Source organism: Argopecten irradians, chromosome 12 (genome assembly GCF_041381155.1).
Source record: "Argopecten irradians isolate NY chromosome 12, Ai_NY, whole genome shotgun sequence".
Taxonomy (NCBI): Eukaryota; Metazoa; Mollusca; class Bivalvia; order Pectinida; family Pectinidae; genus Argopecten; species Argopecten irradians.
The window spans coordinates 40,614,127-40,686,215 of NC_091145.1; the positions used below are offsets into that span (position 1 = coordinate 40,614,127).

General features: G+C 38.0%; 1 protein-coding gene across 1 annotated transcript; it reads right to left on the bottom strand.

Moving 5' to 3' along the window:
* Positions 1 to 10,066: 10,066 nt before the first annotated feature.
* Positions 10,067 to 59,088, bottom strand: LOC138305187 (thioredoxin reductase 1, cytoplasmic-like). Its single transcript, XM_069245621.1, has 18 exons — positions 58,926 to 59,088; positions 54,632 to 54,692; positions 53,635 to 53,721; positions 48,640 to 48,767; positions 41,314 to 41,386; positions 40,524 to 40,592; positions 26,611 to 26,661; positions 25,607 to 25,644; positions 24,313 to 24,417; positions 22,861 to 22,976; positions 17,592 to 17,817; positions 16,547 to 16,633; positions 15,630 to 15,703; positions 14,932 to 15,088; positions 13,225 to 13,332; positions 12,758 to 12,853; positions 12,164 to 12,298; positions 10,067 to 11,578 (listed from the first exon to the last, which is right to left on the bottom strand). Exons 1-18 carry the CDS (start codon positions 59,022 to 59,024, stop codon positions 11,516 to 11,518), a joined length of 1,773 nt encoding a protein of 590 aa, XP_069101722.1. The 5' UTR covers positions 59,025 to 59,088; the 3' UTR covers positions 10,067 to 11,515.
* Between the last annotated feature and the right edge of the window lie 13,001 nt (positions 59,089 to 72,089).

The following is a 72,089-nucleotide window of genomic DNA, read 5'->3' on the forward strand; positions in this document are numbered from 1 at the left end:
TAAGAAGGTTTAGGGTTCAGATCCCGGTCAGTGGGTCGATTGTTGTTGTCTAGAGATAGATTGCATTAGATGTCTACAGTTAAGAAGGTTTAGGGTTCAGATCCCGGTCAGTGGGTCGATTGTTGTTGTCTAGAGATAGATTGCATTAGATGTCTACAGTTAAGAAGGTTTAGGGTTCAGATCCCGGTCAGTGGGTCGATTGTTGTTGTCTAGAGATAGATTGCATTAGATGTCTACAGTTAAGAAGGTTTAGGGTTCAGATCCCGGTCAGTGGGTCGATTGTTGTTGTCTAGAGATAGATTGTATTAGATGTCTACAGTTAAGAAGGTTTAGGGTTCAGATCCCGGTCAGTGGGTCGATTGTTGTTGTCTAGAGATAGATTGCATTAGATGTCTACAGTTAAGAAGGTTTAGGGTTCAGATCCCGGTCAGTGGGTCGATTGTTGTTGTCTAGAGATAGATTGTATTAGATGTCTACAGTTAAGAAGGTTTAGGGTTCAGATCCCGGTCAGTGGGTCGATTGTTGTTGTCTAGAGATAGATTGCATTAGATGTCTACAGTTAAGAAGGTTTAGGGTTCAGATCCCGGTCAGTGGGCCGATTGTTGTTGTCTAGAGATAGATTGCATTAGATGTCTACAGTTAAGAAGGTTTAGGGTTCAGATCCCGGTCAGTGGGTCGATTGTTGTTGTCTAGAGATAGATTGAATTAGATGTCTACAGTTAAGAAGGTTTAGGGTTCAAATCCCGGTCAGTGGGTCAATTGTTGTTGTCTAGAAATAGATTGCATTAGATGTCTACAGTTAAGAAGGTTTAGGGTTCAGATCCCGGTCAGTGGGTCGATTGTTGTTGTCTAGAGATAGATTGCATTAGATGTCTACAGTTAAGAAGGTTTAGGGTTCAGATCCCGGTCAGTGGGTCGATTGTTGTTGTCTAGAGATAGATTGCATTAGATGTCTACAGTTAAGAAGGTTTAGGGTTCAGATCCCGGTCAGTGGGTCGATTGTTGTTGTCTAGAGATAGATTGCATTAGATGTCTACAGTTAAGAAGGTTTAGGGTTCAGATCCCGGTCAGTGGGTCGATTGTTGTTGTCTAGAGATAGATTGCATTAGATGTCTACAGTTAAGAAGGTTTAGGGTTCAGATCCCGGTCAGTGGGTCGATTGTTGTTGTCTAGAGATAGATTGCATTAGATGTCTACAGTTAAGAAGGTTTAGGGTTCAGATCCCGGTCAGTGGGTCGATTGTTGTTGTCTAGAGATAGATTGCATTGATGTCTACAGTTAAGAAGGTTTAGGGTTCAGATCCCGGTCAGTGGGTCGATTGTTGTTGTCTAGAGATAGATTGCATTAGATGTCTACAGTTAAGAAGGTTTAGGGTTCAGATCCCGGTCAGTGGGTCGATTGTTGTTGTCTAGAGATAGATTGCATTAGATGTCTACAGTTAAGAAGGTTTAGGGTTCAGATCCCGGTCAGTGGGTCGATTGTTGTTGTCTAGAGATAGATTGCATTAGATGTCTACAGTTAAGAAGGTTTAGGGTTCAGATCCCGGTCAGTGGGTCGATGTTGTTGTTGTCTAGATAGATTGCATTGATGTCTACAGTTAAGAAGGTTTAGGGTTCAAATCCCGGTCAGTGGATCGATTGTTGTTGTCTAGAGATAGATTGCATTAGATGTCTACAGTTAAGAAGGTTTAGGGTTCAGATCCCGGTCAGTGGGTCGATTGTTGTTGTCTAGAGATAGATTGCATTAGATGTCTACAGTTATAGAAGGTAGGTTTAGGGTTCAGATCCCGGTCAGTGGGTCGATTGTTGTTGTCTAGAGATAGATTGCATTAGATGTCTACAGTTAAGAAGGTTTAGGGTTCAGATCCCGGTCAGTGGGTCGATTGTTGTTGTCTAGAGATAGATTGCATTAGATGTCTACAGTTAAGAAGGTTTAGGGTTCAGATCCCGGTCAGTGGGTCGATTGTTGTTGTCTAGAGATAGATTGCATTAGATGTCTACAGTTAAGAAGGTTTAGGGTTCAGATCCCGGTCAGTGGGTCGATTGTTGTTGTCTAGAGGTTGATTAGATGTCTACAGTTAAGAAGGTTTAGGGTTCAGATCCCGGTCAGTGGGTCGATTGTTGTTGTCTGAGATAGATTGCATTAGATGTCTACAGTTAAGAAGGTTTAGGGTTCAGATCCCGGTCAGTGGGTCGATTGTTGTTGTCTAGAGATAGATTGCATTAGATGCTACAGTTAAGAAGGTTTAGGGTTCAGATCCCGGTCAGTGGGTCGATTCTTGTTGTCTAGAGATAGATTGCATTAGATGTCTACAGTTAAGAAGGTTTAGGGTTCAGATCCCGGTCAGTGGGCCGATTGCTGTTGTCTAGAAATAGATCGAATTAGATGTCTACAGTTAAGAAGGTTTAGGGTTCAGATCCCGGTCAGTGGATCGATTGTTGTTGTCTAGAGATAGATTGCATTAGATGTCTACAGTTAAGAAGGTTTAGGGTTCAGATCCCGGTCAGTGGGTCGATTGTTGTTGTCTAGAGATAGATTGCATTAGATGTCTACAGTTAAGAAGGTTTAGGGTTCAGATCCCGGTCAGTGGGTCGATTGTTGTTGTCTAGAGATAGATTGAATTAGATGTCTACAGTTAAGAAGGTTTAGGGTTCAAATCCCGGTCAGTGGGTCGATTGTTGTTGTCTAGAGATAGATTACATTAGATGTCTACAGTTAAGAAGGTTTAGGGTTCAAATCCCGGTCAGTGGATCAATTGTTGTTGTCTAGAGATAGATTGCATTAGATGTCTACAGTTAAGAAGGTTTAGGGTTCAGATCCCGGTCAGTGGGTCGATTGTTGTTGTCTAGAGATAGATTACATTAGATGTCTACAGTTAAGAAGGTTTAGGGTTCAGATCCCGGTCAGTGGGTCGATTGTTGTTGTCTAGAGATAGATTGCATTAGATGTCTACAGTTAAGAAGGTTTAGGGTTCAGATCCCGGTCAGTGGGTCGATTGTTGTTGTCTAGAGATAGATTGCATTAGATGTCTACAGTTAAGAAGGTTTAGGGTTCAGATCCCGGTCAGTGGGTCGATTGTTGTTGTCTAGAGATAGATTGCATTAGATGTCTACAGTTAAGAAGGTTTAGGGTTCAGATCCCGGTCAGTGGGTCGATTGTTGTTGTCTAGAGATAGATTGCATTAGATGTCTACAGTTAAGAAGGTTTAGGGTTCAGATCCCGGTCAGTGGGTCGATTGTTGTTGTCTAGAGATAGATTGCATTAGATGTCTACAGTTAAGAAGGTTTAGGGTTCAGATCCCGGTCAGTGGGTCGATTGTTGTTGTCTAGAGATAGATTGCATTAGATGTCTACAGTTAAGAAGGTTTAGGGTTCAGATCCCGGTCAGTGGGTCGATTGTTGTTGTCTAGAGATAGATTGCATTAGATGTCTACAGTTAAGAAGGTTTAGGGTTCAGATCCCGGTCAGTGGGTCGATTGTTGTTGTCTAGAGATAGATTGCATTAGATGTCTACAGTTAAGAAGGTTTAGGGTTCAGATCCCGGTCAGTGGGTCGATTGTTGTTGTCTAGAGATAGATTATTAGATGTCTACAGTTAAGAAGGTTTAGGGTTCAGATCCCGGTCAGTGGGTCGATTGTTGTTGTCTAGAGATAGATTGCATTAGATGTCTACAGTTAAGAAGGTTTAGGGTTCAGATCCCGGTCAGTGGGTCGATTGTTGTTGTCTAGAGATAGATTGCATTAGATGTCTACAGTTAAGAAGGTTTAGGGTTCAGATCCCGGTCAGTGGGTCGATTGTTGTTGTCTAGAGATAGATTGCATTAGATGTCTACAGTTAAGAAGGTTTAGGGTTCAGATCCCGGTCAGTGGGTCGATTGTTGTTGTCTAGAGATAGATTGCATTAGATGTCTACAGTTAAGAAGGTTTAGGGTTCAGATCCCGGTCAGTGGGTCGATTGTTGTTGTCTAGAGATAGATTGCATTAGATGTCTACAGTTAAGAAGGTTTAGGGTTCAGATCCCGGTCAGTGGGTCGATTGTTGTTGTCTAGAGATAGATTGCATTAGATGTCTACAGTTAAGAAGGTTTAGGGTTCAGATCCCGGTCAGTGGGTCGATTGTTGTTGTCTAGAGATAGATTGCATTAGATGTCTACAGTTAAGAAGGTTTAGGGTTCAGATCCCGGTCAGTGGGTCGATTGTTGTTGTCTAGAGATAGATTGCATTAGATGTCTACAGTTAAGAAGGTTTAGGGTTCAGATCCCGGTCAGTGGGTCGATTGTTGTTGTCTAGAGATAGATTGCATTAGATGTCTACAGTTAAGAAGGTTTAGGGTTCAGATCCCGGTCAGTGGGTCGATTGTTGTTGTCTAGAGATAGATTGCATTAGATGTCTACAGTTAAGAAGGTTTAGGGTTCAGATCCCGGTCAGTGGGTCGATTGTTGTTGTCTAGAGATAGATTGCATTAGATGTCTACAGTTAAGAAGGTTTAGGGTTCAGATCCCGGTCAGTGGGTCGATTGTTGTTGTCTAGAGATAGATTGCATTAGATGTCTACAGTTTAAGAAGGTTTAGGGTTCAGATCCCGGTCAGTGGGTCGATTGTTGTTGTCTAGAGATAGATTGCATTAGATGTCTACAGTTAAGAAGGTTTAGGGTTCAGATCCCGGTCAGTGGGTCGATTGTTGTTGTCTAGAGATAGATTGCATTAGATGTCTACAGTTAAGAAGGTTTAGGGTTCAGATCCCGGTCAGTGGGTCGATTGTTGTTGTCTAGAGATAGATTGCATTAGATGTCTACAGTTAAGAAGGTTTAGGGTTCAGATCCCGGTCAGTGGGTCGATTGTTGTTGTCTAGAGATAGATTGCATTAGATGTCTACAGTTAAGAAGGTTTAGGGTTCAGATCCCGGTCAGTGGGTCGATTGTTGTTGTCTAGAGATAGATTGCATTAGATGTCTACAGTTAAGAAGGTTTAGGGTTCAGATCCCGGTCAGTGGGTCGATTGTTGTTGTCTAGAGATAGATTGCATTAGATGTCTACAGTTAAGAAGGTTTAGGGTTCAGATCCCGGTCAGTGGGTCGATTGTTGTTGTCTAGAGATAGATTGCATTAGATGTCTACAGTTAAGAAGGTTTAGGGTTCAGATCCCGGTCAGTGGGTCGATTGTTGTTGTCTAGAGATAGATTGCATTAGATGTCTACAGTTAAGAAGGTTTAGGGTTCAGATCCCGGTCAGTGGGTCGATTGTTGTTGTCTAGAGATAGATTGCATTAGATGTCTACAGTTAAGAAGGTTTAGGGTTCAGATCCCGGTCAGTGGGTCGATTGTTGTTGTCTAGAGATAGATTGCATTAGATGTCTACAGTTAAGAAGGTTTAGGGTTCAGATCCCGGTCAGTGGGTCGATTGTTGTTGTCTAGAGATAGATTGCATTAGATGTCTACAGTTAAGAAGGTTTAGGGTTCAGATCCCGGTCAGTGGGTCGATTGTTGTTGTCTAGAGATAGATTGCATTAGATGTCTACAGTTAAGAAGGTTTAGGGTTCAGATCCCGGTCAGTGGGTCGATTGTTGTTGTCTAGAGATAGATTGCATTAGATGTCTACAGTTAAGAAAGGGTTTAGGGTTCAGATCCCGGTCAGTGGGTCGATTGTTGTTGTCTAGAGATAGATTGCATTAGATGTCTACAGTTAAGAAGGTTTAGGGTTCAGATCCCGGTCAGTGGGTCGATTGTTGTTGTCTAGAAATAGACAGTGATGTTAGGGACACCATACAGCTGCTTTGTCCTTCTAGGTGTCATCAGTGATGTTAGGGACACCATACAGCTGTTTTGACCTTTCTAGGTCTCATCAGTGATGTTAGGGACACCATACAGTTTTGCCTTTTCCTAGGACACCATACAGCTGTTTTAAGAAGGTTTTTTCAGTGTCATCAGTGTTAGGGACACCATACAGCTGTTTTGGCCTTTTAGTGGACTCATCAGTGATGTTAGGGACACCATACAGCTGCTTTGTCCTAGGACCTTTTAGGTGTCCCATCAGACTCACGGTCAGTGATGTTAGGGACACATACAGCTGTTTTGTCCTTTAGGTCTCATCAGTGATCAGTACGTGATGTTAGGGACACCATACAGCTGTTTTTTGTCCTTTTAGGTTGTCAGTGATGTTAGGGACACCATACAGCTGTTTGTTTTGTGCCTTTTAGGTCTCATCAGTGATGTTAGGGACACCATACAGCTGTTTTGACCTTTTAGAAATGTCATCAGTGATGTTAGGGACACAATACAGCTCTTTTGACCTTCTAGGTTCATCAGTGATGTTAGGGACACCATACAGACTTCAGTTTTATTTTCTAGTGTTTCTCATCAGTGATGTTATGGGACACTTATACTGCCTTTTACCTAATAGGACTCGTCAGTGATGTTAGGGACACCATACAGCTGTTTTGACTATTTCTAGGTCTCATCAGTGATGTTAGGGATATCATACAGTGCACCCTTTCTAGCAATGATCATATGATGTTATTGGGACACCATAACAGCTGTTAATGGCCTTCTAGGACGTAATCAGCCGATGTTACGGGGGCTTTTGCCTTTTAACACCATACAACCGTGATGTGCCTTTGACAGAACGCATCAAAACGGCTATCAGTCCATGTTGGGGCCGTCAAAACCTTGACAAACCTTGACAAACCGTCACAGTGATGTTAGGGAACATACAGTCTGTTTTGCTTTATCAACCTTGGACACCATACAGCTGTTTTGTAACAGTGATGTTGGGGACAATACACAGATTTTAGGTCATCAAAACTTGAAACCACCATGTTTTGATTAGGGATTTCAACGTGCTTGCTGCCCGTTTAAGTGTCATCGGACCGTCTGAATGTTTTGTTACGGCCTCGTACATACAGCTGTTTTGTTTTGTTACGTCATGCCGTGATGTTAGGGACACCATACAGCTGTTTTGCCTTTCTAGGACACATCAGTGATGTTAGGGACATTTTTGACAGTTTAAAAATTGTGGTAGGACACACGGTTATCACGACCGCTCACGTTTGTCTAAGGGACACCATTTGCGTTGTCCTCACGTTCAGTGATGTTAGGACACACCATACCACTTTTTGTCCACGGTGGTCTGAAACGGTGATGTTAGGGACACCGCAGGGAAAACTGTAGTGTAAAGGTCAATCAGTGATGTTAGGGACACCGTACAGCTGTTTTGACCTTCTAGAACGTGTCAGTGATGTTAGGGACGACATTACAGCTGTTTTTCATCCTTCTATTACTTGTCAAGATGTTACGCACACATACATCTGTTTCATCATTCTAGAACTGTGTCGGGGGAGTGATGTAAAGGACAACAGCTAACATGGCAACAGTTTTGACCTTCTTAGGACTTGTCAGTGATGTAAATGGACACCATGACTAGCTGCGCTTTGGTTCCTTCTAGGTCCCCATCAGTGATGGGGTTATGGTGAGGGACAGACCATACAGCTGTTTTGACCTTTTATGTCTTGTCATCAGTGATGTTAGGGACACCCATACAGCTGTTATCATCCTTCGAGGGACTCATCAGTTGATGTTAGGGACACCATACAACTGTTTTTGGCCAGTTTTGACTCTTACTAGGACTTCAGAGTGATGTAAAAGGACACCAAACATCTGCTTAATGTCCTTCAAGGTCCCTCTTTCAAGAGAAAGTAAGGGACACCATACAGCTGTTACTGGCGTCAAAGTATCATCCATGATGTAAGGTGCCATGAGTGATGTGTTCGGACCATCATTACAGCCTGTTTTGTCCCCTAGGGACTTGATCAGTGAGTGTGAGCTGTGACACCATACATCTGTTTTGGCCTTTATAGGTTGTCATCAGTGAAGTTAGAGGACACCCATACACTGTTCAGCATCATGATTTAGGGACAACCATAAAACCGCGGTTTTGGCCGTTTTAGGTGTCATCGCAGTGATGTTAGGGACACCATACATCTGTTTTTGGCCTTTAAAGTGTCATCATGATGTTAGGGACAGTCCATACAGCTGTTTTGTCCTAGGACTCATCAGTGATGTTCAGCGGGACACCATACATCTGTTTTTTGGCCTTCTAGAGGTGTCATCATTATGATGTTTAGGGACACCATACATCTGTTTTTTGGCCTTTTAGGGTGTCATCAGTGATGTTAGCGGGACATCATACATCTGTTTTTGACCTTCTATAGGTCTCACAGTGATGTTAGGGACACCATACAGCTGTATTTGGCCTTTTAGACTGTGTCATCAGTGATGTTAGGGACACCCATACAGGCTGTTTATTGAGGCCTTCTTAGGTGTCATCAGTGATGTAAGGACACCATACATCTGTATTTTTTGACCTTCTAGGTCTCAACAGTGATGTTAGGACAACCATACTTCGCTGTTTTAGCCTTTTCAAGTGTCATCATGAGTTAGGGTCGATTATACACTGTTAATAGTGACAGGTAAGACACCATAACAGCTCTTTGGCCTTTTAGTTCATCAGTGATGTTTAGGTAGCACCATCACGATCTGTTTTGACCATCTAGTGTCAACAGTGATGTTAGAACACCTTACAGCTGTTTGGTTATGACCTTCTAGGTGACCCCATCAGTGATGTTAGGGACACCATACATCCTGTTTTATGGCCTTTGTAGGTGTTCATCAGTGATGTTAGGGACACCATACAACTGTTTTTTGACCTTTCTAGGTCTCCAACAGTGAATGTTATGGACACACCATACAGCTGCTGACCTCTTGACGCTAGTGGTTAGGGACACATTGATGAGTTCCATTCTTCAGTGATTTTACGTGTTAGGACACATAATACAGCTGTTTGGACCTTCCAAGGGTCTCATCCAGTGATGTTAGGGACACCACAACACACTGTTTTTGCCCTTCTAGGTCTCACCCCAGTGAGATGTGTAGGATCACCATACAGCTGCTTTGTCCTAGGAACTCATCAGTGATGTTAGGGACACAATACAGCTTTTTGACCTTCTAGGTCTCAGTCAGTGATGTTAGGGGACAGCCATACAGCTGGCTTTGTCCGTTCTAGGACTGCCATCATGTGATGTTAGGGACACCATACATCTGGGGGGGGTTTTGACCATTCTAGGTCTCAGCATGTGATTGTTAGGGACACCATACAGCAGCCTGTCCTTTAAGATCTCATCAGTGGATGTTAGGGATACCATAACGCCTGTTTCATCCTTCTAGGAATTGTCAGTGATGTTTAGGGAAACCATACATCTTTCTTTTAGGTGTCGTTCTAGAGTCATCAGCTGTTTCCATCTTTCTAAGACTCATCAGTGATGTTAGGGACACCATACATCTATTTTTGTCCGTTCTAGACTGATCTAGGATTCATCAGTGATGTTAGGGACACCATACAACTTTTTGTTCCTTCTATGAATTGTCAGTGATGTTAGGGACACCATACAGCTACCTCTGTGCTAGGACTCATCAGTGATGTTAGGGACACCATACGCCTGTTTCATCTTTCTAGGAATTGTCAGTGATGTTAGGGACACCATACGCCTGTTTCATCTTTCTAGGAATTGTCAGTGACGTTAGGGACACCATACAGCTGTTTCGTCCTTCTAGGACTTGTCAGTGATGTTAGGGACACCATAGAGCTGTTTTGTCCTTCTAGGACTGATCTAGGACTTGTCAGTGATGTTAGGGACACCATACGCCTGTTTCATCCTTCTAGGACTCATCAGTAATGTAAGAGAAACCATACATCTATTTTGTTGTTCTAGGACTCATCAGTGATGTAAGGGACACCATACATCTGTTACACTTTCTAGGACTTGTCAGTGATGTCAGGGACGCCATACATTTGTTCCATCTTTCTAGGACTTATCAGTGATGTTAGGGACACCATACAGCTGTTCCATCATTCTAGGACTTATCAGTGATGTTAGGGACACCATACAGCTGTTTCGTCCTTCTAGGACTCATCAGTGATGTTAGGGAAACCATATAGCTATTTTGTCGTTCTAATTTTTAAATCAGATATATGTTATGGAACTACAGACCAATTGAAAAACAGAAGAAAAATAAAGAAACAAAACAAAAGGTTCCTTTTTAATATATATACAATTTTAACAGCACTTTTCTAGAACTTTTCGAAAACAATACAAATCTATTCACAACCAAATAATGGTACATTGTAGGAGACAAAAGGGGTAAATAAAAGAAAAATTGTCAAAACATTGGTGGTTATAATGATAGTTTAAATCTAGTTTTAGTACCTTAATGCATTTCTGTTAGATTTCCTATTACACATATTTACAGTGTAAGACTGACGAGACAGAAAATCTTGAACCCTCTGACTACCAGGATTAATATTTATTTGCCAAACAACATCCTGTAAATCAGATACTAAGTCAGGGAGCATGTCAAGGACTAGATAATGATATACTGTTACAGTACATAGTTATTTACATAGTCACACTTACTGTCCTACAAATATAAACAGCTGACCTCTATTATTGACTGATTCCTAGTTTTCTGGTTAAAAATTACAAGAATCAATGGCACTTAATCAAAAAAATATTTATATTGATGTTTATCAAAGAATAATTTTCAACTTACCAGTAGTTGTTGTTATACTGATACTAAGGATCTTATTGCAGTTTCATCATGAAACAAAAAAGATTGATACTCTAATTCACTATAATAGATTATAATCTGTCAGGTTTAAGTATCTTGTAAATTTCAACCAGCTTTTAATGCCAAATCCAAAAGTGTAAATAAACAAAGAAACAAAACTAAAACAAACCATAGTCCTGATTCAAGTTAGGAATGCCAATATAATAAACTTTTCTAAAATCAAATGCTCATAATTTCCAAAACCCAATCCTTCATTAACATCTTCATAATTATAAACGTAAAAATATTGCAAACAAAGAAATATTAAATAATAGAAAACTTGCTGGATAGCTCCTTTAACCATTGATGTTACAACACAGTTTAAATCGTTCACCTCTGAAATTCCAAAATAGGCTATGCCAGCCGTTAAACTAGAAAAACCTAAATGCGTCTTCAGAAATGACTAAGAAGTAAACCAATCGTGTAGTACAGATAATTTGAGCAGTACTGCCCAGTATCCTCAGGTCGAGTCCGTCCCGTGTCGGGATTGTAGACTCGTCCGTCATACGTGTACCTCACTAGTACACTACTGGAAAGTACTTCTCTAACAAACACCCTGCTGCTGTCGAAACACAACCCGAATAGCTCTGTCACGTCAAAAAGTCCATCAAAAAGTCACACTTATTGATGTTTTCTCCACCGAAGTCTAATGTCCCATTCTATGTTTATGTCCGCGTACAGATGATTTCCCAATCTCACCACAAAAACTCACAGAATATCCATTGTACATCAACAGATGTAAAAGTTCAATACCGAAGGGCCCTGATCCAGTTGTGAACAGGACAGTTCATGGGAACATCTGACGTGACTTTACAGAGAACTTCTGGGTCTAGTGTTTCTTAGGACGGCAGCAGGGTCTAACCTCAGCAGCCAGACTGGTTTATCGTCTTGCCACTCCTCTTGGTCACGTTCATGGTGGTAAATTGCTGAAAAATTAAACATCAAAATCAATTCATGGTCTATCAATTTAGGTAATTTTGTTAATAATAAGAACATGTTCTTCAATTGTACATACCAAAGATAGAAAACAAGGACCTAATACAATACATAGTCATACTTGAGATTTTAATCTTCTTTGATGGGAGCTATTTTTGACTCCAGTTCTGAATGAAGAAACTTCAAGACCATTTTGTGAATCACCAATGAAGTCCTCAAGAAATAGTAGTGACAGAGTTGGATACAAAGATATCAAAATCTGAATTATCTTCCTTTTGCCATGGCACAATGCCTTCAGCTTCGGACAACCGAAAGTCTGTATACACATTGCCTTTATATGTCTTTGAGGTAGGTAAAAGGTCAGTATATAGGTTAAAGTCACTTATTTTTAGTATGTGACACACTATGTGACACACTACATCACCTAGGGTGAACCCACGACCAAAATTTGCATTCTATACATTAAATATACAATGGAAGGATACAAAGCAAATTAAAGCCCCCACCCTCCTCTCTGGCTAACCCTTTAACTCTCTGTGAGATTGTAGTTTAATAGCTTAGTGTAGCTTACTTACTTCTGAACAGGTAGGATGGATTCCTATCGTGTCATCAAAGTCTTTCTTGGTTGCACCTAGTCTCATTCCAAGTGCATAGCCCTGAGTTATCTCCCCTGCGTCTGGTCCACAAACATGGAATCCCACCACTCGTTCCTACAAAACATATTTAAGTCAGTTCGCACATAAAACAATGATTTCAACCTCAGCAAAATCATGATTTTACTATATTTCAAGAATAGAACAACCTAGGCAACATATTACTGTAATACAGCAAAAACATACGCGGTAGGTACATTCTGACAAAACCAATGCTGGTTGCAGGATAAAAATGTACATTTATACTTGTAACATATCATTTAAACTGATTATTTTATATGATTCTTGGTTTGTTTTCTTTTACTGCCAGGGTCAGGTATTGACATTCCAGGTTTTGATGGAAGAAGAAAACCAGAGTACCTGCAGAAAAACACCGATCAGTAGTCAGTACCTGGCAACAGCCCCACATGGGATTCAAACTCGGGCCCCAGAGGTGGAGGGCTGGTGGTAAATCTGATCCTATGTAAGACAATATAATTTTGCAATAAAATTTTTAAACAAGGGAAGATAACTTACCTTGTCTGGAATGTGACAGATGATTTTAGCGTAGCAGATATTTTCTGCCCGTTTGGCCACAGTCCACTCCAGCGGCCAGAAGTTTGTGTGGTACACCTGAAATGACAAATCAACATTTAGATCTGTTTACTCCTTCTGGTACATTTAGCTAAATGATTGATGTCGAGTTTAATGATTAGAATCTTACTCATACTTATTTTCATCCATCTAACTAACCTTTAATAATAACTTATCGAGTAATGACATATTGCTATATATAAAAGACATATATAAAACACAACAGTATTTTGAGTTTCCAAGCTGAAATACACAGCAGAAGCTCTAACTCAAACTTTTATGTTTAATTTGAAGCGTTTTGTCTGTCAAAGTACAATATACCCCAATACTCTGATGATAAGTTTAACCTCGATCATACACTTTGATTTAACAAGGTCTGACTACAACCACATGGCTATATCACTCCTTACCTCGATGTTATCCTCGCCAAACTTCTCTATAGCGGCCTCCTCCGAGTAGCCAATGGCGCCGTATTCCAGAGGTGTAAATACTGTGGTAGCTACATTGACATAGTCGGTCTGTTGGGAAAAATCATAAAACACCATCTTAATGATATTAAAAGCTTCCTTTATGAGGTATTCAAAGGGAATATGAAACTATTACCATATATGTTCAAATTTTGGAGCCTGGCTTACCCCTTTTAACCTTCAACCAATCTCTTATCTGGGAAACTGATAGATACTGTCTATCCAGATAGACCATATAGTCTAACTTACCAGGACTTTACTGTTATTATACAGACGTCGGGCCAGGAGTTTGTCTGACTGTATGACCAAAGATAGACCATATAGTCTAACTTACCAGGACTTTACTGTTATTATACAGACGTCGGGCCAGGAGTTTGTCTGACTGTATGACCAAAGATAGACCATATAGTCTAACTTACCAGGACTTTACTGTTATTATACAGACGTCGGGCCAGGAGTTTGTCTGACTGTATGACCAAAGAAAGACCATATAGTCTAACTTACCAGGACTTTACTGTACAGACGTCGGGCCAGGAGTTTGTCTTACTGTATGACCAACGATGACCATATAGTCTAACTTACCAGGACTTTACTGTTATTATGAAGACGTCGGCCAGGAGTTTGTCTGACTGTATGACCAAAGATAGACCATATAGTCTAACTTACCAGGACTTTACTGTTATTATACAGACGTCGGGCCAGGAGTTTGTCTGACTGTATGACCAAAGATAGACCATATAGTCTAACTTACCAGGACTTTACTGTTATTATACAGACGTCGGGCCAGGAGTTTGTCTGACTGTATGACCATATAGTCTAACTTACCAGGACTTTACTGTTATTATACAGACGTCGGGCCTAAATGTCCAAAGATACCAGGACTTTGACTGTAGTCTAACTTACCAGGACTTTACTTAGACAGGAGTTTGTCTGACTAGTATGACCAAAGATTAGACCGGGCTAACATACCAGGACTTAGACTGTATTTAGACGTCGGGCCAGAGTTTGTCATGACTTGTATGACCCAAGATAGACATACAGGACTTTACTGTACAGACTCGGCAGGAGTTTGTCTGACTGTTACTATTATACAGACCAGACCATATAGTCTAACTTACCAGGAGTCTTTACTGTTATTATACAGACGTCGGCCAGGAGTTTTGTCTGACTGTATGACCAAAGAAAGACCATATAGTCTAACTTACCAGGACTTTACTGTTATTATACAGACGTCGGGGCCAGGAGTTTGTCTGACTGTATGACCAAAGATGAGACCATATAGGTCTAACTTACCATGACTTTACTGTACAGACGTCGGGCCAGGAGTTTGTCTGACTGTATGACCAAACGATGACCATATAGTCTAACTTACCAGGACTTTACTGTTATTATACAGACGTCGGGCCAGGAGTTTGTCTGACTGTATGACCAAAGATAGACCATATAGTCTAACTTACCAGGACTTTACTGTTATTATACAGACGTCGGGCCAGGAGTTTGTCTGACTGTATGACCAAAGATAGACCATATAGTCTAACTAGACTTTACTGATACATACAGGACTTTACTGTTATGACACATATAGTCTAGACGTCGGGCCAGGAGTTTGTCTGACTGTATGACCAACGATCACCATATAGTCTAACTTACCAGGACTTTACTGTTATTATACAGACGTCGGGCCAGGAGTTTGCCTGCCTGTATTGCCACTGGTGTCAGCTCCAGTTTCCCCTCCAGGATGTCTCCGATTGCATAGATGTTAGATACATTTGTTGCTTCAGCCTCATTGGCAATAACTTTACCATTCCTGTTGGAAATAAGCAGATTATAATGAAAGGGAGATAACTTTACCATTCCTGTTGGAAATAAGCAGATTATAATGAAAGGGAGATAACTTTACCATTCCTGTTGGAAATAAGCAGATTATAATGAAAGGGAGATAACTTTATGTCAGCAGTCTAACATCAGTTTTTTAAATGGTCAATGATTACTGATTTTCCTACAAAATTAAAGAGTTGATGCTAATTAATACACCATATAGACGACATAAAAATTTGTGGTATGATGATAAATAACGGAATAAATAGTTATATATAGTCAATCTTAATATTTAGAAAAGCAAATATAATTAATATTCTATACCTAAAAACTAATGTTCTGTCAAAAAATGTGTGACTTCAAGGATTTATAAGTGAGAAGGATTTGTCACTGTCTTCTACACTACTAAACACCACGCGATGCGGCTATGAACCGGGAAAGGGTCAAAGAGAAATTCACACTTGAGAGTGAGTAGCCAAATCTTGTCCCATTTGTTTATCTATGACACATTTACTCGTGAGTAGACTTACTTGTTGAGGTTTACACCCACTTTGTCCAGTCCTATATTACTTGTGACAGGGTCTCTGCCAATGGCAAATATCACCTGGAAAATAACATTTTACACATATGACTATTTACACAAACATTTTACACGTATGACTATTTACACAAACAATTTACACATATGACTATTTACACAATCAATTAACACGTATGGCTATTTACATGTATGACTTTTTACACGTATGACTATTTACGCTATCAATTTTCAGATATGACTATTTACACAAACAATTTACATGTATGACTATTTACACAAATGTTTTACACGTATGACTATTTACACAATCATTTTACACATATGACTATTTACACGTATGAATACACAAACAATTTACACATATAACTATTTACGCTATCAATTTACACATATGACTATTTACGCTATTAATTTACACGTATGACTATTTACACAATCAATTTGCGTGAATTTAAAAAAAATAAAAAAGAAGCAAAAATGGATATCCGGAGAAAAACCACCGACCAGTGGTCAGTACTGCCTCAAATGAGATTCAAACCCTCGACCCAGAGGCAAAGGGCTTGTGGTAAAATGTTGGGACATGTTAACCACTTGGCTATCGTGGCTCTTTTACCTCTATATGATATATAATATGATGAATGTCAACACATCATCAGCAATGCTCTCTTCTATAGTATATCAGGATTGAACATTTACAATTTTTACAAATTATACAAATTCATTGAGCTAAAATTCTTTTGTGGCAATTCATAAGTGTGAAATTTATCTATAAACATACATGAAAAATAAATTCACATAAGTCCAGTTATAAGACACAAACGAGTATTTGACTTACTATGTTAAAGGTATTGCAGTACTCAGTTCTGTCTGAGTATTTACCATAGACCTAACAAGTATTTGACTTACAGTGTTAAAGGTATCGCTGTACTCGGTCCCGTCCGAGTATTTCCCATAGACCTTAGTATTTTGACTTCCAGTTGTTAAAAGGTATCGCTGTACTCTCGTATCCCGAAAGGAATTTACCGTAGACCTTAACAAGCTAAATTTGACTTAAATTGTTAAAGGTATCGCTGTAGCTCGGGTCCCCCCCGTAATGGTATTTACCACATAGACCTAACAAGTATTTGATTTACAGTAATAAAGAAATTAGCTGTACTTCGGTTCTGTCTTGATAATTTACGTCCGTAGACCTAACAAGTATTTGACATACAGTATTAAAGGTATTGCTGTACTCAGTTCTGTATGAGTATTATACCATAGACCTAACAAGTACTTTTGATTTACATTTTTAAAGGTATTTGCTGTACTCGGGTTCCGTAAGGGTATTTACCATAGACCTAACAAGTATTTGACTTACAGTGTATTAAAGGTATTGCTGTACTGCGGTTCTGTCTGAGTAATTTACCATAGACCTAACAAGTAATTGAATATACAGTATTAAGAGGTATTGCTGTACTCTTGTTCTGGTCTGAGATTAACTGTAGACCTAACAAGTATTTGCAGGACAAACCTTGGTAGGGACACATGGACGGACAAGTGATTAGAGGACAAACCTTGGTAGGGACACATGGACGGACAAAGTGATTAGATGACAAAACCTTGGTAGGGACACATGGGACGGACAAAGTGATTAGATGACAAACCTTGGTAGGGACACATGGACGGACAAAGTGATTAGAGGACAAACCTTGGTAGGGACACATGGACGGACAAAGTGATTAGAGGACAAACCTTGGTAGGGACACATGGACGGACAAAGTGATTAGAGGACAAACCTTGGTAGGGACACATGGACGGACAAAGTGATTAGAGGACAAACCTTGGTAGGGACACATGGACGGACAAAGTGATTAGAGGACAAACCTTGGTAGGGACACATGGACGGACAAAGTGATTAGATGACAAACCTTGGTAGGGACACATGGACGGACAAAGTGATTAGATGACAAACCTTGGTAGGGACACATGGACGGACAAAGTTGATGCCATTAGCCTCCATATAATCTCCAATCTTGTCAGCCATTTGTTGATCAAACCCTCGCAGTAGAATGGACCGCACCATAATCGTGACGTCTAGTCCGATGCCATGGAGGAACCCCCCACACTCCAGGGATACATAGGAAGCTCCAACCAGCAGGGTTTTACCAGGACAATAGCTCAGGGAAAAGAGGTCATCACTGAAACAATAGGTAAAATAAATAATAATAGGATAATGGCATATACAAAAGCATAACAAGAGATCCAAATATTTATCAATACAGTGACTTTTGCATCCATCTTGAATTTTGGACAGACAGAGCAATGTTTCAGTAGAGATAAAAATAAGTAATTTCTTGAGATGCCCTTCCACTCGAGTCCCACCAATTTTCAGCATCCGTAACTATAGAAGAACTTTCAAATATATTTTTCAGGATGGCGGCCATGATGGCTATCTAGAATTTCAGATTGACCCAAAAAATAACAACACTTGGTCAGGACCATGTCAGGATCATTTAATTCAAGTTTCAGTTAAACTGCACTAGTAGAACTTGAGAAATTCAAAATGGGTTTAAAGATTGCGGCTTTCAGATCGACCTGAAAAAAACTAGAACTGTCACTACAGTGTCACACTAATTAGGGTTTTTAATTAGTAATAACTCCATTGATAGGGGACATTGCAGAACTCTTTATAGTCAACTCTCTTCATGGCAGGGTTCAGTGTATCAAATTTTATCAAAATATGTAAAGTCGTTTAGGAGGAGTTTGCTGGACAAAGTTTTGTCTACAGACAAGACAGATGGAAGGACAGACAGACGGACAACCCGATTCCAGATTACCCCCCTCCTCTCCCTACAATAACATCTCTGACAGTGTCTATACATACCTAGTGAATCCATACTCCTGGGCCCCTCGGTATATCAGGTTAACGTGGTCTCTACAGCTTACAATAACACCTCTCTACAGTGTCCTATATATACCTATGTGATGATTCTGTAACTCTTCAGCCCCCTGGTATATCTCAGGATAACGTGGTCTCTACAGCTACAATAACATCACTTCCCTTGTGACAGTGTCTTTACAGTACCTAGTGATACTGTTACTCCTTGAGCGCCTGGTATATCAGGATAACGTGGTCTCTACTGCTACAATAACATCTCTGACAGTGTTCTATATAAATACCTAGTGATTCTGTACTCTTGAGCCCTCTGGTAAATATCACAGAAAACGTAGTCTCAGTGACAGCTACTGGTATATAACTCTACTCTGAACAGTATCTTATACTCATACCTAGTGATTTCCGTCTACTCCTGGGCCCTGGTATATCAGGATAATGTGGGCCTCTACAGCTACAATAACATCTCTGACAGTATCTATACATACCTAGTGATTCCATACTTCTTGAGGCCCCTGGTATTTCAGGATAATGTGGGCTCTACAGCTACAATAACATCTTGACAGTGTCTATATAGATACCATAGTGGACTCCGTATTCCTGGAGCACCCTGGTATAATCAGGATAACGTGGTCTCTACAGCCACAATAAACATATCTGACAGAGTCAGGTTAGTTATACCTAGTGACTCTGTACTCCTGGGCCTTGGGTTAATACAGGATACGTGGTCTCTACAGCTTACAATAACATCTCTGACAGTGTCTATACATACCTAGTCGGTGATCCGTGTATTCCTGGGCCCTGGTATATCAGGATAACGTGGGGTCTCTACAGCCACAATAACACCTCTTGACAGTGTCTATATGATACCTAGTGACTTCCGTACTCGCCTGGGCCCGGATGGTATATCTGAGGATAACGTGGTCTCTCTACAGCTACAATAACATCTCTGACAGTGTCTCTAGATACATACTAGTGAGTCCGTACTATTCCGTACTCCTGGGCCCTTGAGCTATAATCAGGATAACGTTAGTCTCTACAGCTACAATAATAACATCTCTTGACAGTGTCTATACCATACCTAGTGATTACCGTACTCCTGGGGCCCTTGTATATCAGGATAACGTAGTCCTACAGCTACCATATACATGTCTGTCTGACAGTGCTCTATTACTTAACCTTGTGATTCTGTTACTCATTGGCCTCTGGTATATCAGTTATACGTGGTCTCTACAGCCACAATAACAGCTCTGACAGTGTCTATAGATAACTAGTGACTCCGTATACTCCTGACGCCGCCTGGTATATCAAGGATAACGTGGTCTCTACTCTACAGCTACATAGCAATACACATCTCTGACAGTGTCCATTAGATATCCTAGTGACTCCAGACGACCTTGGTCCCCTCGGTATAAATGTTCAGGAATAACTTGGTCTCTACAGCTACAATAACATCTCTGACAGTTTGTCTCTATATACATTACAACCTAGTGAGTTCCTGTACTAGTGATCCTGTAGGCCCCCTGGTATATCAGGATAACGTGGTCTCTAACAGCAATAAACATCTTGACAGTGTTATAACATATAACATCTCTGACAGTGTATACTAAACATACCTAGTGATTCCTGTACTCCTGGGCCCCTGTATATCAGGATAACGTTGGTCTCTACAGCTACAATAACATCTCTGACAGTGTCTATACATACCTAGTGATTCCGTACTCGCTGGGCCCCCCTGGTATATCAGGATAACTTGGCCTCTCTTCACTACAGTGCTACAATAACATCTCTGACAGTGTCTATACATACCTAGTGAATCCATACTCCTGGGCCCTCGGTATATCAGGATAACGTGGTCTCTACAGCTACAATAACATCTCTGACAGTGTCTATATATACCTAGTGATTCTGTACTCTTGAGCCCCCTGGTATATCAGGATAACGTGGTCTCTACAGCTACAATAACATCTCTATCAGTGTCTTTACATACCTAGTGATTCTGTACTCTTGAGCCCCTGGTATATATCAGGATTAATGTGGGCTCTCTACAGCTACAATAAACATCTCTGACAGTGTCTATACAACCGAGTGATTCCATACTCCTGGGCCCTGGTATATCAGGATAACGTGGCCTCTCTCCTACAGCTACAATAACATCTCTGACAGTGTCTATACAGCCACAATAACATCTCTGACAGTGTCTATAGATACCTAGTGACTCCGTACTCCTGGGCCCCTGGTATATCAGGATAACGTGGCCTCTCTCCTACAGCTACAATAACATCTCTGACAGTGTCTATACATACCTAGTGATTCCGTACTCCTGGGCCCCTGGTATATCAGGATAACGTGGTCTCTACAGCTACAATAACATCTCTGACAGTGTCTATACATACCTAGTGATTCCATACTCCTGGGCCCCTGGTATATCAGGACCTAAACGTGGTCTCTACAGCTACAATAACATCTCTGACAGTGTCTATATACATACCTAGTGATTCCGTACTCCTGGGCCCCTGGTATATCAGGATAACGTGGCCTCTCTCCTACAGCTACAATAACATCTCTGACAGTGTCTATACATACCTAGTGATTCCGTACTCCTGGGCCCCTGGTATATCAGGATAACGTGGCCTCTCTCCTACAGCTACAATAACATCTCTGACAGTGTCTATACAGCCACAATAACATCTCTGACAGTGTCTATAGATACCTAGTGACTCCGTACTCCTGGGCCCCTGGTATATCAGGATAACGTGGTCTCTACAGCTACAATAACATCTCTGACAGTGTCTATACATACCTAGTGATTCCGTACTCCTGGGCCCCTGGTATATCAGGATAACGTGGTCTCTACAGCTACAATAACATCTCTGACAGTGTCTATAGATACCTAGTGACTCCGTACTCCTGGGCCCCTGGTATATCAGGATAACTTGGTCTCTACAGCTACAATAACATCTCTGACAGTGTCTATACATACCTAGTGATTCTGTACTCCTGGGCCCCTGGTATATCAGGATAACGTGGTCTCTACAGCTACAATAACATCTCTGACAGTGTCTATACATACCTAGTGATTCTGTACTCTTGAGCCCCTGGTATATCAGGATAACGTGGTCTCTACAGCTACAATAACATCTCTGACAGTGTCTATACATACCTAGTGACTCCGTACTCCTGGGCCCCTGGTATATCAGGATAACGTGGTCTCTACAGCTACAATAACATCTCTGACAGTGTCTATACATACCTAGTGATTCCGTACTCCTGGGCCCCTGGTATATCAGGATAACGTGGTCTCTACAGCTACAATAACATCTCTGGACAGTGTCTATACATACCTAGTGATTCTGTACTCTTGGGCCCTCTGGTATATCAGGATAACGTAGTCTTCTACAGCTACAATAACATCTCTGACAGTGTCTATAGATACCTAGTGACTCCGTACTCCTGGGCCCCTGGTATATCAGGATAACGTGGTCTCTACAGCTACAATAACATCTCTGACAGTGTCTATAGATACCTAGTGACTCCGTACTCCTGGGCCCCTGGTATATCAGGATAACGTGGCCTCTCTCCTACAGCTACAATAACATCTCTGACAGTGTCTATACATACCTAGTGACTCCGTACTCCTGGGCCCCTGGTATATCAGGATAACGTGGTCTCTACAGCTACAATAACATCTCTGACAGTGTCTATACATACCTAGTGATTCTGTACTCTTGAGCCCCTGGTATATCAGGATAACGTGGTCTCTACAGCTACAATAACATCTCTGACAGTGTCTATACATACCTAGTGATTCTGTACTCTTGAGCCCCTGGTATATCAGGATAACGTAGTCTCTACAGCTACAATAACATCTCTGACAGTGTATATACATACCTAGTGATTCTGTACTCTTGAGCCCCTGGTATATCAGGATAACGTAGTCTCTACAGCTACAATAACATCTCTGACAGTGTCTATATACATACCTAGTGATTCTGTACTCTTGAGCCTCTGGTATATCAGGATAACGTAGTCTCTACAGCTACAATAACATCTCTGACAGTATCTATACATACCTAGTGATTCCGTATTCCTGGGCCCCTGGTATATCAGGATAACGTGGTCTCTACAGCTACAATAACATCTCTGACAGTGTCTCTAGATACCTAGTGACTCCGTACTCCTGGGCCCCTGGTATATCAGGATAACGTGGTCTCTCTCCTACAGCTACAATGAAGTCTCTGGCAGTGTCTATACATACCTAGTGATTCCGTATTCCTGGGCCCCTGGTATATCAGGATAACGTAGTCTCTACAGCTACAATAACATCTCTGGCAGTATCTATACATACCTAGTGATTCCGTATTCCTGGGCCCCTGGTATATCAGGATAACGTGGTCTCTCTCCTACAGCTACAATGAAATCTCTGGCTGTCTTCGTTACCTCTTTACCCTTTTTATTAACAGCCTGAAAAAAAACAACATTCCATTTTTTTACATTACATGACATAAGCTCAGGTATTGGTACAGCGTACATATTATACCTTCTTACTCGTATTGCTATACCATTTGGAATTCCAACGGCATACATGCCATACCTCCCTGCGTGAGACAAAACCTCCCGTATTTTAAAGCCTTTTATTGTCTCCTGGCAGGAGAGTCTAAATTCCCGATTTCTATAAACCCCTCCGTTTTATTTTCGTTGCCACATTTGTGTACATGCTAGGTTAATTTTAGCACGAGAGTAACCACTCCCTGACCCCCTGACCAACACCCAAGTGGCCCTAATTAGCAGCCTTGGGCTATTTCCACCTTAGCTTGTGGTGTCACTTTCACTCACGTCTTTGTATTACGTAAACTGAAGTCAAGCAGCCGATCGGCCGCCTAGAAAACAATCAGCTGGCCTTTCAATAAATTTTATGACTACAGCTAGTGAGCATTACAACAAAACAAATACTGCTTACAACTGTGAATGATTTACTCACGTTTTTAATGTTAAATAGGCCTATCTGTATTTGATGGATGTCACTAACTTTGCAATCGTAATGGCCGCCATTTTGGGTAATTGTAATAGATGATCCGGATTTTATAGAATTTCCGGATTTCCTAATAACCACGTTTTTAAAAATGGAAAAAGTATTATTTTTTTAGAATTTCTGTGTGAATTACTTTTAGAAAAAAAAATATTTATAATAAAAAATTATCAGTAGTAACTGAATTTAAATAAATAAAATTATAAAGAAATTTACTTTTTTTCTCTCTCAGATTAAATTACATTTTGAATACTACTGTAACGATTCTGTTTTTTTTTTTTTTAATTTAGTGCTTGTAAATTTAAGAACTTTATCTAAGTTAATTATCCGTTATTGTGAGAAATTATTAAAAAGCCCAGTCTAATATTATGAACAATAAAACTGCTCCAGAACTGGGTGTATATAGGGATGTGACTACTTTTGCAAAACCACACATTCCTTTATTTCAGTAAAATTCAATATGAATGCAGAATTTCATCATAAAAAAACAGATATTTAATTTATTCATATATGTCGCGCGTATACCTCCCTCTTTTGAGACCAAAATCCCTTAAAATGGTTATCAATCTCCCTTTCCACCCCTAGAAAAATATGGCATGTATGCAACGGTATCAATTAAATTACTTTAAATGATGTGAAATTTTTCAATATTTTATAACATATGTTTCGTTAGGAATGTAGAACAATACATTTATGCCATAATTTGCTTCATAGTTATGTAACAGAATTAGCCTCACTGAATTGTTCCTTTAATTTCCTTAACGATCTTACCTTGATTGTATGTTTATCTACAAACTCAGCGAAGGCATTCTGGTAGTCTACTTTCTTATCACGTAGCTGAACCCTGTATCCCCAATTTAGGGAGCCTATGTAATCCTGAAAAGAAATCAAATTCCATCTAAAATACAAAGTAGATCAACACTTAAAAGACAATCTCACAGAATGAGAATACTGAATCAATTTTATACTTCCTATGATCAAGCTTATAAACTATTGAATGATGTTTATGAACTGCAGCTGTTAAATTGACTAAGAAAGTCACATTTTCTCTTAGGCCCAGGTCACACATTCACGGATCACCTCATCGGATTAGCTACGGATACGATCAGGCATCACCTGTGGTATTCTGTATACGTAATGGTCCACAGTTTTCCGTATAGTAGCTTTATCTTACATAGTTTCACTTGGAAGTATTTTTATCTATTTGTAGCAAATTATGAAAATGTTCAGAATTTTACTATAGTTCAAAGGACTTTGAAAATGGATTATTTGGCATGGTTATATTTAGTTATAACATCCAAAATGGCAAACCAATTAGCGACGACGTATTTGGTAGGAAACCAGGTTTCTGAAGCCTTTTTACAGACAGGTCCCGATAACGACAATAGCTTTTCTAGGGTCAAAGAGTTAATATGGATAATGTTTTTATTTAGTATGTAAATGTGGTTACTTTCAATCATTAACCAACCCAATTAAATAACAGCACCCCACATCATATCGCTTGTGCTAGAGGTCTTCAGAGCCTTTCATACAACTCTTTCTCTATCATTGAGCATAGAAAGAGGTTTGTTTTGGATAAATCGTGAATCATAATTAGTATTATAAGTAAAACTGGTATATATAAATGAGATATCTCATCTATTCTGAAACAATTAGTCTAAGAAGATATAGGTATCCCATACGTTATAACAACCTTACAAACGTGCTACATCAAAATTCCCTTTCAATTCTATAGCTCGTCAGGCACATGTGGAATTATTTTAGTCCTTGCTTTACTAACTGGACATTTTGATGTTCTTTCCCTCAATTAGACATCAGTATTGAGATTACTTCAGGGAAATGATCTATAATGTCAATTCGTCAGTGTACTTTAATGATATGTTTCACTTTAGTTGTGTTGCCAAATTGCTTACTTCGTTGACTATCCTCAGTATATTCATGAAGACCTGAGGGGTTTTTCCAGGGCCATCTGTGAAATTAAATCCATAGTGGCACCGTCGAGATGATCTGTGAATGTGTGACGGGGGCATTAGTCGCATTCAGTTAATAGACAATGTAGACTTACCTGGATGGCATTTCTCATTGTTTCCCAGTTGTGTTGTACTGAAACGTAAATATGATATTCTTTAAGTCAAAATCATTTCATATAATATTATACAAATATCGACCTGTTTTCAGGTGGATACGGTGATTTATCAACTCGAGGAAGTGATATTACCTGAGGCAGAAGGCAGAGGGTTATATCACTTTCGAGGGTTGATAAATCACTGTATCCACCTAAAAACAGGTCAATATCTGTTTTATTATATGGCATTTACATGGTGTAAACCATTTGACTCCATGTATAAGTACATTTATTTCCTCTTCATGATATTGAGTAGCAGTAATACATTTTACTTATTATTGAAAAATCTGACAAAAATATACACAAAAATATTGGCAGGGTCGCATTGATTCCAGTAAACCAGCTGCTTTCTCTTCATCTCGCTGAAATTCCCTTTACGCTATATTTGGGTACGACCTGGACCCATTGGAATCTTATATCAACCTGTGAAGTGATTGTGACGTCATTTTACAAGATTTCTATATTTGGGTACGACCTGGGGGTTCTGGAATCTTATATCAACCTGGGATGCCGTCGCAATGCATAGTTCGGAATTTTCTGGTGGATATTGTGTTTTATCGTGGCTGGAAAGTGTAGTTTCAACCAATCAGTAGCGAGCAAAACACACAGCCATATAATAAGAATAAATATTGCATGTAGTAGATTTTTCGATGTAGAAACTTTACTAAACAATCGAGTAAAACTTGATTTTCACATGTGAATCACAACGCAATAATACGAAAACATTGTCTGATTTTGGTTTTCATCCATGTTTAAGTCGCACTGGTGTACAGGTCACACTCCCAAATTTCAGATAAAAAAGTTGCAACTTATATTCTGGAAAGTAAGGTAATTTGAGTTGAACAGACAATTTCAGATTAGATATGCATTGTACAAAAAGCTTGTTTAATTTCAAGGGTATTACGTGATAACCAGAAACATTTGTGTGTTGATGCTATACTTACTATTTTCTGGGACAATCCATCCAAAATGTCTGGCATCAGCTAAACTGTGACCTACAATATACCATTTATACATTATGTTTGGGCTTCATTTAAATTCTCTACCTTGATCTTCGCTGTGTCGACATAAATTCTGCAGCTCCTAGAATCTATAAACCTTCGCTGATAATAATCTTGTACTTTTAACATCATTCAATCTTCTTCTGACATCTGTTAATTAATTCAACCTTCTGCTAATTACTGCTAGTTCATTTTATCATGAGAACACCAATATAGTCAATGTCATGAAGATGGTTGTCAAGGACACCAAATTCTGTTTCATGAAGATGGTTGTCAAGGCCACCAAATTCTGTATAATGAGGATGGTTGTCAAGGCCTCCAAATTCTGTTTCATGAAGATGGTTGTCAAGGACACCAAATTCTGTATAATGAGGATGGTTGTCAAGGCCTCCAAATTCTGTATAATGAGGATGGTTGTCAAGGACACCAAATTCTGTTTAATGAGGATGGTTGTCAAGGACACCAAATTCTGTATAATGAGGATGGTTGTCAAGGCCTCCAAATTCTGTTTCATGAAGATGGTTGTCAAGGACACCAAATTCTGTATAATGAGGATGGTTGTCAAGGCCACCAAATTCTGTTTCATGAGGATGGTTGTCAAGGCCTCCAAATTCTGTTTAATGAAGGATGGCCTCCAAATTCTGTATAATGAGGATGGTTGTCAAGGCCTCCAAATTCTGTTTCATGAAGATGGTTGTCAAGGCCACCAAATTCTGTATAATGAGGATGGTTGTCAAGGCCACCAAATTCTGTTTCATGAGGATGGTTGTCAAGGCCACCAAATTCTGTTTCATGAAGATGGTTGTCAAGGCCTCCAAATTCTGTATAATGAGGATGGTTGTCAAGGACTCCAAATTCTGTTTCATGAAGATGGTTGTCAAGGCCTCCAAATTCTGTTTAATGAGGATGGTTGTCAAGGCCACCAAATTCTGTTTCATGAAGATGGTTGTCAAGGCCACCAAATTCTGCCATAATTATAATGAGGATGGTTGTCAAGGCCTCCAAATTCTGTATAATGAGGATGGTTGTCAAGGACACCAAATGCTGTATAATGAGGATGGTTGTCAAGGACACCAAATTCTGTTTCATGAAGATGTTTCAAGGCACCAAATTCTGTATGATGAGGATGGTTGTCAAGGACACCAAATTCTGTTATCATGAAGATGGTTGTCAAGGACACCAAATTCTGTATAATGAGGATGGTTGTCAAGGCCACCAAATTCTGTTTCATGAAGATGGTTGTCAAGGCCACCAAATTCTGTTAATGATGAGATGGTTGTCAAGGCACCAAAATCTATGTCATGAGGATGGTTGTCAAGGACACCAAAATCTTTATCATGAGATGGTTGTCAAGGACACCAAAATCTATTCATGAGGATGGTTGTCAAGGACACCAAATTCTGTATCATGAGGATGGTTGTCAAGGACACCAAATTCTATTCATGAGGATGGTTGTCAAGGCCCATTGAGATGGTTTCAGGTCAAGGCAACACCAAATTCTGTTTCTGTATATGAGGATGGTTGTCAAGGACACCAAATTCTGTTTCATGAGGATGGTTGTCAAGGCCTCCAAATTCTGTATAATGAGGATGGTTGTCAAGGCCTCCAAATTCTGTATCATGAGGATGGTTGTCAAGGACACCAAATTCTGTATAATGAGGATGGTTGTCAAGGACACCAAATTCTGTTTCATGAAGATGGTTGTCAAGGACACCAAATTCTGTATAATGAGGATGGTTGTCAAGGACACCAAATTCTGTTTCATGATGATGATGGTTGTCAAGGACACCAAATTCTGTATCATGAGGATGGTTGTCAAGGCCACCAAAATCTATGTCATGAGGATGGTTGTCAAGGACACCAAAATCTATATCATGAGGATGGTTGTCAAGGCCACCAAAATCTATGTCATGAGGATGGTTGTCAAGGACACCAAAATCTATGTCATGATGAGGATGGTTGTCAAGGACACCAAAATCTATGTCATGAGGATGGTTGTCAAGGACACCAAAATCTGTATCATGAGGATGGTTGTCGAGGACACCAAAATCTTATCATAAGGATGGTTGTCAAGGACACCAAAATCTTATGTATCATGAGGATGGTTGTCAAGGACACCAAAATCTATGTCATGAGGATGGTTGTCAAGGACACCAAAATCTTTATCATGAGGATGGTTGTCAAGGACACCAAAATCTATGTCATGAGGATGGTTGTCAAGGACACCAAAATCTTTATCATGAGGATGGTTATCAAGGACCACCAAAATCTAATGAGGATGGTTGTCAAGGACACCAAAATCTATATCATGAGGATGGTTGTCAAGGACACCAAAATCTTTGTCATGAGGATGGTTGTCAAGGACACCAAAATCTCGGTCATGTGATGAGGATGGTTGTCAAGGAACACCAAAATCTTTATATCATGAGGATGGTTGTCAAGGACACCAAAATCTTATCATGAGGATGGTTGTCAAGGACACCAAATCTTGTATTCATGAGGATGGTTGTCAAGGACACCAAAATCTTGTATCATGAGGATGGTTGTCAAGGACACCAAAATTATGTCATGAAGGATGGTTGTCAAGGCCACCATCCCCCCCCCCCCCCCCCCACCCCCCCCCCCCCCCCCCCCCCCCCCCCCCCCCCCCCCCCCCCCCCCCCCCCCCCCCCCCCCCCCCACCCCCCCCCCCCCCCCCCCCCCCCCCCCCTCCCCCCCCCCCCCCCCCCCCCCCCCCCCCCCCCCCCCCCCCCCCCCCCCCCCCCCCCCCCCCCCCCCCCCCCCCCCCCCCCCCCCCCCCCCCCCCCCCCCCCCCCCCCCCCCCTCCCCCCCCCCCCCCCCCCCCCCCCCCCCCCCCCCCCCCCCCCCCCCCCCCCCCCCCCCCCCCCCCCCCCCCCCCCCCCCCCCCCCCCCCCCCCACCCCCCCCCCCCCCCCCCCCCCCCCCCCCCCCCCCCCCCCCCCCCCCCCCCAACACCCCCACACCCCCCCCACACAACACCCCCCACCCACAACCCCCCACACCCCTCTCTATCACAAAACAACACAACACAAACATGAGGATGGTTGTCAAGGAGATGACCACAAGGGCTCCAAACTCTCTTTATCATGAGGAGTTGGTTGTCAAGGACACCAAATATCTGTTATCCAATATGATGTCATGGTGGATGGTTGTCAAGGACACCAAAATCTGTATCATGAGATGGTTGTCAAGGACACCAAAAATTGAGGATCTATATCATGAGGATGGTTGTCAAGGGACACCAAATCTGTTGTCAAGGATACCAAAAATCTTTATCATGAAGATGGTTGTCGAGGACACCAAAATATTCTTTATCATGAGAATGGTTGTCAAGGACAACAAATGTTCTGGTTATCATAGACACAAAAAAGGATGGTTGTCCAAGGACACTCAAATTCTGTATCATGATGGATGGTTGTCAAAGACAACAATTTCTGTATCATGAGGATGGTTGTCAAAGGACAACATGAAATTTCAAGGCCAATTCCATGAGGATGGTTTGCAAAGGACATCAAATTGATATCAAAATGAGGATGGTTGTCAAGGACACCAAATTCTGTATCATGGGGATGGTTTGTCAAGGACAACAATTTCTTTATAGATTGTTGTCCCAGGACACCAAAATTTGTATGATGAGGATGGTTGAAGGGACAACAGCTTCTGTTATCATGAAATGGTTGTCAAGGACACTAAATTCTCATGTATCATGATGATTGGTTGTCAAGGACAACAAACTTCTGTTTCATGTTGGATGGTTGTCAAGGACACCCCAAATTCTGCTATAATGAGGATGTTGTAAAGGACATCATAATTCTATTGTCATGCGCGATGGTTGTCAAGGACCCAACTTCTGTTTATGATGATATGGTCGCTCAAAGGCCACCACAATCTCTGTGTATCAGGAAGATGGTTGTCAAGGAGCCACAAGTTTTCTGTTTCATGAGGATGGTTGTCAAGGTACACCAAATTCTGTACCATGTGTGTGAGGGTATGTCAAGTGACAAACAATGTATCTGATGAGGATTGTTGTCAAGGACACCACAAATCTTATGTCATGAGGATGGTTTGTCAAGAAGACACCAAAATCTGTATGATGAAGATGGGTTGTACAAATAGGACACCAACATCTATTATCACGAGCGATGGTTGTCAAAGGACACCAAAATCTCTGTTCATGAGGATGGTTGTCAAGGACACCAAAATTCTGTGTCATGAGGATGGTTGTAAGGCCTCACAAATTTCTAAGTATGATGTGGGATGGTCTGTCAGGACAGCCACCAAAATTCTGTGTGATGAGTGATGGTTGTCATGCAATCACAAAATCTATGTCATGAGGATGGTTGTCAAGGACACCAAAATCTATTATCATGAAGATGGTTGTCGAAGGACACCAAATCTTTATCATGAGAATTGGTTGTCAAGGACACCAAATCTTAGTATTGTCATGAGGATGTGTTGTCAGGACACCAAAAAATCTAGGTCATCATGAAGGATGTTTGTCAAGGACACCAAATTCTGATATCATGAGGATGGTTATCAAGGTCCACCCAAAATCAATGTCATGAGGATGGTTGTCAAGGACACCAAAATCTATGTCATGAGGATGCGTTGTCACGGACACAAAATCTTTACCAATGGAGATGGTTGTCGAGGACACCAAAAATCTATGTCATGAGGAAGGTTTTGTCAAGGTCAACCAAACATCTATGTCATAGAGGATGGATTATCAAGGACACAACCAAAATCTATGTCATGAGGATTGGTTATCAAGGCAACAAAAAATCTATGATCATGAGGATGGTTGTCAAGGATACAAAATCTTTAATCATTGAAATGGTTGTCAAGGTTCACCTAAATCTATTGGTTCATGAGGTTGGATATGTTCACGGAGCACCTAAATCTTATATTTCAATGAGGGATTGTTAGCGAGCTCAAATCAAAAAATCTATTACATGAGGATGGGGATTGTGATGGAAGACACCAAAATCTCTTATATCATTAAGTGATGGTTGTCAAGGTACACCAAAACTCTTTATCATGAGATGGTGGATGTCAATGGCACAACAAATTGAATAATGATCAATTTAGGATGGTTTTCAAGGCTACATCAAATTCTGTATCTGTGGGGATGGTTGTGAATAAGAACAACCAATTTCTGTATAATTGAAGAATGGTGTGTGTCAAGGCCACCTATGATGGATGAATATAATTTAGATTTATTTTTAAGGAAATATGCTGTTTGATAACCTTTTTTTTTTATTTTTGTGTTTGTTGTCAAGGGACAACAATTTCTGTATCATGAGAGCATGGTTGTCAAGGAACAACAAATCGTCTTGCTATCATGAATATGGTCCGTCCAAGGACAAAACAATTTCCTGTATCATGAAGATGGTTGTGTCAAGTACAACTCATTTTCTGTATCATGAAGATGGTTGTCAAGGTACAAACATTTCTGTAATCATGGAATATGGTCGTCAAGGGACAACAATTTTCTGTATCAAGAAATCATGGTTGTCAAAGACATCACAGTTTCTATATCACGAGGATGGTTGGACAAGGGACACCAATTTCTGTATCATGAGAGATGGTTGTCAAGGACAACAATTTATATATAATGGGATAATGGTTGTTAGAGTCATAACGATTTCTGTATCATGAAAATGGTTGACAACCACATCCAAATTTTATATCAAGATGATTAGTTGACAAGGAAACACCAATTATATTGTATTATAAGGACAGTTTTCATTAAACTGATTGACAATGACAAACAGACCAGTAAATTTAGTCCAACTTTGTATATATGATGTCTCCATGACAGAGACCAGTAGATTGACACTTTGTATATATGTCCATGGCAGATAGACCAGAGATTGACACTTGTATATATGTCCATGACAGAGGACCAGAGATTGAACACCATGTGTATATGTCATTGACAGATAGATCCACAGATTGACACCAGATATGTCCATGACAGATAGAGATAGACAAAAGACCAGAGATTGACACTTTGTATATATGTCCATGACAGATAAGACCAGAGATTGACACTTTGTATATATGTCCATGACAGAGAGAGATTGACACCTTGTATATATATGTCAATGACAGATAGACCAGAGATTGACACCTTTGTATATATGTCATTGACAGATAGACCAGAGATTTGAACACTTTGTATATATGTCATTGACAGATAGACCAGAGATTGACACTTGTATATATGTCCATTGACAGATTAGACCAGAGATTGACACCTTGTATATATGTCCATGACAGATAGACCAGAGATTGACACTTTTGATGTCCATTGACAGATAGACCACGAGATTGACACTTTGTATATATGTCCATGACAGATAGACCAGAGATTGACACTTTGTATATATGACCCATGACAGATAGACCAGAGATTGACACTTGTATATATGTCCATGACAGATAGACCAGAGATTGACACTTTGTATATATATGTCAATGACAGTTAGACCAGAGATTGACACTATTGTAATATATGTCCATGACAGATTAGACCAGAGATTGACACTTGTGTATATATGTCCATGACAGATAGACCAGAGATTGACACCTTGTATATATGTCCATGACAGAGACCAGAGATTGACACTTTGTATATATATGTCCATGACAGATAGACCAGAGATTGACACTTTGTAATGTATGTCCATGACAGATAGACCAGAGATTGACACTTTGTATATATGTCCATGACAGATAGACCAGAGATTGACACTTTGTTTATATGTCCATGACAGAGAGACCAGAGATTGACACTTTGTATATATGTCCATGACAGAGAGACCAGAGATTGACACCTTGTTTATATGTCCATGACAGATAGACCAGAGATTGACACTTTGTATATATGTCCATGACAGAGAGACCAGAGATTGACACTTTGTATATATGTCCATGACAGAGAGACCAGAGATTGACACTTTGTATATATGTCCATGACAGAGAGACCAGAGATTGACACTTTGTTTATATGTCAATGACAGATAGACCAGAGATTGACACTTTGTATATATGTCAATGACAGTTAGACCAGAGATTGACACTTTGTATTATATGTCCATGACAGAGAGACCAGATTGATTGATTGACACCTTGATATATATGTCCATGACAGATAGACCAGAGATTGACACTTTGTATATATGTCCATGACAGATAGACCAGAGATTGACACTTTGTATATATGTCCATGACAGATAGACCAGAGATTGACACTTTGTATATATGTCCATGACAGATAGACCAGAGATTGACACTTTGTTTATATGTCCATGACAGATAGACCAGAGATTGACACTTTGTTATATATGTCCATGACAGAGAGACCAGAGATTGACACTTTGTATATATGTCCATGACAGATAGACCAGAGATTGACACTTTGTATATATGTCCATGACAGATATAGACCAGAGATTGACACTTTGTATATATGTCCATGACAGATAGACCAGAGATTGACACTTTGTATATATATGTCCATGACAGATAGACCAGAGATTGACACTTTGTATATATGTCCATGACAGATAGACCAGAGATTGACACTTTGTATTATATGTCCATGACAGATAGACCAGAGATTGACACTTTGTATATATGTCCATGACAGATAGACCAGAGATTGACACTTTGTATATATGTCCATGACAGATAGACCAGAGATTGACACTCTTGTATATATGTCCATGACAGATAGACCAGAGATTGACACTTTGTATATATGTCCATGACAGATAGACCAGAGATTGACACTTTGTATATATGTCCTTGACAGATAGACCAGAGATTGACACTTTGTATATATGTCCATGACAGATAGACCAGAGATTGACACTTTGTATATATATGTCCATGACAGAGAGACCAGAGATTGACACTTTGTATATATGTCCATGACAGAGAGACCAGAGATTGACACTTTGTATATATGTCCATGACAGAGAGACCAGAGATTGACACTTTGTATATATGTCCATGACAGATAGACCAGAGATTGACACTTTGTTTATATGTCCATGACAGATAGACCAGAGATTGACACTTTGTATATATGTCCATGACAGATAGACCAGAGATTGACACTTTGTATATATGTCCATGACAGATAGACCAGAGATTGACACTTTGTATATATGTCCTTGACAGATAGACCAGAGATTGACACTTTGTATATATGTCCATGACAGATAGACCAGAGATTGACACTTTGTATATATGTCCATGACAGATAGACCAGAGATTGACACTTTGTATATATGTCCATGACAGAGAGACCAGAGATTGACACTTTGTATATATGTCCATGACAGATAGACCAGAGATTGACACCTTGTATATATGTCTATGACAGATAGACCAGAGATTGACACCTTGTATATATGTCCTGACAGATAGGGCCGAGATTGACACTTTTTATATGTCCATGACAGAGAGACCAGAGATTGACACTTTGTATATATGTCCATGACAGATAGACCAGAGATCGACACCTTGTATATATATGTCCATGACAGAGAGACCAGAGATTGACACCTTGTATATATATGTCCATGACAGAGAGACCAGAGATTGACACTTTGGATATATATATATGTCCATGACAGAGAGACCAGAGATTGACACTTTGTATATATGTCCATGACAGAGAGACCAGAGATTGACACTTTGTATATATGTCCATGACAGATAGACCAGAGATTGACACTTTGTATATATGTCCATGACAGATAGACCAGAGATTGACACTTTGTATATATGTCCATGACAGATAGACCAGAGATTGACACTTTGTATATATGTCCATGACAGATAGACCAGAGATTGACACCTTGTATATATGTCCATGACAGAGAGACCAGAGATTGACACTTTGTATATATGTCCATGACAGATAGACCAGAGATTGACACTTTGTATATATGTCCATGACAGATAGACCAGAGATTGACACTTGTATATATATGTCCATGACAGATAGACCAGAGATTGACACTTTGTATATATGTCCATGACAGATAGACCAGAGATTGACACTTTGTATATATGTCCATGACAGATAGACCAGAGATTGACACTTTGTATATATGTCCATGACAGATAGACCAGAGATTGACACTTTGTATATATGTCCGATGACCAGAGAGACCAGAGATTGACACTTTGTATATATGTCCATGACAGATAGACCAGAGATTGACACTTTGTATATATGTCCATGACAGATAGACCAGAGATTGACACTTTGTATATATGTCCATGACAGATAGACCAGAGATTGACACTTTGTATATATGTCCATGACAGAGACCAGAGATTGACACCTTGTATATATATGTCCATGACAGATAGACCAGAGATTGACACTTTGTTATATATGTTGTCCATGACAGATAGACCAGAGATTGACACTTTGTATATATGTCCATGACAGATAGACCAGAGATTGACACTTTGTATATATGTCCATGACAGATAGACCAGAGATTGACACTTTGTATATATGTCCATGACAGATAGACCAGAGATTGACACTTTGTATTATATGTCCATGACAGATAGACCAGAGATTGACACTTTGTATATATGTCCATGACAGATAGACCAGAGATTGACACTTTGTATATATGTCCATGACAGAGAGACCAGAGATTGACACTTTGTATATATGTCCATGACAGATAGACCAGAGATTGACACTTTGTATATATGTCCATGACAGATAGACCAGAGATTGACACCTTGTATATATGTCCTTGACAGATAGACCAGAGATTGACACTTTTTATATATGTCCATGACAGATAGACCAGAGATTGACACTTTGTATATATGTCCATGACAGATAGACCAGAGATTGACACTTTGTATATATGTCCATGACAGATAGACCAGAGATTGACACTTTGTATATATGTCCATGACAGATAGACCAGAGATTGACACTTTGTATATATGTCCATGACAGATAGACCAGAGATTGACACTTTGTATATATGTCCATGACAGAGAGACCAGAGATTGACACTTTGTATATATATGTCCATGACAGAGAGACCAGAGATTGACACTTTGTATATATGTCCATGACAGATAGACCAGAGATTGACACCTTGTATATATGTCCATGACAGATAGACCAGAGATTGACACTTTGTATATATGTCCATGACAGAGAGACCAGAGATTGACACTTTTGTATATATATGTCCATGACAGTATATATAGTCCATGACAGATTGACCAGAGATTTGACACTTTGTATATATGTCCATGACAGATAGACCAGAGATTGACACTTTGTATATATGTCCATGACAGATAGACCAGAGATTGACACTTTGTATATATGTCCATGACAGATAGACCAGAGATTGACACTTTGTATATATGTCCATGACAGATAGACCAGAGATTGACACCTTTGTATATATGTCCATGACAGATAGACCAGAGATTGACACTTTGTATATATGTCCATGACAGATAGACCAGAGATTGACACTTTGTATATATGTCCATGATAGATAGACCAGAGGTTGACACTTTGTTTATATGTCCATGACAGAGAGACCAGAGATTGACTTTTTGTATATATATGTCCATGACAGAGACCAGAGATTGACACTTTGTATATATGTCCATGACAGATAGACCAGAGATTGACACCTTGTATATATGTCCATGACAGATAGACCAGAGATTGACACCTTTGTATATATGTCCATGACAGATAGACCAGAGATTGACACTTTGTATATATGTCCATGACAGATAGACCAGAGATTGACACCTTGTATATATATGTCCATGACAGAGAGACCAGAGATTGACACTTTGTATATATGTCCATGACAGATAGACCAGAGATTGACACTTTGTATATATGTCCATGACAGATAGACCAGAGATTGACACTTTGTATATATATGTCCATGACAGATAGACCAGAGATTGACACTTTGTATATATGTCCATGACAGATAGACCAGAGATTGACACCTTGTATATATGTCCATGACAGATAGACCAGAGATTGACACCTTGTATATATGTCCATGACAGATAGACCAGAGATTGACACTTTGTATATATGTCCATGACAGAGAGACCAGAGATTGACACTTTGTATATATGTCCATGACAGATAGACCAGAGATTGACACTTTGTATATATGTCCATGACAGATAGACCAGAGATTGACACCTTGTATATATATGTCATTGACAGATAGACCAGAGATTGACACTTTGTATATATGTCCATGACAGATAGACCAGAGATTGACACCTTGTATATATATGTCCATGACAGAGAGACCAGAGATTGACACTTTGTATATATGTCCATGACAGATAGACCAGAGATTGACACCTTGTATATATATGTCCATGACAGATAGACCAGAGATTGACACTTTGTATATATGTCCATGACAGATAGACCAGAGATTGACACTTTGTATATATGTCCATGACAGATAGACCAGAGATTGACACTTTGTATATATGTCCATGACAGATAGACCAGAGATTGACACCTTGTATATATGTCCATGACAGATAGACCAGAGATTGACACTTTGTATATATGTCATTGACAGATAGACCAGAGATTGACACTTTGTATATATGTCCATGACAGATAGACCAGAGATTGACACTTTGTATATATGTCTATGACAGATAGACCAGAGATTGACACCTTGTATATATGTCCATGACAGATAGACCAGAGATTGACACTTTGTATATATGTCCATGACAGATAGACCAGAGATTGACACTTTGTATATATGTCATGACAGATAGACCAGAGATTGACACCTTTGTATATATGTCCATGACAGATAGACCAGAGATTGACACTTTGTATATATGTCCATGACAGATAGACCAGACAGAGATTGACACTTTGTATATATGTCCATGACAGATAGACCAGAGATTGACACTTTGTATATATGTCCATGACAGATAGACCAGAGATTGACACTTTGTATATATGTCCATGACAGATAGACCAGAGATTGACACTTTGTATATATGTCCATGACAGATAGACCAGAGATTGACACTTTGTATATATGTCCATGACAGATAGACCAGAGATTGACACCTTGTATACATGTCCATGACAGATAGACCAGAGATTGACACTTTGTATATATGTCCATGACAGATAGACCAGAGATTGACACTTTGTATATATGTATCCCTTGACAGATAGACCAGAGATTGACACTTTGTATATATATACATGTCCATGACAGATAGACCAGAGATTGACACTTTGTATATATGTCCATGACAGATAGACCAGAGATTGACACTTTGTATATATATATATATATATATATGTCCATGACAGATAGACCAGAGATTGACACCTTGTATATATGTCCATGACAGATAGACCAGAGATTGACACTTTGTATATATGTCCATGACAGATAGACCAGAGATTGACACTTTGTATATATGTCCATGACAGATAGACCAGAGATTGACACTTTGTATATATGTCCATGACAGATAGACCAGAGATTGACACTTTGTATATATGTCCATGACAGAGAGACCAGAGATTGACACTTTGTATATATATATATATATGTCCATGACAGATAGACCAGAGATTGACACTTTGTATATATGTCCATGACAGATAGACCAGAGATTGACACTTTGTATATATGTCCATGACAGATAGACCAGAGATTGACACTTTGTATATATGTCCATGACAGATAGACCAGAGATTGACACTTTGTATATATGTCCTTGACAGATAGACCAGAGATTGACACTTTGTATATATGTCCATGACAGATAGACCAGAGATTGACACTTTGTATATATGTCCATGACAGATAGACCAGAGATTGACACTTTGTATATATGTCCATGACAGATAGACCAGAGATTGACACTTTGTATATATGTCCATGACAGATAGACCAGAGATTGACACCTTGTATATATGTCATTGACAGATAGACCAGAGATTGACACCTTGTATATATGTCATTGACAGATAGACCAGAGATTGACACTTTGTATATATGTCCATGACAGATAGACCAGAGATTGACACTTTGTATATATGTCCATGACAGATAGACCAGAGATTGACACCTTTGTATATATGTCCATGACAGATAGACCAGAGATTGACACTTTGTATATATGTCCATGACAGATAGACCAGAGATTGACACTTTGTATATATGTCCATGACAGATAGACCAGAGATTGACACTTTGTATATATATATATATGTCCATGACAGATAGACCAGAGATTGACACTTTGTATACATGTCCATGACAGATAGACCAAAGATTGACACTTTGTATATATATATATATATATGTCCATGACAGATAGACCAGAGGTTGACACTTTGGATATATATATGTCCATGACAGTTAGACCAGAGATTGACACCTTGTATATATGTCCATGACAGATAGACCAGAGATTGACACTTTGTATATATGTCCATGACAGAGAGACCAGAGATTCCTGAAGGCAGACTTAATTCATGTGCTAGTTAACAAGGATAGATCAATATTGAGCCTGTTACCTAAGTAACCACTTCAGCTCCAATAACACTAACCAATCAATCCTATAACGCTGATTTTTTCCCAGTTTTATCCGATAACACTATCAAGAAAATAGACATTAATTATGGTCATCCTAGACCACTGGATAAAAATTGATAATTAAGTCATGTGTATTATTAAAGTGTCGTAAAGTTAGAGACACAGTCACTAGTGTTATCAAACTTACCCAGTATAGCAGCCTGGTGCATCAACTTTTTGGGTATACAGCCGACATTGACACAGGTACCACCCAGGCCTGAAAAACAAGACATATACATATATTTACATTCTGAGTGTTTCATCACTATATGAATCAACCAACTGACAAAAACAAACATTTGCCTGTGAAAACACTATGAGTACAACGATTCTCATGCATCGATCAGCTGATTTCAAACATCACTCCAGTTTTATATCAATAAAAAAAGTCCCCCCACAATATTTTAATGTATAACCTTTAATGAGTTGTTTCTTGATATAGAATCAACTAAGGTTTACTGTAATAAGTCAATCAAATCTTATTTTAACTATCTCTTGTTCATCTTTTGTCATTTGCTAAAAAAAAAAGGTCGACCGGAAGGGGAAGCTTGAAAACACGACGTTGTGGAATGACTTTGTCATCAAGCTGTTCCTTTAATCTCGTTTCTCCTCGTATATGGGTGTCATAATTTTAAATATAACATAATAACCTTTCAAATGTGTTTTTTTTTTCATAAATTATTCCAGAGTAAAATACATTCAATCCCTATATATGGCTATCACTACAGTGTATATACAACAGAAATATCAGCCAAACATTGATTATACAGGTACAGTAAAATCTAAACCTTCAAAACACAGGTCAAAATTATAGAACAAATCAAAATTAATACAAATGTAACTAAACGAATCCACATATAAAGTATCACAAATTAAAACAGAGATAAAACAAAGGAAAGGACTGAACTTAGACAGAAGAGATAAGATGAATAACTTACCCCATGTTGTCCCTATAGGGGTAGGCTTCACAAAGTCAAACACAGCAACCGACTTTCCTAGTGAAGCGGCCTCCTACAAAGCACAGGTAATAAATACATCAATTACAGGTAATAATTACATCAATTACAGGTAACAAACACAGGTAATAACTACATCATTTACAGGTAACTAACACAGGTAACAACTACATCAATTACAGGTAACAAACACAGGTAATAACTACATCAATTACAGGTAACAAACACAGTTAATAACTACATTAATTACAGGTAACAAACACAGGTAATAACTACATCAATTACAGGTAACAAACACAGGTAATAACTACATCATTTACAGGTAACAAACACAGGTAATAACTACATCAATTACAGGTAACAAACACAGGTAATAACTACATCAATTACAGGTAACAAACACAGGTAATAACTACATCAATTACAGGTAACAAACACAGGTAATAACTACATCAATTACAGGTAACAAACACAGGTAATAACTACATCAATTACAGGTAACGAACACAGGTAATAACTACATCAATTACAGGTAACAAACACAGGTAATAACTAAATCAATTACAGGTAATGAACACAGGTAATAACTAAATCAATTACAGGTAACAAACACAGGTAATAACTACATCAATTACAGGTTACAAACACAGGTAATTACTACATCAATTACAGGTAACAAACACAGGTAATAACTACATCAATAACAGGTAACAAACACAGGTAATAACTACATTAATTACAGGTAACAAACACAGGTAATAACTACATCAATTACAGGTAACAAACACAGGTAATAACTACATCATTTACAGGTAACAAACACAGGTAATAACTACATCAATTAACAGGTAACAAACACAGGTAATAACTACATCAATTACAGGTAACTAACACAGGTAATAACTACATCAATTACAGGTAACAAACACAGGTAATAACTACATCAATTACAGGTAACAAACACAGGTAATAACTACATCAATTACAGGTAACAAACACAGGTAATAACTACATCAATTACAGGTAACAAACACATGTAATAACTACATCAATTACAGGTAACGAACACAGGTAATAACTACATCAATTACAGGTAACAAACACAGGTAATAACTAAATCAATTACAGGTAATGAACACAGGTAATAACTAAATCAATTACAGGTAACAAACACAGGTAATAACTACATCAATTACAGGTTACAAACACAGGTAATTACTACATCAATTACAGGTAACAAACACAGGTAATAACTACATCAATTACAGGTAACTAGCACAGGTAATAACTACATCAATTACAGGTAACAAACACAGGTAATAACTACATCAATAACAGGTAACACAAACACAGGTAATAACTACATCAATTACAGGTAACAAACACAGGTAATAACTACATCAATTACAGGTAACAAACACAGGTAATAACTACATCAATTACAGGTAACAAAAATAGGTAATAACTACATCAATTACAGGTAACAAACAAAGGTAATAACTACATCAATTACAGGTAACTAACACAGGTAATAACTAAATCAATTACAGGTAACAAACAAAGGTAATAACTACATCAATTACAGGTAACAAACACAGGTAATAACTACATCAATAACAGGTAACAAACACAGGTAATAACTTCATTAAACACAGGTAACAAATATACAAAATAATGACATCAATTACAGGTAAAAACAATAAAAAAGGAGGCGTATTCTGATACAGTGACAATATGATATACAGGAACATGTACTAATTTTATTAATTACAGGTAACAGCAATACAAAAATAACAACATCAATTACAGGTAAAAACAATAAAAAGGGAGTCATGTTCTGATACAGTGACAATATGATATACAGGAACATGTACTAATTTTATTAATTACAGGTAACAGCAATACAAGAAAACGACATCAATTACAGGTAACAATAATACAAAATAACAACATCAATTACAGGTAAACACAATAAAAAGGGAGTCATGTTCTGATACAGTGACAATATGATATACAGGAACATGTACTAATTTTATTAATTACAGGTAACAGCAATACAAGAAAACGATATCAGTTACAGGTAACAATAATACAAAATAACAACATCAATTACAGGTAAAAACAATAAAAAACGAGGCGTGTTCTGATACAGTGACAATGTTAAATACAGGTACATGTACTAACTTTATCAATTACAGGTAACAGCAATACAAGAAAACGACATCAATTACAGGTAACAGCAATACAAGAAAACGACATCAATTACAGGTAACAATAATACAAAATAACGACATCAATTACAGGTAACAATAATACAAAATAACGACATCAATTACAGGTAACAATAATACAAAATAACGACATCAATTACAGGTAACAATAATACAAAATAACGACATCAATTACAGGTAACAATAATACAAAATAACGACATCAATTACAGGTAACAATAATACAAAATAACGACATCAATTACAGGTAACAACAATACAAAATAACGACATCAATTACAGGTAAAAACAATACAAAATAAGGCATGTTCTGATGACAGTTTGATACACAGGTACATGTAATAACATCTTAAATGACAGGTAACAGCAATACAAAACAAGACATGTTCTGATATTGACCAAGGTTCAATATATGAGTGTTACCTATTCAGGGCTTTGTAGATTCAATTTGCTTTTTACAACAAAATGATCTGACTCATGATGAGGATGGATACATTTTTAACAAGAGGCCAAATGGGCCTTAACTGTCATCTGACTGCTAGTATAATATAGAATACAACTGAAATACACAGTTAGTTGTACGTTTAAAGATTGTAGCCTTTTTGACCCCTTTGACCTTGAATTAAGATCGAGCTCATTAATCTGAACAAACTTGGTAGCACTTCATCCCAGCACGCTAAAGGCTTAATATGAGGTCTCTAGGCCCCTTAGTTTTTCACAGGAAATGATTTAAAGATTTAACTTATTTGACCCATGTGACCTTGAATGAAAGTCGAGGTCATTCATCTGATCAAACTTGGTTTCACTTTATCCTAGCATGCTAAAGGCTTGATATCAGGTGTCTAGGCCCCTTAGTTATTCACAAGTAGTAATTTAAATATTCTAGCCTTTTTGACCTATGTGACTTTGAATGAAGGTCAAGGTCTTTCATTTGAGCAAACTTAGTAGCCCTTCATCCCAGTAAGCAACAAGCCTAATATCAGTACCTTAGGCATTTTGGTTAATGAGAAGAAGTTTCTTAAAGATTTTAGCCTTTTTAACCTGTGACGTTGAATGAAGGTCAAAGTCATTCATTTGAACAAACTTAGTAGTTCTTTATTCCATCATACTACAGGCCTAATATCAGTACCATGGGCCTTTCAGTTATTGAGGAGAAGTCATTTGAATAAGAAGCAAATTCATGGAATTTCTATCCCCCGCTTCCATTAATCAAAGGCACATTAAGTCGGTCTAATGAAAGTGCCAATCGAATTTGGCCAAGGTCCTGAGATATTTAACCATGTTACCAAGTTTCAAGAAAATCCAGTAATATTTGCAAAAGTTACTGAACAACAAGAGGCCCATGGGCCTTAACGGTCACCTGAGTTAGAATATATAATGAAACAAATAATGAAACAAATTAAAGACATATAAACACTATATGCTGGGCCTTGAAGTTGGTCAGTGATTATTAAATTTGACTTTTTGGACTATGAAGAGTATTTGCTTCTATCAAACCTGTGAACTTAGAGGTATTTTTTGAAATTTTAATCATTTTGACCCTGTTTGGTCCTGCCCCTCTGGTCCCCCAAGGGGTCATCGAGGACAGATATGGATGTTAAAATGCTATATATTAGGCTAATAATTCTAATCAAGTTTGACAAATTTTCTATGAAAATTGGGCAAATTATGTTCACAAATATGTTTTTCCTATATAAATTAAAGTTAACTTGACCCCTCCCCAGGGGGTAACATGAGACCCCAAGGTCATATAATTCACAATTTTTATAAAACACCTTAAGACCTTTCCATCTATAATTATTTGATTTTACTATTTCCAGAATTTTAGAAGATTTTTTAAGTTTTAGCCTATTTGACCCTTTATTAGCCCCGCCCCTCTGCCCCCAGGGGGTCGGTCAGGACCAATGTGGATATGATATTAAAATTCTATCTCAGGCTAATAATTCTAACCAAGTTTGACTCATTTCCTATGAAAATTGAGCAAAAAATGCTCATTAATGTGTTTTTCCTATATAAACTATAGAAAACTTGACCCCCTCCCCAAGGGGAAACATGAAACCCCAGGGTCATCAAATTAACAATTTTTATAAAACACACTTTCAGACCTTTTCATCTATAAAGTGTATTTGATTCTACCATTTCCAGAATTTTAGAAGAATATTTTTGAAGTTTTAGCCTATTTGACCTTTTTTGGCCCCGCCCCTCTGCCCCCAGAGGGTCGACCTGGACCAATATGGATATGATGTTAAAATTCTATCTCAGGCTAATAATTCTAACTAAGTTTGACTCGTTTCCAATGAAAATTGAGCAAAAAATGCTCATAAATGTGTTTTGCCTATATAAACTACAGTAAACTTGACCCCCTCCCCAGGGGGAAACATGAGACCCCAGGGTCGTATAATTCACAATTTTTGTAAAGGACCTTAAGACCTTTCTATTTATGAAAAGTATTTCATTCTACCATTTCCAGAATTTCAGAAGAAGATTTTTGAAGTTTTAGCCTATTTGACCCCTTTTGACCCCGCCCCTAAGGCCCCTTGGGGTCAGTCATAGAAAATTTGTTAATAGGATTAAATGGCCATCTCATACTGATAATTCTGACAACATTTGACTCATTTCCTATTACAAATGACCAAATAATGCTCAAAAATGTGTTTTCCGAGTATAAACATATTGTAAACTTAACCCCCTCCCCAGGGGGAAACCTGAGACCCCAGGGTCATATAATTCACAATTTTTGTAGAGGGCCTTCAGACCTTTCTATCTATGAAGAGTATTTGATTCTACCACATCTGTGAGTAGAGAAGAAGATTTTTGAAATTTTACTCAATTTTACCCCCTCCCACAGCCCCCTGGGGGGTGGGGACCATATAATTCACAATTCTTCGTTGGTCTTATGCCTTAGAAGGTTTGTGCAAAATTTCATTGAAATTGCTTCAGCAGTTTTGGAGAAGAAGTCAAAAATTTAGATTGTTTACGGACATACTACGGACGACGAACGACGGAAGACGACGACAAAAGGCGATTAGAATAGGTCACTTGAGACTTCGTCTCAGGTGACCTAAAAACAGACGGAAATTGATGACGGAAATATCAATTTTTGTTAATCTAAGGGCCATAACTCAGTCAAATAGGGTCCAATCAAAGTCCCGATCAAACTTGGCCAAGGCCCTGAGACATTTATCATATGGTACCAAGTTTCCAGAAAATCTGGTAATATTTGCGAGAGTTATTGAACAGAAACAGCCAAAAATGGTATTTTTCGTTATTTAAAGGGCCATAACTCAGCAAAATAGGGTCAAATCAAAGTCCCAATCAAATTTTGCCAAGGCCCTGAGACATTTAATCATTTTACGAAGTTTCGAGAAAATCTGGTGATATTTGCTAGAGTTATAAAACGGAAACAGCCGAAAGTGCCTTTTTTCGTTAATCGAAGGGCCAATTCTCCACAAAATAGGGCCCAATCAAAGTCCCAATCGAACTTGGCCAAAGTCTTGAGAAATTTAACCATGGTATCAATTTTGAGAAAATCAGGTAATATTTGCAAGAGTCATTAAACAGAAACAGTAAAAAATGGCATTTTTTGTTATTTAAAGGGCCATAGCTCAGCCAAATAGGGTCAAAGATAAAAAAAATAGGGCTGAAACGATTAGTCGAATAATCGGAGGCGATTAGATTAATGAAGCGAATTGCTGATAATCGATTAAAGATTTCATTAATCGTTAATCGTAACATGCATAGCCAGTGCATTGTAAGCTGACTAAACACGTTGACAGATCATGGATTTCTGAGTAAGCCATTCCGACTGGAGTTTCATCTCTTTATGTACATGTTTTGAACTCAACAAAACATAAATGATGTGAGAAATACTTGTTAAATTACGTCTCTGTGGATGTTAAAGTCATTAATCAATGAAAAAGTGGATGTCATGAGAAAGCTTGCAACACGCTGTTCGCCAATTTTCACTAGCGATCGACTCCATGTTGTTACGTCACGGAGGCCTAATCGCCGCCGGGACGCTCGGGGGAGCGGAAGGAGCAGTAATCTTGAACATTTAAATTTTACTATTGCATGTGTTTATCATATAAAAAGAAAGTTTTTGTTCATATTCTAATTGAATATAAGAGTTGTTGATTTATTTTATTTTTTTGATCACGGAAATAAAAAAAGTTCATTGACATTGACACAAGGGGACGAAAAATTTTACAGAAAAATTATGTCATGTGTCGACTACCCGTGGCGTAAATTTGTCTCTAAAATTGTCAGGTAAGGATTTACAGGTTACAGGTGAATTAGTCGTATTCCGTTCTTCAGCAAGGTGAAGGTCACGTCAATCTTAGCTTCAGCTAGGGTTAGCAGACTTGATTTCACCAATTAATTGTGAGTTTTTATGTTACAGGAAGATTATTTCATATCTGACAACAGGTAATATATACCAGGCGAACGGAAATTCATTTTGGAAAGCTATTTTGTCTTGGGGATAAAATACGTATTGTTTTTGTCATCGCTATAAAATACCAAAAAATACTTTTCTTATTTGTTGGATAGGCTTATGATATTTTGCGGTCGGCACATATAAAATCCTGTTGGGCAAATATTTAAAAAATGTCCTCTGTCATATTATACGGTAACGTTAGGTGTTATTATTAATAAACATCACTGGGCGGAAGTCAGTACGAAGTTTAAACAATATAGTACTCCCGGTCCCTTCAATTCAAACGATTAATCGAATACGATTACGTGTGACCGAATAATCGAATACAAAAAATTACTAATCGTTTCAGCCCTAAAAAAAAACATTACTTCAGATTTGTGGCAGTTATTGCATGGTAACCAAGTGTACAGACAGACAGACAGACATACAGACAGACAGACAGACAGACAGACGGACAGACAGATGGACAAACCGAAATTAAAATTCCCTGTTTTGGTGAAAGCGGGGGATGAAAAGTTCACGGATGGCGAATGACGACGGACGAAGCATGACTATATATTTACACAAAATGTTTTCTGTGAAGCTGTCAAATGACCTGAATATCTGTCTATGTTTATGTAAATTGATAACATGACACATTACCTTGGACGCTGCCAAGCCACCGGAGCCACCCCCTATCACGATCAGATCATAGTCGTAGTTTGTTGCATCCTGAAGCATAGCTTGTAGACTACCATTTTTGTGTGCCTTCAGTGTGTCATCACAGCCGCCTATTGACAAAACAATAACTTTACATTTTAACAACAGTGCTTTTTATTTGTTATTGTACTAGTTTGTCCTATTGGGTCTAATATTTCCACCCATGATCTCCATAAAACCATAAAAATAAATTACACATTAACATTTCATACTGTACAGTAGATAGTTATTATGATGTGAAATATGAATTTGGAGATGATATTGTAAAACTGTATTTAGTGATACATGTGACCACACAACAAGAGGACCACAGGGCCTGTATCACTCACCTGGTTTGTTATGCCAAGTAATTTTCTGAATACAGGTTCATTATTCTGAAGTATTTTAGATATCTACCTATAATTTCACTGTTGGGCCCCACTTATTCTGCTCCAAAGGGTCAGAGACAAAATTTATACAAACTCTGTTCCCCTTCCCATGAGGATGTTTCTGGCCAAATTTGGTTACAGTCCATGCAAAACTCTATGACTAGTAGCGATTTAAAGTAGCAATTTCAGGTCAGGTGAGCTAAAAGCAAACATCTAACCAACAGTTTTTAGCTCTTAAGTTAAACTGTCCATATATCTGTTAAATCATTCAGCATTAAAATCTGTTTACATCTTAACATATCTGTGAATCGAGTGATATTTGATCTTGTAATTGATTTCTGTAGGTAAATATAGACACTTAATTTGTTTTTTCAGGTGAGAAACATTTCGACTAATTGAACGACTCAGTATAAAGTTTGTAGTGAGTAATTGACGTTAATATAGATGATTTTATTGATGTGAAGGTAACTGCAGGTAAAGTCAATACAACATACCTGTGTTATACAGGTGATTAGATAAGGGAAAGGACAATGTATGGGTTGTGTCATTCAGTCCCCCAACAAAATCTGTGAAATTTTCAAACCTGTCATGTACTGATCTAAGGAAAAGGAGAACGGTGCCCTACTAGACATCACTTGGGACTAGGGTTTCAGTGGCTGAGTGGTCCCGAATGTTATTGAAAAATGTTAGATTTGCATGAACGTGTGTGTGATTGTTGATGTTACGTTTAAATATCAAGTATGTTTTAACAAGAGGCCCATGGGCCTTAAAGAACACCCAAGTTAAAATATATAATGAAACAAATAATGAAACAAATAAAAGACATATAAACAGGGGGTCATCGAGGACTGATATGGATGTTAAAATGCTATATCTTAGGCTAATAATTCCAACCAAGTTTGACTAATTTCCTACGAAAATTGAGCAAAAAATGCTCATTAATGTGTTTTTCCCTTGGGGTCAGTCATAGGAAATGTGTTAATAGGATTTAATGGCCATCTCATACTGATAATTCTGACAACATTTGACTCATTTCCTATTACAAATGACCAAATAATGCTCAAAAATGTGTTTTTCCTATATAAACTATAGTAAACTTAACCCCTCCCCAGAGGGAAACTTAAGAGACCCCAGGGTCTTATAAATCACAATTTTTGTAAAGGACCTTAAGACCTTTCTATCTATGAAGAGTATTTGATTCTACCACATCTGTGAGTAGAGAAGAAGATTTTTGAAATTTTAATCAATTTTACCCCTTTGGCCCCTCAAACAGCCCCATGGGGGGTGGGGACGTACAAAAGGCGATTAGAATATATAAGTCACTTGAGACTTGTCGTCTCAGGTGACCTAAAAATCTTTAAAAAAGATTTTAAAACAAATATACAAATTGCAAAGTCTTAAAATATTTTTTGATTATACCTCCAAACCATCAAATATCAAAGTAATGTTTTTGTACATACATATTATCATGATCAATAAATTTTATATGGACATCCAATTCCCCTTCAATATTCTCTATAGGCCCTCAATCATTCAGAAATGCAAACTTCAAACAGCTACTGGAGCTGATTAAAGATTTCTATACTCTGGAACACGTCAAGTTTCCCCCCATTATACCTGGACAACTAATTACCTCCTGGGCCGATCACTACAGGCACTTGACATTTGTTATAACACATCAGGCAGTTTTCATCAAGGATATAAAATGAGTTTAACATGAGAGATTACAAAATAAGATTAGTTTTCATATTACATAAGAGATTATGAAATAAGATTAGTTTTCATATTACTTTTTACATTAGAAATTAAGAAACAAGGACATAGTCATTCAGATCCCCCGCCAATGGAGATACCAAAGCTGAAGTAAGTTTGATTGTGGAGACTTATGTGTATGAAAAAAACAGGAAAAAGGAAGTTGAGCTAAAGAAAGATGGAGTATAATTCAAGTAGAGCGGGGCTGCAATTGTTGAATCAGGTATACATCCTTGACATTTATATTAGACTATATACACAAAGATGGGTGGAGTTTTGTAAAGTAACATTTGCCATTTACCATGATATTTTCAGCAATGTTTCCATGGTAACGGAAAAAGTGCAAAAAATGAAAACCTAAAAATAGCAAAAGGTACTACTAGACCATAAAAAGAATGTGTCTATGAAGTTTCGTGGAAATATCTATGCTGGTTTTAGAGTTGTGCTCCGGAAACGATTCTTACACAAAAATCTGCCATTTCAGCAATGTTTCCATGGTTACAGAAAAAAGTACAAAAAGTGAAAACCTTAAAATAGCAAAAGCACTACTAGACCATAAGACTAATGTGCCTATGGAGTTCCGTGCATATATCTCAACCGGTTTTCCAGTTATACTGCGGAAACGAACCTGGAACAAAAATATGATATTTTCAGCAATGTTTCCATGGTTACGGAAAAAGTGCAAAAAATGAAAACCTAAAAATAGCAAAAGGCACTACTAGACCATAAGAACAATGTGTCTATGAAGTTTCATGGAAATATATCTGCTGGTTTTAGAATTGTGCTCCGGAAACGATTCTTACACAAAAATCTGCCATTTTCAGCAATGTTTCCATGGTTACAGAAAAAAGTACAAAAAGTGAAAACCTTAAAATAGCAAAAGGCAATACTAGACCATAAGACCAATGTGTCTATGAAGTTTCAGAGAAATATCTCTGCTACAAAAAGTGAAAACCTTAAAATAGTAAAAGGCACTACTAGACCATAAGACCAATGTGTCTATGAAGTTTCGTGGAAATATCTCTTCTGGTTTTAGAGTTATGCTCCGGAAACGAACCTGGTACAAAAATATGATATTTTCAGCAATGTTTCCATGGTTACGGAAAATATGCAAATAATGAAAACCTAAAAATAGCAAAAGGCACTACTAGACCATAAGACCAATGTGTGTATGAAGTTTCATGGAAATATCTCTACTGGTTTTAGAGTTATGCTCCGGAAACCATTCGTACGGACGGACGGACGGACGGACGGACGGACGGAACCCATTTGTATATCCCCCGCCAACTTCGTTGGGCGGGGGATAATAAGAGTAGTTTTCATATTACATTAGAGATTATGAAATAAGATTAGTTTTCATATTACATATGAGATTACAAAATATGATTAGTTTTCATTTTACATGAGAAATTATGAAACAAAATTATCATAAAATTAACACAGCTAATCTTTTCAGATTTCAAGATGAAAATGTAGAGTATAAGATGAAATGGAAGAAGTTGTTTAATTCTGCCACGCAAAACTGGCAACAGAACTTATAAATGCCATTGACATCATATGTACAATATAAAATATAAATCTAATACAGCTGTTAATAATCAATACATATTTACATATTATTTGTATATCTAGAGGTCCTTGACTAACAAATACTACAAGGTATATAATTCGCTTTATTCATGCGGGATTAAATCTCGGATTAAATCTCGCTATATTCAAAGTCAAACATTACAGTACTACTCTCTCTAGTGGCATTACCCGAGAACAGTACTAGTTTCAACAAATTTTGTAGCAAAAAGTGAAAAGATTTGCATCAAAACTCATGATTACCCATAGATTATCATAAACATTACTCCACCTGCTTTTTTTTTTTAATTTATTTTTTATTCATTTTCAAAAGTTTTGTACATACAAATACAATACAACATATATACAACATATATGAAAGATGTATGTTGGAGTTAATAAAGTTAATACAAAAGTAGTTATGTATACTCATAATATACATCAATCAATGGACAACACATTTACACTAACAAACTCACTGATAATTTATAGAGGATAAGTTCTCAAACATTGATATTTTTAAGGTAATACATGTATACATTGTTAAGTATCAGAGAGATGCAGGACACACATACATACATACATGCAGGACACACATATACATACAAGGTACCTCTGTCAAACCTAGGTCAAGTATTTATTTTACAAGTTTTTATTGGTTTTTGTATGTTTTTTATGTTTTAAAATTTAAAATTGGAGCCAAAGTTGTATTTCTGTTAAGATCTGTTGTTTATTTTTTATGTTACTATAAAAAGACCACTTTCTCAGTGTTCCATGGTCATTCTCAACACAATTTCACCTGTGTATATAGACCACTTGGCTATAAAGACCACTGTTTGGTCCCTTTGGTGGTCTTTATAGACAGGTTTGATTGTGTATGCTCTACTTTCCACATTTTATGACAAGAGTTTATATTAATTATGTAAATACGGTAAATGAATGGATCAACCTGTACACAGGATAAAATACAGTCTCTCTGCTGACGGAGCCTGTTTATAGGCCTCAGTTGTTGAAGCCATTGGTTATAATCATGTCAGAGACCCAGGCTCGGATTCTTGTTCAAAGTATTCAAAACAAATGCATATTTTCCCTAGCTTCCACAAAAAAGTGTACTTTAGTTTGTGAAAGGAATAGGAGATTAAGTATTCTAGAATATGGGAGGATATCAGTTTTCCCAAGATTCATGCCTTTTTCATAATTAGTAACGTTAATTTACAAGTTGTGTAGGAGGAGATAAAGAATGTATACTTACCCAGATGTTTACCGTTGATAAACACATTTGGCACAGTTTTTTGTCCAGTAACTTCCAGCAAAGTGTTCTGAATGTCTGGTCCATTAGCTAAAATATAAATAAATTCAAAATGAAATATTTCTGGATGTTGGTTCAAACAATAGAAACCACATTCGGAAAATGTTCATAAGTAAAAGTATTTACAATACCATTGGTATTCAAAATGGCTAAAGAAATTGATTGATGTTTAAGAATCATTAAATACAATCCTTCGAGCTTGATGCTATAAATTCCAACTGATGCATACATGTTAGTTTGTTTTTCCTTCTTTTTCTCAGTTTTAGATTGAAGGCAGCTGCTGACGACGAGCTTGATCCCATTTTCTTCTTTTGTGAATAGTTCATGATTGTGAATCGCTACATCAGGTTATGTTAGTACTCTTCTCACAAGGGAATTTATAATGATTTTCAGGGTTAGGTCATTGTCCCAGAATGAGTACCAATACAATTCATGTGTTGAATTCACATTGGTGTATCATTTTATCCAAATCATCGAAATATCACTGCTGATTTTAATTAAATATTATCCAAAATACAACAGATCCTATTGCACATTGACTCTACTTCCTGCTAATGAGTTATTCCAATACTAATTTATAGATTCAGTGTCACCGTGAGTAATCACATTACTACTAATCATGGCTGCTGCTGTCGTTACACTATCACAGAAGATGTCGCTCACTGTAACCTATCGTGGAAGACGTCGCTCACTGTATCCTATCGCGGAAGATGTGGCTGCACTATCCTATTGCAGAAAATGTAAGCAGAGAAATCTATAGTGACGCATTAAGCTCCAGTAACTGACCCCGAAAGTCTGATTAATTAAGTGATCCGTTAAAGTATGAGTGGCTGTTCACATATCACAGTCATCACATATTACCAATCAAGGCCAACACCGGACACATCAAAGCTGGCTCCAGCAGCCAAGTCTGTCTTAATCCTGCTATACTCAGACTTACCTATTTTATCCAGCTCCAGAACTTTACATTCTTGGCCCATTGAATTAAACAGCTCTTTCACCTGTAAAAGGAACATCATTTAAGAATGTTTCTCTGTGATAGAGGCTAAAGAATAATAAACAAGAGGCCAATAGGGCCTGTATTTCTCATTTGGTTAATAGTAAATAGGACATATGATTGCAAGAAGGATATATGGACATTAATGGTAATCTGGCAGATGGGCCGTAAAACTAAAGCAAACAAACTAAATGGGCTGAAAATGCTCAACTTTTTTTTGACTTTCAAAAAATTGCATATATATAGACTGCAGTGTTTCTAATTGTTGTTTCTAATAAATTTGACATTATGACCTTGCCAGTAAGTCAAGGTCATGCAAGTGAACACTGAACAAACTTGAAAATGCCTCATCCAGCACGATATACACCCAGTATAATTAGGCCTTTCACTTATGGAGAAGTTAAATGATTTTCACCTACTCAACCTCTTTGGAGTTTAGGTCAAAGTCAATCATCCCAGCATGCACTGGGTCAGAAGACATACTATAGCAGATATCTGGGTCACTTGGTATACCATTTGAAGTTTTTTAAAAGATTTTAGCCTATTTGACCTTGAATGAAGGTCAAGGTCATTCATTTGAACAAACTCTTTAGCCCTTCATCCAAGCATGCTAGAGCTTGAGGCCCAAAGTTGCTGACAAGAAGTTGTTTAAAATTTTTAGTATTCATGTGTTTGACCTGTGACATTGAATGAAGGTCTAGGTTATTCATTTGAACACACTTAGTAGAAGATTTGAATAGCCTGCAAATTGATGAAAGTAAGCTAGCTTTGGGGAAACTACAGCTGTGAATGTGTAACATGTCTTCATTGAAATCAGCTGTCTAGTGTCGAGTCTGACCGACTAATTTGTCCTTCAATAACCTTATTTATGTAAATCTCACCTGTGCCAATCAAGGTACTGAAACCAAGGTATGACAGCACTAAGTAAGATAGTGTTGATGGATACTTGTGAGTATTGATTTACACTTGTATAATCTGATACTCTCCTTAACGAACCTCATTACCAGGTAAACAACATCACAGGTAAACAACATCACGCAGATCATCAGCAGACAGGTAAACAGGCCAATACTAATTACACTAAAACCATCGGAACCCACAGGTAGAAAATGTATTTAGGCCAAGCATTACAACTGTGTGTTTTATATATCACAACCTACACTCAGATAAATGTAAATAGCAGTGCTCCAGTAAAGATGCGTACCCATTGAAAACCTGTAAATTACCCCTAAAATTGGTATTAACATACAAATAATTGGTATTAACATACAAATAATTACCTGGACAACAATAGTTATTACTCAACCCAATTAGTCTGAGCGCTTACATCCAAAAATAAAATAAGATTAATTCCAGGTAGTTTTAAGAGTCTGCATCAACTGTGCTCTTGTTTCAGATAGATATTTGCATGATTTCTAGCTTATCATTCATTACTTTACGCTATACCCACATTATGCAATGTCATAACTTTTACTGAAATATTTGTTAAGTTTTGGGTTTGTACAAAAGTCAGAGTTTTACTGCCCTCTGTCAAAAGTTAGAGTTTTACTGCTCTCTGTCAAAAGTCAGAGTTTTACTGCTCTCTGTCAAAAGTCAGAGTTTTACTGCTCTCTGTCAAAAGTCAGAGTTTTACTGCTCTCTGTCAAAAGTTCAGAGTTTTTACTGCTCTCTGTCAAAAGTCAGAGTTTTACTGCCCTCTGTCAAAAGTTAGAGTTTTACTGCTCTCTGTCAAAAGTTAGAGTTTTACTGCTCTCTGTCAAAAGTCAGAGTTTTACTGCCCTCTGTCAAAAGTAAGTTAGAGTTTTACTGCTCTCTGTCAAAAGTCAGAGTTTTACTGCTCTCTCTGTCAAAAGTCAGAGTTTTACTGCCTCTGTCAAAAGTCAGAGTTTTTACTGCCCCTGTCAAAAGTCAGAGTTTTACTGCCTCTGTCAAAAGTTAGAGTTTTACTGCTCTCTGTCAAAAAGAGTTTTACTGCTCTCTGTCAAAAGCTGTCAGAGTTTTACTGCCCTGTCAAAAGTCAGAGTTTTACTGCTCTCTGTCAAAAGTCAGAGTTTTACTGCTCTCTGTCAAAAGTCAGAGTTTTACTGCTCTCTGTCAAAAGTCAGAGTTTTACTGCCCTGTCAAAAGTCAGAGTTTTACTGCCCTGTCAAAAGTCAGAGTTTTACTGCTCTCTGTCAAAAGTCAGAGTTTTACTGCCCTGTCAAAAGTCAGAGTTTTACTGCCCTCTGTCAAAAGTCAGAGTACAAGTACCCCTTCCTTAAATAATTATCTGCATCACTGATTACTAGGTCTATTTTCTACCTCATTTTGCCTCACGTACATTATATATATATATTATATGCGGCTAACATAAAACATGAATGATAAATTTCAATTAGATAGAGCTTCACATATAAAACAAGAGATCCCAGAGGGATCTTGGCACCCACCAAAAAATCATCTATGTCTGACAATTTGGATACTGTTGGTTTTAGTAAACATTTACAATTATATATTTCAATTGATAAATTGAAATTAATACAATATATATAACATCAAACTTGTTCTATGAAACTGGAAGAGAAAGGGAAGGGGGTGGGGGGTGGGGGTTTGTTGATTCAAAAACATGACACAATAGATTATAGGTGTCTGGATGTTAAAACTGCAGCTACTAGCTATAAAGTCAGTGGTAATACTGATTATTTCTTTTCCATAATAGAGAATTGTCAGTCACCAGAGCTCCAGATAAAATTTCAGGTCAAAGGGTTTTTACCCCTCTATTTTTAAACTCAATGCTGATTTCACTCCTTGATTTTTTTTCCCAATGCTGATTTGAAAATTCCAAAGGTTAAAGTGAACAGTCGGGCAAGAATGGCTTAAGTCGGTAAAAATGGTGTGAATGTATCCAGTATAATTTCTTATGAAATGGAAAAATAAAATCTCTCGTCAAAATCTGTCTGCGTACGAAGAAATTAATTTAAAGTATGGAAATTCTAAAACGTCCTCCCGGCTCACTATGTCCGTGGTTACATTTCCACACACCCTCGCTTTCAATGCTTTCAATTTTTCTTTACTTTAATGGTCAGAACTGGGAAACTAAGCAGAACTTAACCGTTGTATTAATATGTGAGAACTTTTGGAAGGCCAATGAACGCATTTATACTGGTTTTCTTTGCCCGACTATTCACTTTAATTTACCCTTGTGAAAACTTTAAATGCTGATTTTGACCTGTCTTTGTAAGGGTTTTCAAACTTTTTTTTATAGACTGTCACTGCGTTCATTAATATATAAAAACACAAACAGTCAAACCTGTCATAACAACCACGTCTGTATAAATACCAACTACTTCTGAAGAGTTGAAGACTACACATTATTTGGGTCACAGCTGACCAAAATCAAAGACCACTGGTCTATAAACTTTTTCTCTTTGTCCCTTGGGTGGTCATTATATATTATATATTCACTGATTTGTGTCATTCCTTGAAAATTTGAAAAGTTAATAGGCAGTGCTCAGCTCCCTTGTGAAGAATTTTAGAATAGATGCGATGTTCTCGCTCTTTTTAGTCCTATAGCATCCCGGTTTTGATGCCTCCATTTTGACGCAACTACTTGCAAAAATTGAGTCTGTCACATGTTTAAATTCATACAGAAATCAATCTAAAACACCGAGATTAATCGAACGATTATAGATCAGCGTCAGTCGAACGTTTAAAGGGCATGCGTCATTAATAAAGCCCGAGAATTCCGAATGGTTCCAGCTGTTCTCGGAAATATTTACGCATCGTTTCAGATATCAATGCGTATTTACTTTTTCTCATGCGTATTCTGTACGCATTTAATTTATTTTCAATGCGTTTTTATGTATTTTTAATGAGTAATTACGCACTTACGCATCTTATCTGGAGCTCTGAGTCACTTCTATGTTTGTTTTAAATAATGTTTATCATGTTGTATCAAACACTTTATTATTTATTTATGTGTAAATATCCTTTCAAATGGATGGAGACCGCCATTGAACTTGACCCATTCCGTCTAAAGGCCCCGGGTCTGACGGTAATAAAGGTGTGAAAAAGCCGACAGAGATTTGTACTGTTACGGACAAATCGGACAAATGTAATTGTCGAGCCCTGGTCTCCCTTATATTTAAGGTCCTACTCCTATCTGTTGTGTTCTATGGTTTCCCATATGTAACTATAATTGAGGGAGCCACCTACTACTACATGCTGATCCCAGTTGAAGATGACAATCAGGGCTTACCTTGGTACAGAATGGACAGGTGGTCTTGCTGAAGATCATGACCTGATTTTTCTCGACGTGGTCCATGACCTCCGCCTTGAGGCCGCCCACAGGGGGCATCTTTATCGGAGGGGGGTCGGTGGAAGGTGAACCAGATCGCTTAATCTTGATTGTTTATGTCACACACCTGCAATAATTAACAAAATCCTTAATAAGGCCATACATCAATAGATGATACACCATATATATTGTGTATAGCTGCATTTCAATAAGTATACAAGGTGCAAAAAAAACATGTCAATGACCTGAAGTTTCTGTATAATCTATTACCTGTCAGGGTGGGCAGTGGTCTGTAGCCTACGTTACAATAACTGTGAAAGCTATGTTAATATACATGCCTATTCAATAAATCCTAAATTAGAAATCAATTGGGTAAGCAAAGTTTCAATGATAACTTCTACATAACACAGATACTGACGACCTCTCTAAAATCGACAGTGGCCACTGTAGCCAGCACTCTAATGGGACATTTTTTGTTCATTTAGAGACAAATCTGCCTAAACAAACACCTCTGTATAAAGACCACCTGCCTTAACAACCACCTCTGTGTAAAGACCACCTGCCTTAACAACCACCTCTGTGTAAAGACCACCTGCCTTAACAACCACCTCTGTATAAAGACCACCTGCCTTAACAACCACCTCTGTGTAAAGACCACCTGCCTTAACAACCACCTCTGTGTAAAGACCACCTGCCTTAACAACCACCTCTGTATAAAGACCACCTGCCTTAACAAACACCTCTGTGTAAAGACCACCTGCCTTAACAACCACCTCTGTGTAAAGACCACCTGCCTTAACAACCACCTCTGTGTAAAGACCACCTGCCTTAACAACCACCTCTGTATAAAGACCACCTGCCTTAACAAACACCTCTGTGTAAAGACCACCTGCCTAATTTCGTTAGGGTCCCCACACAATTGGACCTGTGCATAAAGACCACTTTCCCTGTGGACTATGGAATATTTGTTTACAGATATTGATGTATGACTTAAAAGACAATTCACCAAATGGAGATATCTCAGTTAAAGGAACAAAGGATTTCCCTTTTCCTTAAACTTTGAAACATTTGATATACCCGGTACTGTCACACAAAAGGGAACTTCCACATAACAACAAAATTCCGCGGTTAAAGATAATGATTGTATATGGCTGTAGTGTACGTACATTGAATATGGTTGTATAATTACATTGCAGGTGGCTGTATAATTACATTGTAGGTGGTTGTTAGTACACTGTAGGTGGCTGTATAAGTACATTGTAGGTGTCTGTGAGTATATTGTAGGTGTCTGTTATTACATTGTAGGTGGCTGTATAAGTACATAGTAGGTGGTTGTGAGTACACTGTAGGTGTTGTTAGTACATTGTAGGTGTCTGTTAGTACATTGTAGGTGTCTGTTAGTACATTGTAGGTGGTAGTACATTGTGTTAGTACATTGTAGGTGTCTGTTATATTACATTGTAGGTGTCTGTATAGTACATTGTAGGTGGTTGTTAGTACATTGTAGGTGGTTGTAGTACAGTGTGTGTCTGTTAGTACATTGTAGGTGGTTGTTAGTACATTGTAGGTGGTCTGTGTTAGTACATTGTAGGTGGTTGTAAGTACATTGTAGGTGGTTGTTAGTACATTGTAGGTGGCTGTAAGTACATTGTAGGTGGGTTGTTAGTACATTGTAGGTGGCTGTAAGTACATTGTAGGTGTCTGTTAGTACATTGTAGGTGTCTGTTAGTACATTGTAGGTGTCTGTTAGTACATTGTAGGTGTCTGTTAGTACATTGTAGGTGTCTGTAAGTACATTGTAGGTGTCTGTTAGTACATTGTAGGTGTCTGTTAGTACATTGTAGGTGTCTGTTATTACATTGTAGGTGTCTGTTAAGTACATTGTAGGTGGCTGTAAGTACATTGTAGGTGGTTGTTAGAACACATTGTAGGTGTCTGTATAAGTACATTGTAGGTGGTTGTAAGTACATTGTAGGTGTCTGTATAAGTACATTGTAGGTGGTTGTAAGTACATTGTAGGTGTCTGTATAAGACATTGTAGGTGGCTGTAAGTACATTGTAGGTGGCTGTGAGTACATTGTAGGTGTTGTTAGTACATTGTAGGTGGCTGTATAAGTACATTGTAGGTGTGTAGTACATTGAGTGTTGTTAGTACACTGTAGGTGGCTGTTAGTACATTGTAGGTGCTGTAAGTACATTGTAGGTGTCTGTTAGTACATTGTAGGTGGTTGTTAGTACATGTAGGTGGTTGTAAGTACATTGTAGGTGGCTGTTAGTACATTGTAGGTGTCTGTTAGTACATTGTAGGTGTCTGTTAGTACATTGTAGGTGGTTGTATAAGTACATTGTAGGTGGCTGTTAGTACATTGTAGGTGGTTGTTAGTACATTGTAGGTGGCTGTTAAGTACATTGTAGGTGTTGTATAGTACATTGTAGGTGGCTGTTAGTACATTGTAGGTGGTGTGTTAGTACATTGTAGGTGGTTGTTAGTACATTGTAGGTGGTTGTTAGTACATTGTAGGTGTGGTTGTAAGTACATTGTAGGTGGCTGTTAGTACATTGTAGGTGGTGTAGTACATGTAGGTGCTGTTAGTACATTGTAGGTGGCTGTTAGTACATTGTAGGTGGCTGTGTAAGTACATTGTAGGTGGCTGTTAGTACATTGTAGGTGGCTGTTAGTACATTGTAGGTGGCTGTTTAGTACATTGTAGGTGGTTGTTAGTACATTGTAGGTGGCTGTTAGTACATTGTAGGTGGTTGTTGTGAGTACATTGTAGGTGGCTGTTAAGTACATTGTAGGTGGCTGTTAAGTACATTGTAGGTGGCTGTTAAGTACATTGTAGGTGGCTGTAGTAGTACATTGTAGGTGGCTGTATAAGTACATTGTAGGTGGTTGTTAGTACATTGTAGGTGGCTGTATAAGTACATTGTAGGTGGCTGTTAGTACATTGTAGGTGGTTGTTAGTACATTGTAGGTGGCTGTTAGTACATTGTAGGTGGCTGTTAGTACATTGTAGGTGGCTGTTAGTACATTGTAGGTGGCTGTTAGTACATTGTAGGTGGCTGTTAGTACATTGTAGGTGGCTGTAAGTACATTGTAGGTGGCTGTTAGTACATTGTAGGTGGCTGTTAGTACATTGTAGGTGGCTGTTAGTACATTGTAGGTGGCTGTTAGTACATTGTAGGTGGCTGTTAGTACATTGTAGGTGGTTGTTAGTACATTGTAGGTGGCTGTATAAGTACATTGTAGGTGGTTGTTAGTACATTGTAGGTGGCTGTAGTACATTGTAGGTGGCTGTGTTAGTACATTGTAGGTGGCTGTTAGTACATTGTAGGTGGCTGTATAAGTACATTGTAGGTGGTTGTTAGTAAATTGTAGGTGGCTGTATAAGTACATTGTAGGTGTCTGTTAGTACATTGTAGGTGGCTGTTAGTACATTGTAGGTGGCTGTTAGTACATTGTAGGTGGTTGTTAGTACATTGTAGGTGGCTGTTAGTACATTGTAGGTGGTTGTTAGTACATTGTAGGTGGCTGTTAGTACATTGTAGGTGGTTGTTAGTACAGTGTAGGTGGCTGTATAAGTACATTGTAGGTGGCTGTAAGTACATTGTAGGTGGTTGTTAGTATATTGTAGGTGGCTGTTATTACAATGTAGGTGGCTGTAAGTATATTGTAGGTGGCTGTAAGTACATTGTAGGTGGCTGTAAGTACATTGTAGGTGGCTGTTAAGTACATTGTAGGTGTTGTTAGTACATTGTAGGTGGCTGTTAGTACATTGTAGGTGGCTGTTAGTACATTGTAGGTGTCTGTTAGTACATTGTAGGTGGCTGTTAGTACATTGTAGGTGGTTGTAAGTACATTGTAGGTGGCTGTAAGTACATTGTAGGTGGCTGTTAGTACATTGTAGGTGGCTGTTAGTACATTGTAGGTGGCTGTAAGTACATTGTAGGTGGTTGTTAGTACATTGTAGGTGGCTGTTAGTACATTGTAGGTGGTTGTTAGTACATTGTAGGTGGCTGTTAGTACATTGTAGGTGGTTGTTAGTACATTGTAGGTGGCTGTAAGTACATTGTAGGTGGTTGTTAGTACATTGTAGGTGGCTGTTAGTACATTGTAGGTGGTCTGTTAGTACATTGTAGGTGGTGTAAGTACATTGTAGGTGGCTGTAGTACATTGTAGGTGGCTGTAAGTACATTGTAGGTGGTTGTTAGTACATTGTAGGTGGCTGTTAGTACATTGTAGGTGGCTGTTAGTACATTGTAGGTGGCTGTGTTAGTACATTGTAGGTGGCTGTTAGTACATTGTAGGTGGCTGTAAGTACAGTGTAGGTGGCTGTATAAGTACATTGTAGGTGGCTGTATAAGTACATTGTAGGTGGCTGTATAAGTACATTGTAGGTGGTTGTTAGTACATTGTAGGTGGCTGTAAGTACATTGTAGGTGTCTGTTAGTACATTGTAGGTGTCTGTTAGTACATTGTAGGTGGCTGTTATTACATTGTAGGTGGTTGTTAGTACATTGTAGGTGGCTGTTAGTACATTGTAGGTGGTTGTATAAGTACATTGTAGGTGGCTGTATAAGTACATTGTAGGTGGCTGTATAAGTACATTGTAGGTGGCTGTAAGTACATTGTAGGTGGTTGTAAGTACATTGTAGGTGGCTGTATAAGTACATTGTAGGTGGCTGTTAGTACATTGTAGGTGGCTGTTAGTACATTGTAGGTGGTTGTTAGTACATTGTAGGTGGCTGTATAAGTACATTGTAGGTGGCTGTTAGTACATTGTAGGTGGCTGTAAGTACATTGTAGGTGGCTGTTAGTACATTGTAGGTGGCTGTAAGTACATTGTAGGTGGCTGTTAGTACATTGTAGGTGGCTGTTAGTACATTGTAGGTGGCTGTAAGTAGATGTGTAGGTGGCTGTAAGTACATTGTAGGTGGCTGTAAGTAGATTGTAGGTGGCTGTAAGTACAGTGTAGGTGGCTGTAAGTACATTGTAGGTGGCTGTTAGTACATTGTAGGTGGCTGTAAGTACATTGTAGGTGGCTGTATAAGTACATTGTAGGTGGCTGTAAGTACATTGTAGGTGGCTGTTAGTACATTGTAGGTGGCTGTTAGTACAGTTGTAGGTGGCTGTACTAAGTACATTGTAGGTGTTGCTGTAGATTGTAGGTGGCTGTAGATTGTAGGTGGCTGTAAGTACATTGTAGGTGGCTGTAAGTACATTGTAGGTGGTTGTTAGTACATTGTAGGTGGCTGTTAGTACATTGTAGGTGGTTGTGAGTACATTGTAGGTGGCTGTTAGTACATTGTAGGTGGTTGTTAGTACATTGTAGGTGGCTGTATAAGTACATTGTAGGTGGTTGTATAAGTACATTGTAGGTGGCTGTTAGTACATTGTAGGTGGTGTGTAAGTACATTGTAGGTGGCTGTTAGTACATTGTAGGTGGTTGTTAGTACATTGTAGGTGGTTGTTAGTACATTGTAGGTGGCTGTATAAGTACATTGTAGGTGGTTGTATAAGTACATTGTAGGTGGCTGTATAAGTACATTGTAGGTGGCTGTATAAGTACATTGTAGGTGGCTGTTAGTACATTGTAGGTGGCTGTAAGTACATTGTAGGTGGTTGTATAAGTACATTGTAGGTGGCTGTAAGTACATTGTAGGTGGCTGTAAGTACATTGTAGGTGGTGAATGAGTCCCCTTACATTGTAGGTCGGCTGTATAAAGTACATTGTAGGTGGCTAGGTGTAGGTGGTGTAAGTACAGTGTGTAGGTGGCTTGTTAGTACATTGTAGGTGTCTGTTAGTACATTGTAGGTGGCTGTAAGTACATTGTAGGTGGCTGTTAGTACATTGTATGTACTGGTGCATTGTAAAAGTACATTGTAGGTGTAATAGAGTACATTGTAGGTGTCTTATTAATGTACATTGTAGGTGGCTGTCGGTGCGATATAAGTACATTGTAGGTGTCCTGTTAGTACATTGTAGGTGGCTGTTATGTACATTGTAGGTGGCTGTAAGTACATTGTAGGTGGCTGTAAGTACAGTGTAGGTGGCTGTATAAGTACATTGTAGGTGGCTGTAAGTACATTGTAGGTGGCTGTTAGTACATTGTAGGTGGCTGTAAGTACATTGTAGGTGGCTGTTAGTACATTGTAGGTGGCTGTACTGACATAGTACATTTAGTAGGTGGTTGTTTAGTACATTGTAGGTGGCTGTATAGTACATTGTAAGGTGGTTGGTACATAGTGTGGTTGTTATTACATTGTAGGGTGGCTGTATAAGTACATTGTAGGTGGCTGTTTAGCACATTGTATGTATGTGCTGTTAGTACATTGTAGGTGGCTGTAAGTACATTGTAGGTGGCTGTATAAGTACATTGTAGGTGGTTGTTAAGTAAATTGTAGGTGGCTGTATAAGTACATTGTAGGTGGCTGTAAATACATAGTAGGTGGCTGTAAATACATTGTAGGTGGCTGTTAGTACATTGTAGGTGGCTGTTAGTACATTGTAGGTGGTCCTGAAGTACATTGTAGGTGGCTGTAAGTACATTGTAGGTGGCTGTAAGTAACGAAACATATTATCGTGATTTTGAATGGCGGGTTACACTGAATGCGATGTTAGTAATTTGTAGGTTTTAAACGGTTTACATTGTAGGTGGCGTGTTTTAGAAAGATGACACCTACTGTATAATAATTGTACCAACAACAATATTTTCATTGTAAATTTAGGTGGCTGATACAAAAAATTTAATTTATTAATGTTTCATAAAAATACCAAAATTTCAGTAAATCTTACCTCACAAGTACAACATTAGCCATTGGGGGAATGGTGGCGAAATAATAGTCAGCTGTAGGTATCCCGATTGTAAATATATATCGTCTGCTTCATCTGATGACAGACAACAGCGTGGCGTAAAAAAACGAAAGTTGTAAGGGAGGTAAATTGAATCTTAGAAAAGTTACGCTGATCGGGGTCACTCAAGCGCTTTTAACCAGACGACAAAATACAAGGTAAATAAACAATGCCGATTTTTATTTGTTTTATAACTGCTATTTTTTTTATCAATGTCATAATTGCTTTCAATGTTTACAGAATTAATGTATCACCACCAGAAATCATTAACGTGAAAATATCTTTTAATCCTTTATTCAATCCTAAATACTAATAATTTATACAGTAAACTCCTGTGAGATAATAGTTTGTCATTTTGCCAGAAATAGATCGGTAAATGGCGACCTCTTAATTTCCCTGTCAGCGTAATCTAACGATTTGACATGGCATAAACTACACATACAATGGTTTCTCTCTTTTTGCAACGCAGTGAATTTTACAACAACTTAATTTTTACCTTTAAGTTTTTTGAAAAACTCCTTTTAATTTTAGATATTTTTTGCTGTCAGTCCATACGAAATTCATGATTATGACACACTGTTAACGTCTTCTTGATCTTATGTAATTATTCGTCCGATGTATTTCCAGAAATTATATATATATGTATATGATTTTCAAATTAGGGGATAATTTCCTATTGTCCGGGCATTAATCTGCTATGAAAGTAATTCAATCCATATCCTGAATGTAAGTGGATTAACAATCTGTTACCATATATATATGCATGTTATAGGTTCTCTTTTTTATTTTTAAATTGAAATATACGTACATTTGTAGGCCTATGTGTATTAAAGATAGTGATTTATACTCCGGGAGATTTAAGTGCTTCGTACATGTATATTTTTCACTTTTTCATATCGATCAAAACACTGCCTTAGCGCATATTGAAATTACATGTATACTGAATAATAATGTTAAGTTTCTTTCGTTTTTACGTCAAACATAATCGAAGGTATTCCCATGGAATCAGCCTTTGATGTCCCAACTGTTTACCTGTTCATTACACGGACTCTGTTTGTACGTCATGTAAATTACCTTAGACGACCTCATAACTCATATATGTATTTGTTAACGATCATGATCGATTTTCAATCCCCTTTGGTAGAGTTTGATAGCGAGAAACAAAATGTCGGAGGACTTACTGTACCTGTACATGTATACTGCGTATTTTGAAATAAAAGAGTAGACATTAAACATTTAAAACAATACTTACAGCATTTATATATTTATTACTATTCATAATTTTGTAATTGTTCATATATAATTTTATTTTTGTTTCAATTCAATTAAACGGCTACTAACAAAGTGTACAAATAATAGTATCGTATTCAACCCCATAAGTACCCAGCTGGGCGCTGAAATAAAGAAATAAGGGCGCTAAATATGGACTATGTACACTTTCAAAAAACTTCTTGCACAAAGTAAGCCATCAATCGATTACTGACCATAGGGCGATGATTTTTCTATGAGTACTTCGACTTTCACTCGCCTTTTAAACATGACACACCTTCAATGAACAAACTAAAGGAAAACACAAGTTTGTGTCCATATCATTATCTGAACATACTCAGGTGAGTGGTCTAGGTATACGCGTGTGGTGTTTCATCAGACTAAAATCCTTAATCTACCACAATCTGATCAAGTACGTAATAGATAACAAACAGACGACATTGGACATGCCACATGTACATATGTACGTGGTTTTCAAACTTCATGAGAACCGAATCTATGACAGCAGTTACATGTATATATATTATTGCACACATAATCCTCAGTTGAAGAGTTTTTTAAATAAAATCTATACCTTACAGTTACAGTTAATAAGTTAATAGAATTTCTGTCCACTATATATATCTTGCATAATTGGTATGTACATTGGCTGACTGCTGTCGGATCTTGTACATCCGTCTAGACTCGGTATCTCCGACGAGGAACTAATTTAAAGTTTCTTACTCACCTGTATCCGGTTTCTTGTTAATGCCGAAAACACGTGTTATGTAATCCCCTCGTAGTTCACAATTACATAATACGTGTTTTCTGTTGGATTAGGACGCCTTGTAGTTTTTTTAATGTATCCTTGTTGATGTGGACAGTAAAAGTTTCATATCCTGCTATGATCAGTACATGGAGACCAATCGGAATTGACCACTTCACTCAAGTTTGATTCAAACACTTTACGGATAATGAAAGTGTCAATTATAAGAAATAAAAACTTTTAGAAACATTATTTATAAGAGGTGTTTGAGAATTCTGAGATGTGTATTTTCACTATAAGGTTCTGAAAGGCGGGGTTTTATCAAGGTACATATACGTATACAAACAAACGTAAGGTTTACCAAGATCTGGGACGTGTGTTTTCACCAAGGTTCTGAAAGGCGAGGTTTTATAAAGGTTCTAAGCCGTAATATTTCATCAAGGTTTTAAGACGTCATGAGTGTTCTAAGACGTGATATTACATCCAAATTCTGAGATCGTATTCATAAGGTTTCATTGAGGTCCTGGGATGTCATGAAGCTTCATCAAGGTTTTAAAAATGTCATGATGTTTCGTCAAGGTTTCAAAATGTCAAGAGTTTTCATTAGAGTTTTGAAACGTCATGAGGTTACATCAAGGTTCTAAGACGTCATGAGATTTCATCAGGATCCTGAGACGTCATGAGGTTTCATCAAAGTCTTGAGATGTCATAAAGTTTCAATATTCTGAGATGTCATGAAGTTTCATCAAGGTGCTGAGACGTCATGAGGTTTCAAGGTTTCAAACTGTTATGAGGTTTCGTCAAGGTTTTAAGATGTCATGAGGTTTCAAGGTTTCAAACTGTTATAAGGTTTCGTCAAGGTTTTAAGATGTCATGAGGGTTCATTAATATTCTGAGATGTCATGAGGATCCATCAAGTTTCTGAGACGTCATGAGGTTTCAAGGTTTCAAACTGTTACGAGGTTTCGTCAAGGTTTTAAGATGTCATGAGGTTTCGTCAATATTCTGAGACGTCATGAGGTTTCATCAAGGTTCTGAGACGTCATGAGGTTCCCCATCAAGGTCTTGAGACGTTACGAGGTTTCATCAATATTCTGAGACGTCATGATGTTTCAGCAAGGTTCTAATACGTCATGCGGTTTCAGCAAGGTTCTATGACGTCATGAGGTTTTATCAAGGTTCTGAAACGTCATGAAGTTTCATTAAGATTTCAAGACGTCATGAGGTTTCGTCCAGGTTTTAAAATGTCATGTGGTTTCATCAAGGTTTCAAAATGTCATGAGGTTTCATTAAGGTTTGAAGACGTCACGAGGTTTCATCAAGGTTTTACTACTTCTTGAGATTTCGTCAAGGTTTCAAAATGTCATGAGGTTTCATCAAGGTTTTAAGATGTAATGAGGTTTCGTCAAGGTTTTAAAATGTCATGAGGTTTCATCAAGGTTTTAAGATGTAATGAGGTTTCGTCAAGGTTTTAAAATGTCTTGAGGTTTCATAAAGGCTCTAACACGTCATGAGGTTTCATCAAGGTTTCAAAATGCGATGGGATTTCATTAAGGTTTTAGGACGTCATAACGCTTTGTCAAGGTTTTAAAATGTCATGAAGTTTCGTCAAGGTTTTAAAACGTTATGAAGTTTCATTTAGGTTTTAAAATGTCATGAGGTTTCATCAAGGTTTTAAAATGTCATGAGGTTTCATTACGGTTTTAAAATGTCATGAGGTTTCATCAAGGTTTTAAAATGTATGTCATGAGGTTTCATCAAGGTTTTAAAATGTCATGAGGTTTCATCAAGGTTTTAAAATGTCATGAGGTTTCATCAAGGTTTTAAAATGTCATGAGGTTTCATCAAGGTTTTAAAATGTCATGAGGTTTCATTAAGGTTTTAAAATGTCATGAGGTTTCATCAAGGTTTCAAAATGTCATGAGGTTTCATCAAGGTTTTAAGATGTCATGAGGTTATATCAAGGTTTTAGGACTTCTTGAGATTTCGTCAAGGTTTCAAAATGTCATGAGGTTTCATAAAGGTTTTAAGATGTCATGGTGTTTCATCAAGGTTTTAAAATGTCATGAGGTTTCGTCAAGGTCATGAGGTTTCATTAAGGTTTTAAGTCATCATGAGATTTCATCAAGGTTCTGAAAGGTAATAAGGATTCATCATGGTTCCATAACGTCATGAGGTTTCATCAATGTTCTAAGATGCCATGAGATTTCATCAAGGTTCTAAGACGTCATGAGGTTTCATCAAGGTTTCAAAATGCCATGAGGTTTCAAAATGCCATGAGGTTTCATTAATTGTCTAAGATTTCATGATGTTTTATCAAGGTTCTAAGATGTCAAGATGGTTAATCAAGGTTTTAAGATGTCATAAGATTTCATTAAGGTCTGGGACGTCATGAGCTCAAGGTTTCATCAAGGTTCTTAGACGTCACAAGATTTCATCAAGGTTCTGAAAGTGATAAGGATTCATCATGGTTCCATGACGTCATGAGGTTTCATTAATGTTCTAATAAGTCATCATTAGGTTTCATCAAGGTTCTGAAACATCATGAGGTTTGATCATGGTTCAAAAAACGTCATGAGGTTTGATCATGGTTAAAAAAACGTCATGAGTCTTCATCAATCTTTTGGGAGAAAGAGGTTTCAAATCAAAGTTCTGCAACGCCCAACATCTTCACAACACAGTACTGGCCTGGTAATAAATCAGGTTTGGGTAAATGATGATTTTATGTCAGTGTTTCTAGTCATTTTAAAACACCAATGTGATCATGACTTGAGTCAAAAATAACAAACAAAAAAATACAAACTATAGATTTCTGAATCTTCATTTATTGAATTAAGAAGTTGAATCTTAAAAATATAATCAAAATAAATATATAAATATTTTTTTTCAATATAAACAAAACTCACCTTGATGTTTTTTAATCAACTTCAACTTTAAACTTGAAAAGTACTAACTAAACTTTATAATTGTTAAAAATGTACAAAGGAAAGGAAAAGTGAAACTGGTTGATTAAATCTGTTTCTACAAAGATTTATTTCTATTGTTATCAAAGAAAAACAAATTACATTTAAATTAATCAAACGGTATTGGATATCATCAGTCTTAACAAATTATACAACATATTATTTTCATTTTTCAATACTTAAAATTTTTGTTTTAACTTTAAAATTAGATTTCTTTCAAAGATAATTTTTTTAATAATGCATGTATATTCTGATGACAAGAGATCAAATTAAGATGTCATAATGATCATTACAAAGGCACATTATCATCAACAAAACAACAAACAAATACAAACATTTAAGTTCATGATATCATGAAATTACATACACAGTATTCATTCAATATTGTTTTCTTTTGTGGATCCAATGTGCCAATAAATACTCTGAACTATTTGACCTTTAAGTAAATCAAGGTCATTATATCAAACAAACCTTAAGGTCTCAAGACTTTTATAAAGAAATCAAAAGACAGAAAAACAAGTAAGTTCATGTTAAATGGTTATAACACACAGCACTAGTAAACAGCTATAATTAACATATATCACCTCTATGAAATAGGATTCCCCGACAACAGAAATTCAACACTAAGAATAAATGATTACTTTGAGCACATAGCGTTTCTTTCTATCTCTCTCTCCCTCTTTCTTTCCCTATTCTCTTGCTCTAATCTCTATTTTATTTATTTCTCTCTCCCTATCATCTCCTTCTCTATCTCTCTCCCCCTCCCCCTCCCCCCCTCTATCCTCGTTTTTACTGATTTTGAACAGATAAATGCAATGATGAATCAGCACATTTGCAATATCGTGCTAATTACATTCTTATGTATCAGAGTTACTTCCCTTTATTCCACTCTGTCAGTACTAATAGAGTGATGCAAAGGGAAGTAACTCAGATAGATCAGAAGGTTTGTCAGTGCACAACCTAAACTATAATCACTGCTTAAATATGTAACCCTGCAATAAAAAGTGACAGATGTGATGAAAGAAAGCATTCATACCCTGATAAAAACATCAGTAAATAGGTTCTGCAAATCCCAAATAGGGAACAAACTGGTGTCTACAAGGTAAAACTACTGGGGCAATTGGCATACAGAAATAATACTATATATATGTGCATGTTTCTAAAATTCAGCTAAGAGGAGTGAACTATCACCGGAGTCGGATATATTCTTCAACAAACACAAACTACAGTGCAATATATAAAATAGTACAAATAAAATGAATACTGTGCAGATATACTGTGTAAGTAAAACAAA

Excerpts from the sequence above, each read along its gene's own strand:
- LOC138305187 (XM_069245621.1), bottom strand. The coding sequence starts at position 59,024 with ATGCCCCCTGTGGGCGGCCTCAAGGCGGAGGTCATGGACCACGTCGAG. Across the intron at positions 25,645-26,610 it reads ATGGATTGTCCCAGAAAATA|TACAACACAACTGGGAAACA; the intron begins GTAAGTATAGCA and ends TTTACGTTTCAG. Across the intron at positions 12,299-12,757 it reads TCTGTCACATTCCAGACAAG|GAACGAGTGGTGGGATTCCA; the intron begins GTAAGTTATCTT and ends TATGTTTTGTAG.